Consider the following 72089-nt stretch of genomic DNA (forward strand, 5'->3'; position numbering starts at 1 on the left):
TCTCTACCCGATTTTATTCACAATTTCATTTAACTGAAGTATTGATCCAAAAACTGGCCATTAGAAGCAACACTCCACCATTAAACTGCTAAGAAATAGCAAACAAATAAATGTATATTGGTTTCGTCGTTTTTTCAGGCTTGTGGCATATTTTTTTTTACCCTTTTTCACGCAAAAACTGTCCTTGAAGAGAAGCATGGCTCGAGTTTATCCAAAGTTAAAGTACGATTGTAGCTGACCTTTAACAATTTTTAGGGGACACGCTTTCGAAGTAAAAGCATTTGATTTAAAATTTTGCGACCGATCCATTAATGTATAATTTTAGTAAGCAAGCTTAACTAAAAACTCTCCAATTTATTTTACACAACACGAAAATAAAAAAAATGGGGTTCAAGAGTGTGCTTTAGGCGACCAAATCTGGAAATACGGGGCCATAGCTTAAAAGCGGAACACAGCCTTTACGCTTTACACTTAAATTACTTAGATCATAGTTGAATAGATTGGTAGAAACTGTTTCCAAAACATCGATTAAATACTATTCAAGATTCATTATAGGTCCAAATGCGCCACTTCGGCTTCTTATCTGTCTAGTTTTATGAATTCTTAGTCAGAGTTTCTAAAATTTGTCGGCCTTTTATTAATGATAAACCATATGACGAGGTAGACTGCCTGACTAGTGGTGTAGGTTCCGGCAGTATGAACTTATTAACGAGCTCTTCATAATAATTCTTACACTAATTATTTACCTTCATTTAATGACGTATCATTAATGGAAGTATCGAAATGGATGCGTGGCAGGGTTTTCGATTTGTACTCACCTGAAAAGAGAAGAAAAAAAATATTCAATTTATGTATTTATGTATAAAATAGTAAGTATATTGTTTTTATTACGTAAATAATTAAAAAGTTATAGTATAACATTGGATCAGGGATCTGATTGCTCATTTTGGCTATTCTACTTTTGTTAATACCCAGATTTGCAAAGAATTTAGTGCAATATCGGTTTATGTATATGAGACCTGGTCTACGGAAAGGGGACTTAGGTGTCAAAAAAAAGGAGAAATTAATTTTAACAGATTTTCCCAAAAAATTAGTTTTCGCACGTTAGCTCCCTTTTCGTAGACCAGGTCACATATGGTTTTCTGTAGACACTCTTTCAGAACTTTGAAATTTCGAGATCTCTTGGCGGTTCCACTGCGCTAGAGACTAATCAACTCATTTGAATTGCTACAATAGAGGCTGACACGTTTCCTAGAACAGCATAAGACCGCTCATCTATTCGCTGTTTAGGAAGTCATGAAGTATGAATTGAAAACTTTAGTGAAAGCTTTGGCGTGATCCAAGTTTTAAGACATCACGAAAGGTCTTGTGAGTTTTGTGCGAAGCTTTTTGTTTTAGATCTACTCTCGGAGGTCTAGACTCCAAGTTATAAGACACAACAATTGTGTTTATGTGAAGCTTTGTCCGATTAGATCAAATTTCAGAGTTCGAATGATCTCTGACTCCAAGTTGTAAGATGTTAAAGAACGGTTTTCTGTGAATCTTTGGCAGATTATATCTTTGACTCCAAGTTGTCACACGATAAAGACGGTTTTATGCGAATAATTTTCATATTAGAACGCCATCTGGACGTCGAGGAGCTTTCCACATTAGAAGAGTGTATTTGATACTGACTAGAGCTTTCAAAAAAGTCCGAAAGTATTCGCATAGAGTCTACTGTAGGAGGACGGACTTCAAACATGCGGTAAACTTATATGGGCAATAAGATGAAACTTAGAAATCGTAAGCCTCTGTTTTATCTGAGCACTGCACTAATTAACTATGAAAGCTTGGATGAATAATTGGAGAAACATTCCGAATACAGTCGGGTCTACGTAACCAGAACGGACATAGACTCCGACCAAAGACTGTCAACTCGATGGCATACCTGCAAATTACTTCAGGGTTGTTTTCTGCTGCTACAACAATATAGGTCGCAAGGCTTTTCTTTTTTTCTCAAACCCTACTTGTTGTTGCAAATGTGTCCATGTTGTTGTAACATAATCTAAATAACAGCATGCAATAAGTATTTTAAATATTGATCAATTGTTGGACGTGCTAAGACGTTTCGCCATTCGCCCATTCATGCGGGTTCCCAAAGCACAACTGACATGTAAACATACAAATTTTCAATTAAGTTTATTGGTGTCATTTAAACAGAGCAAACAGGCGCATGCAACACAAAAACCCCCTTCAGAGTCGGGTCACACACGCGTTCAATGAAAACCATACAGGCACGCCATGGAGCGCCAGTAAAAGGTTAGCGCTTGCAATTGCGCTTACAATGGTCAGTGGGCCGCCAACATTTAATTGTTTACTAGCAACACTAAAACTTCAAATGTCGCTGATTGGCAGATGAGTGCCAGCTGTTGGCCGGGAAAGAAAAAAAATTAAGCTCATAAAATCTTCAACTTATAACAGTAATATATAAGCGCATATGAAAGCGGCGAGCAAATGAGGCAAAGTATAAAAACAGTGCACGGTGTTACCAGCTGAATAAATACCAGATAAATAAGACTTTGGTATGAGACGGTCTCTCTTTACACAGAAGTCCCAGAAAGTCTCGGTAAAAGTCTCGATTTTTATTCTTACTCGGGTATTAGGGAGGCCACCGCCGATTCTCTTCCTTACAAAGATTCGGTTCTACAGTCTATTCTTGCAAATCTTGTTGGATTTTCTTTTCATAACCTAGGATATGGTACTAAGGCGCTAATTGAAAGCCGAAAAGTTGAGTTTAAGTGAATATCATGTCTGAATGTATCCCTAAGCTGCCCAAGGATGGTCTTTTGTTTTTTCTTTCCAATATTGAGTAACAGTGGTTCATAAAGTGAGATATATTATGGTAATGAAGGAATACCGCTTAAAGTAGGCCATCGAAATCTGATCTAAAATCGATTGATCCAAACTCAAACCCTTCTGAGATCTTCGTTATAAAATTTTTGATTCTAACTTTGGGTGTCCGCAAAATGGCGACCGCTTTTCTGAAGCTTTACCCTGACTGTGGTGGGCTGAAGGCACTTAACGTTCTTCTCTATACTCTCCTTATAAAATTTTGATCACTTTTATACTGCACCATGGTCACTGTGCTTGCAGATATCTATGTACATATATAATGATATACAATATGAATATGAACCACACACATGTTGCGCGTACTGCAAAACTTGAAGTCTGCGTTGGCCTTAATCCAAACAACACATTCGCAATACCGATGTAAAAGAAAATCGCGAGCATATGGCAGAATAATTAAAAGACGCACTGGCCATGCCTTGTGGTCTAAAGAAAAACTAAGCAACAACAAACAACAACGGTGATAATAAAACTTAAAAATAAATGGTTTTGTTAAAAACGCGCCGAGTGAGAAAAAAGCTTCGAAAACGCAAAGTAATGAAATAGCATGACTAAGCAGACACGATAATTTAACGGTTGACTGCAGGTGTTGCTTTTGTTATTGTATGGTGGTGGCATGTCTGGAAAATTTCCTCGAAAAGCCATAAACATCGGTTGAAACGCTGATGCAGCAAGGTAGCCACACCACAAAAAAAGAAAAACCAAGAACAATTAACTTCGGTTTCTACCGAATAACCTCCAAAGCTATAAGCTTTCGTACTTTGTTAAAGCTACTGTGATAACGAAAGCTCGTGAGCTTATTTACCAAGACTAACTGTCCAACTTGTCGAATGGTTTTCGCTAATAAGTCGTTAAATCCGACTATTAGCTCCACTAATATTGGCTGACTCTCTCTACGAGATCCTCAAGTCTCCTGAGGTCAGACGACACTTTATTCCGTTTCAGAGGAGACTAACTGTCTAAGTTTCTGAAGCCTTTTTACTGCAAAATCATTAAACCTGATTTTTAACTCCAGAAAAAAGACGGTACTACTATCCTCTACGAAATTCTTCAGTTTTCTAAGGTAAGACGAAACCATTAACCGTTTCACAGTAGAGGTTTAACTGTTATAAATCTTTAAACCCGATTTTTAACTACCGAAATAATCCTAAGTGTTATTCTTACAAAAATCCTAAGTTTTCTGAGATCAGAAAAGACTTATAGTCGTTTCGGATTAAGAGATTATCAGTCTAAATTTTCGAAATTCTTTCGAGGATAAATCTCTAGAAGTTTGAGTGCATTGCTATTCTCTACGATATATTTAATTCTTTGAGGACAGTGAAGACTAATGTTTTTGATAAGACTCTTACCATAAAACAACAAGATAATTCTACTTGCTAGGAAGCTTAGCTTGCATAGCTCAATTTGGTTAAGATCCGCTTCGTTTTCACTCCCTCCATATAATTCTTGAACTCTCGTATCTAGAATTTTTCAGAGACGAGACATACCTATACAACCAGTGATTTTTATGGTGGGAGGCGCTAAGTCTACCAACTAGTTGGGCACGTCTTGAGCCGAAGATACTACTTTCCACTGGAATGTATGAACAAGAACTCATTTTCGAATTACTGGTAGAAAAAGGTGGACTGGGGATCCACTGGGATGTATGAACTAGAACTCATTTTCTAATTACTGATAGGACTTAAAACTCGCCATGTCTATTAGACCTTGTATTATTCCTTAAAAAATATGTTCCGTAACTTTCCGAAAGTGCAAGAGCCATAAAAATAGTATATCCGGATTAATACTAGATATAATGCGAACTTAAAGAAATGCTTCACAAATCTACGGGTCACTGATAGAACTAGATCAAAAAGCCTGATATCAAAGAAATTCGAGCGCAAAATATAAGTACGTTTGCTGGCAAGAAAATATGCAATATATGTAGATAAGTACCAGAGAACTTTATTAAATATGGTCACATGAGAGAACTTCTAAGACTCAAAGGGAATATAAGTATATACCTATGACGATGGCCTTAACCATTTTCGGAACTTAATGATCGTTTGCATGGTGATGGTATGGTGACGACAGCAAGTATCAGATTGCCAAAACAATGATCGAGATGACTAAATGAAGGCGCAATATGCTCTAAGACCGATATTTTAACTCATATCAAGATGTATCATTTCAGAAATGTTAGTCACTAAAGTGGCAGGAAACTTTTGGCAGTGGGGCTTACCACTTCCTTAAACTATCAAGCCCGATCAATTGTAATCAGACTGAATAATTAAAGGCAAGTGTGGTACCAGAGCTCTATAAGGAGTTTATAAACCGCCTGCTTATTTCAGAGCTTTTCATTTCAATAGACTCGTAAGGGAGGGTTAAATAAAGTTGTCAAGAGAATATATTTAATATAATATTTCAGAGTATTTGTAGAGATTCGAGAGTCGAGCGAGCAGAGATTCGTCTTCACGAGAGATGTGGTTTAGAGAAGCTCCCACAAAAGCCTGGTGATAGTACATTTAACGTATATTAGAGCTATCGAGAGACTTTTGGGTTGCCGAAAAAAGTTAATTTAGTGCCAAGTACCATTCGTTGGCAACCCTTTCTTCGTTTTTATTTACTGTAAGCTGATGCACAACCTAAACAATAAAATTGTATTACCTCATCCCACAATTTGGGAAAGTTCGTGAACACATAATTGTTTAACAGCTCATTGGTAATTGTTTATTACACGCTTTTGTTGTTGTTTATTAACAATTGTTAACACAGTTGCTGACATAGAAATGAGGAAACTGTCGACGTCGTAATTAGTGTTGGGCAATTTGAGTGATTTACGCTTTTCGTTTCAATTAAATTTAAGCTTCAACTAACTTAAATTGTCTGGTGTCATTGAAGAGTGACGGTGCCAAGCTAGTAGCGAGCTGTTGAGGGGTGAAATTGAGACTGATTTTAAAACAATTTTGAAGAGAAAAGCGAGTGTGGCAGATAGCGGTTCAGAAATGAAGGCTTTGAGTGCTAACTGCGGTGGTTGGGAAACCTCAATGAAGAAAAAATAGAGACGATCGATAAAATTGAACCAGCAAAGATCGGAAGAGACTTCGAGATCTCTGCTTACTACGCCTAAAAGATAAGGCAAATAGAGAACAGGTTTTGCAGTAAATGCCGTAAGATTTCAGACAATACTTTCTTTAAGAATTCTATGTAAGTCATGGATCATAAAAACTCTTATATTTATATAACTAAAGGCGGAAACTGATGGAGTTGTATCGATTCGAATAACTGGCAAAACCGTACAAAAGTATGATGAAACCAGAGGTGTGGTAACTTTACAGATATCCTACAAGGGTCCTCACATATGTATGTATATATGTAGATATGGATGTTTATATACATACATATAAATAAATATGTAAATATAAAGCAAGTAACATGTTTATTTCCGCCTACAACGAAGTACAGCTGGCAATTGCAGCAAAATTGGGTCATCAAAATTTTTTGGCAGCCCAATGGGGTTGTGTATTCATTATACCAATAAATACATATATGAGGGAATTACAAGTGCACAGATTATATGTACATATGTACATGTATGTATGTATGTAAATATTTGCTATGCTATTAGAATTTAGTTCATGCGGAAGATAATGGCACGAAATTTAGTATATTTGTTCGCAGAATAATTGGCTGTGATTGCAAGCTAGTGTGTGTGTTGACTAATTTCAATATTGTAAATATTTACAAAATTTTCAAAAATACTGACCAATATTGAAAAATGCATACATGTCTATATATGCATATATGTAAATCAGTAGCTCTTGTATTAGTAGCTGAGGCTGTTTTTGGGGTAAAATTTGTTCAGTAGAATTAAGAAGAATACTGTTTAAGGAGAGAAAATAATGTTTTGACTTGAATACGAGCTTTTGCGAAAGTTGTCAGTTTTTCTTAAGTTTCTATTTTCTTTTTTAGTTTGATTAATATTTATTTTTAAATTTCGTTATTTTTATTTTCGTTGAAAGGTATTTTAAATTTAGTTAACAAAAAATTTATTTGCTAACTTAAAAAAATATATTGTATGAAAAAATATTTTGAGTATAAATAATTTTAATTTATTTGGTTAAATTTTTAAATAAAAAAAAATATTTGAATTGCAATTATTTAAAATTTAATTACTTCGCAAATCTTAATTTAAATAATTTATTTATTTTTGATTTAAAAAATATTAATAATTTGACCCAATAAATACTAACAGATATTGAAAACAAAATTTTCAAAAAAATATAGAAAATAAAAGTATGGATAAAAAAATGTTGAAAACAAAATTTGGGAAAAAATTTGAGAACAAAATATTAGAAAAAAATTTAAAAATTTTTGGAAAAAAAAAAGTTTTAAAAAAATTTTTGGAAAAAAATTTTGAACACAAAAGTTTTGAAAACAAAATTTAATTAATAATTAATTAATTTTTTTAAGTCAACATTTAAAGAAGAAAATTAATAAATGTTTTGAAAGTCAAAAGTGGTTTTCAAAACATTTTTTCCAAAATTTTGTTTTCAAAATATTTTCCCCAACCTAATAATTAATTAATTTTTTTAATTAATAAATAATATTTTTTTTTTTATAATTATTCTTCTATATTACTTTATAAGTACGATTCCTTGACAGATTTGTGTAATCTTTTTTAATTATAATATTTGAAAATTTTTTATACTTTTATCCGTTATTTTATTTATTATTTAAGAAAATTTCATAAGTTATTTTATAGAAAAAAAAACATATTTTGTTTATTTTTCATTTTTTTAATACTTAAATTAAAAGACAAATACAAATTTTTAATAATATAATAAAAATTATAAATACTTAGCAAATGTTAAAAAAAAAAAATTTGTGAATATATTTTCAATTAAAAAACTATTTCAATTATTTTAATTAACTTTCTTATTTTTTGATTTTTTTTACATATTTATATTTTGAATATCAATCCATATTACTATATTAGGGTGATTCCTTGTCAGTTTTAAGTTGTCTTACTTTATTTTTTAATAATTATATTATCTGAACATTTTTATAATTTTTATTTATCTACGTTTAATGTTATTTCATTTTTCAAAACATTTTGTGAATTGTTTTCCAAAAGGTTTTTAAATTTTTGTTCGAAATAAATTTATATAAATATTTTTTTACTAATATTTGAAATTGAAAATTATCATTTTTTAGAAATTATATTTTTGACAAATATTTAAACACATGATTTCATTAAAAAATATAAAATTTCCAAAAAATTATAATTTTCACATTGGTAACACCTAATGAAAGCCTAAATTAAACAAAAAATAAATAAAATTAATTTCTAAATTAAAAAATTTCAAATTTAGTTTTTAAAATTTAACTTTTAAAATTTAAAAATTATTAATTTAGAAAGTAATGTTTTTATTTTCTTGTTTAATTAAATTTTAAAAATTAAAAAAAATCAAATTTAAATAAATAAATTTCCAGAAATATATGATATATTTTTTTATTTATCTAAGACTTTTTAAAAATTGTTTTTAGATTACGTTATTGGGATTTTATATTTTTATAGCGAAGGGATATGTTATATATGAATTCCATCTGGTATCGCAAAGGATAATGCGTGGCTTACTGGCCCACCAGATTAACGTAACCTAACCTAGGTTTTATAAGTTGTAAAAAAATATTTTCGCCACTATTTTCTTTCATAGTTTAAATTATTTTATGTTTCCCAAATGTTTTGCATATGTTGCATGTTTAAATTTCAGAAAAAACTAAAAACATGTCGTTTAAAAAAACATGAATATAAACACAATTACATACACACACATATGTATGTATTTATAAGTATGTATTTGCACTTGTTGCCGCACGAAAACCCTTAAAAATTATTAATTCGCGATGAACTCATTGCAAAATTATTAATTTGGCTTTTTATGGCCTTTTTGCTTTGTCGGCGGCAAGCCAAATGTGGAAAAGCAATTTGAATAAGCGCGCTGACGCAGTCGCTCGTCATGCTGTCAACTGTTTTGTATGCGTGAAATCATGCTCAAACAGTTTTCACTGTTCTTTTTGTTTCCTAAAAATCATTAAGATACACACTAGGACGTTGAACGCCGGTGTCATGAAATATTCAGTAAAAAATGTGTTTATAAAGTTGCCACATTGAAAGAATTTACAAGTAATTTAAAAAAAATGCAAATCTTCATAAAAGAATTTAAATACAAGAATGTTGAAAAGATGATATAGATAAAGCTACTACACGAATTTTATAAATAGAGTTGCCATATTATTTGGAAAAATAATTAAAATTCATTAGTTCAAAGGAAGAGTTGATGTAATTTTTTAACTATTTCAACTAGAGTAGCCAGACAATATTTTTATCATTAAATATGGGAGAGTAAATCATTTATTTTGAGCAGAGTTGCCAGATAGTTTTTTTAAATTTCAACTAAAAAGGTAATTCCTCAACTATTTACCCTAGAGTGGCCACACAATATTCTTATTACCAAGTATGGTATGGTAAATCATTTAATTTGAGCAGAGTTGCCAGATAGTTTTTTAAATACAAACTAAAAAGGCGTAATTTCTCGACTATTTCCCCTGGAGTGGTCACAGAATATTTTTATTATTAAATATGATAGGGTAATCCAGTCATTTTGAACAGAGTTGCCAGATGATAGATAAATACATTTTACAAAAAATTGCTCGAAACAGCACTTTACAAAATTTAAAAATTTTAAGGGTTGCCATTTAATTAAAAAAAAAAGTAGTTGAAATAATTTTCACTAGCTTAACCTTCATTTATGATGTTTAAAAGCATACTTTTCCATAACTCACTACTTTCTCTCTTTCCTTCTACATTTTTAGTGTCCCAATTGACTTGACAGCTGTCAAAGTGACATTTGTCATCTCACTTACACAGCAATTAAATATACTTATCAATGTAAACACTTACACCTGCCACTCGCATCGGTATTATGCGACTCCATAGCGCCGTTATTGCCAACAGCAGACGTTGCAGCGCCAGCAACATTATCCGCACCGCCATAACCCGCACCACCGTGACTAATCATAACTGTCGGCAGCAAATCGATTTGTTGCGCACGCGGACGCAACTCACGGTAATCACCGACGAATTCATCGCGTTCGCCGCGCAGACACGAAGCTAAACCGCGCGACGAAGTGCGCCGATCGCCGCGTTCCTTCTCCAACGAGCGACAATACAGGTGTGTAGTGCGCTGCAGTGATTGCGTTTTTGATGTGTTGCCGCTGCTGTTGCTGCAGTTGTTGACATCCGGTTGGGCGTGCGGCGATGGCAACACCAGTTCGCTGTGCATTATTTGCAGTGTCGGTTGCTGTTTCTCTTCCGGTGGTGGTATTGCAACGCAATTCATTTTGGTTGTTTTTGCTATTTTTTGTGTGTTTTTTTGGTATATTGACTAAAAGTTGTTGTAGAAGCGGTAAATTAATTTTTAATTTGCTTAATAATTAAACAGCATATTATTTAAAAATATTACAGGGTTGTGATTAATGAGTGCTGTATTTTTTGGTTCCGTTACGCGCGTATTATAAATTTACTTTGAATTATTTATTTACTTTCACTCGTTATAACTAGCGCTTACTCGTTTATTACCGTTATATTTTGCGAGCACTCGTTTTGTCTAGCATCTACTCGGGTAACTGTCGTTAGTAACGTTATATTAGCGTGTACTAACGTTATATTTACCGTTTTGTCTATTAACTAATTGAGCAGCCTTCTTTAGTACCGTTATATTACCGAGTACTAATTTTATGCAGCATTTATTCGAGTAACCTACTCGTTTGTTACCGTTAAATTTTGCGAGCACTCGTTTTGTCTAGCATCTACTCGGGTAACCGTCGTCATTTATTCGAGTAACCTTCTTCAGTACCGTTTTATTTACCGTTTTTTCGAGTAAAAAGTTGAGTATCCTTGTTTAGTACCGTTATATTGAGCGAGTATTCGTTTTTTTGAACAACTGTTATGTATTCAAATTTAGTACCGTTGCATTTGGCGTTTTTTGTCATAACTGTTAAGCAATCAGCTGACTTTTTTTCACACCATTTTGTTTATCATTTGCTGCAAAGTAGAAAAATACAAATTTTTAAATAAAAGTAAATATTCGAAGAATTGGAATCTGTACCCAAAGTTGATGCGATTGAAAGATGACAAATATTACATTACATGTGCCTTCTAGCATATGAAAGGAAAAAGCTGTGGGAGCTAAAGAAATCATCCAATAACAACAAGAGCGCAATTCAACAAATTAGGAGAGACACAATAACAACATGGCAACAAAGATAGGAGAATGAAAGTCGCGGCAGATGGACGGCCAGGCTAATAAAAAATCTAGACTTATGGACAAGCCGTAAATTCGGAGAAGTCGATTTTTACACAACTCAGTTACTATCCGGTCACGGATACTTCAAAAAGTACCTCCACAGAATGGGAAAAGTCGAAGAGCCGTCATGCCTATATAACGACGCGACAGAAGACGACGCTGAACACACATTCTTTGAATGTGTGCGCTGGCAACAAGAACGCACCGCCGTAGAAAACCTGGTTGGCCCAATAAACGCGGACAATTTAGTCAGCGTCATGTTGGAGAGTGAAGCAAACTGGAAGATCATCAAGAATTTCGCAGCAATTTTGCTTCGCAGCAAAAAGCGGGACCTGGACGCAGGTGCGCAGATGTAAATCTCTCAATGAGAAAAATGGAACGCCATCCTGAAGTAATGCAAACGCGGTCCCAGGGTGGGCGACGGTTCCTTAGAGGGGGGTTTTTAGTGACCTGCAAGTGGCACATACCGCTGCAGTGACGATAGCACCGATGATGCGGAAGGCATTTTCCACCCCCTCACCCGCAAAAAAAAAAAAAAAAAAAAAAAAAAAAAAAAAAACAAAAAAATATATATATATATATTACATTACGGCAACTCCAATTTTGAAACGCCTACACAAAGTTTGTGGAAGTCGAATTTTTTTATTCAGTGAGGTTATGTTAATGAAGAAACTAGTTTTTTACAAAACATATTGCCTCGAACTTGTCTCTATATAATATTCTATGCATTTCGATCTAAACCACAATCCTCCAAGGAGTTCTCGTTATTTAATGTGAGATCAGAAGCACTTTGAGTGTCCTAAGCATCTGATAACCTCAGTTATGCAAAGAACACACATTAGCATCATTATTTCCGCAAGTAACGGGTTCTTTCCTAACTTTTGGGCAACGACACGCCATTATAACGACCATAAATCCAACAATAACTACTAAATTTTTACAAAGAAGTCTTTGGTGGCTTCAAAAGTTATATATTATATATATAAACCTGTTGAGAATTATATACACATTGCATTAGCGAATGAAAAAAATGCAACTAGAATAAAGGCAATTTGTTGACAAGCAGTTATTCACATGCGCGAAGAACCATGAAGAAAATATCATATAAATAATTTACAACTAATTGGCGCGCGGAAAGCCGCTCGTGAGAATTATGCCGAATGAAGCCACTGGCGAAAGCTAACGTAACTGGAATGCGTGGATTAGCATAGAAAGCATAGAAAATAAGCAAATTTCGCCGTAAAAAATGCCGGTTGACAATCGTGAAGTCACTATATTATGTGGAGAGCCCAATTAACGGCATACCAAGTTTCATAATGACTTTATTTGTTTACAGTTAAACGAGCAAAATATGTTTATTAACTTTTTTCGCACTTTCATAATAATTTGAACCATATAAAAGCACCTTATATGCTGTACATAATATACATACATAAAAATATATGTAAAGTTGTTCAAATGTATATTTTTTATTGCCTCTAGATACCATATTATGGCATTCAACATTTTTGTGTGCTTTATTTATAAATTTTCTAAATAAGCAAAATTTCAATTTGCCTAGAAATTTAGTGCGTTGCTGTAGATATGTTTATATGTATGTAAGTATGTTTATAGTATATTTAGAGCATTCGGAAATTGCTCTCAAAGGCATAAACAAATATTATAAGATCTCTTAAGCCAGGCGGATATGCTTATGTAGACAAACAAATATTTGGATATAAGCAGAAAAAATTGATGTGGGTGCTCAAAAATACAATGACATAAGCATAAAAATAGAAGCGACGATATGAGGATGATAAAATTTGTTGAGTGCGAAAAAATTTTTTGTTGAAAAAGAAAGAGTTTTTATATAACAATCGTCCAACAATAAAAAATTTAAATTAAAAAAAAATTAAAATTAAAAAAAAATAAAAAAATTATAATAATAAACAATTTTTCAGAATGATTAAAAAAAATTGTTGAAAAAAAATTATTTTTTTTTTTAATTTTGAAGAAAAATATTATTTTAATAATTTAAATAAAAATAATAATAATAAAATATTCAGAACAATTAAAAAAAAATTGTTGAAAAATAAATAAATAATTTTATTTTCCAAAAGAAAAAAATTTAAATTAATAAAAAAAAATAAAAAAAATATAAATAAATAATAATAAACAATTTTTCAGAATAATTAAAAAAAATTGTTGAAAAAAAATTATTTTTTTTTAATTTTGAAGAAAAATATAATTTTTAATAATTTAATAAATAAAAATAAACAATTAAAAAAAATTTTTGAAAAATAAATTAATAATTTTATTTTCCAAAAAAAAAAAATATTTCATTATTTAATGTTCAAAATTTTTTTTTAAATTTTTCTGAATATTTTTGTAATGTTTTGTTTTTTTTATTTCTTATTTTATTTTTATTTAAAAAACTAAAAAAAAATTAAAATATTAACACAAATTTATTTCATTATGCAAAAATTATTATTTTTCCAAAAAAAAAAATATTCAATTATTTAATGTTCAAAATTTTTTTTAATTTTTTTTTAATTTTTCTGAATATTTTTGTAATATTTTTTTTAAATTTTTTGTTTAATATTTATTTAAAATATTAACACAAATTTATTTCATTATGCAACAATTAATTTTTTTCTTTTTAAAACAACTAATTTTCGTTCATTCACAACGAAAACTAATGTTCAACATTCGCCATGCAACCCTGTCATAAAAAATAATCAAGCAACGCAACTAAATTTTTCAAGTTCAATACCCCAGCGCGCATAAATATCTGAAAATGGCCTCCACAAGCGCTGCATAAGTATAATATAATATACATATGTATGTATATGTATTTATGCACATACATACATGGGTACAAACATACATTTATGTTTGCCGCTGTGCACAATTTTTCCATGCCACTTCACTCAAGTTCATGGCATTTTCCTGCCTTCAATTTGTCTTTTTGGCAATTCAGCAAGAAGTACGAAAATACTTTGGTTTGTTAGGCACGCCACAGTAGCGCTAGCAGCAGCGAAAAGTGACTACACCTCAGTTGTTGCCACTTTCAGCTGCATTTATGCGCAATTTGTACCATTATGATTAAGGTGTGAACACACTATGCGACAATAAACGACAACACAAGACACTTAGTTGTGGAAAAAAACGAAGGAAAAAAAGGAATTTGCTGCTTTTCCGAAATAATTGAATAAGTAAATATTGCAGACTTTTTGTTTATCAAAAGTACTGGGCCTGATGAGAGCTTCAATGAGATTCTGGAGCTAACTGAGAAGTTGGTATTCACTCGCTGAAAGGTGTTACTACTTAAACTACTTAAAAAAAGAACTTCTTGACAGTTATATGTTAGGATTCTGTAAGAGAACAAAGTTCTGATGATCGGGAATAGTGGAATCAATACTTATTGAGAAAAAGAGAACTTCTTAATTATAGATTTCAAAAATCATTGGAAAACTATGGTCGTGTCGCCATCTCTTCATGTGATCGCACCTTAAACAGTGACATGTGCAGTAATAAAGTTTTTTTTGTACGAATGCGAGAGCGCTTTGTGGTGAAGTGCCAGGATAGGCGAAGTAGTGTGTTTACGCGCAGTCAAGCAAGTGTGAAATTGTAGAATCGTATGTAAGTAATTTTTGTTTAACAAGCAAATTAAGATTCTTCTAATTGTGTATTTTTATTTCATTTGTAAGCAAATGCTTGGGTAACATGGTAAGTGTGAAGACAAGGGCACCAACACCTCAGCATAATATAATATGTTCTCTACATAGTGAGCTTGAAACCAATGGGACAAAATTTGCCAGTAAAGATGAAGCTGTGATTGGAAACAGTGCGGAAGTTTAAAAGCAAAGTTGGTAAGTAATTAAATGTGAAGACATACTTATACACTTAGCAGCAAAATATTGATTTTTTAAAGAAAAAAGTAATATTTTTTTAAATATAAAATTAAAATATTAATTTAATAATCTTGGAGAAATGCGCTTGATATTATATTAGCTAATATTGTAAATTATATTGCTGTAATCAATTAACTCGGCAGTCTACACCTTGCCTAAACGATATTCATAAATTGATTGTCTACACACTACCTTATTACTATCGATTTTGTTTACGTTCTTATGCACCTTTACTTTTATAATATTTTGTTATTCATATTGCAATTTAGAAATAAAAAAAAAATCGTCATAATTAATAAAACTTTGTGCGGTAAAAAATTGCTGACTTTAGTACGAAATTGTTAGTGCCAAGGATAAGTAAAATATTTAAATAAAAGCAATAAAAAGAAAAAATTCATATGGAGTTGAATAGGAAACACAACTGAATCATAAATGGATGCACTTATTGAGAATCTTGCTAGTAAAAACTTAATAGAAGCATATTAAGGCATTAAGAGTCGCTGAATGATGATGAAAAAATCATAGTCTGATAAAAAGTAGACACTAGTTGAGATTTCTCGTAAAATCACCTTTATTTTATCATAGATCGGGCGCTTTAGTATACAAGCTACACTATTTTCAAAGGATTAGTGTGTATAACCAAAGATCGGTAGAGCAACTCGGGGATTTTAATTATCCCTATACACTTTCTGGAAGAAAAACTCACTTCAGTACCATACTAAGTCACTTCGTTGCACAAGATGGATCTTAACGAAAGTTTGTTGCAACAGTCAAAGTCGAACGCAGAAAATGATTCATTGGCGACAAGCTGATGCCACAAACATATTTAGAAATGTCTTTACTTAAATTTTTTATTATTTGCTTTTTTTGAGACTGCGTACATACTTATGTACATATTTTCCCTTCAAAAAGTTTGCGCTCATTTTCGCGCTGTAATAAAAATTATGTGCGAAAAAATGCAGTCAGTGAAAATCATGCGCGCCGAGCGCGACCATACATCACTCACTCTATTTTCACGGCGTCCGCGTGAACTGCAACACAGCCAGCGTTAACGACGAGTTAATAAAAGCACGCAATGATGGCAATGGCGTCTGAGCTTCACGCAAGTTGCCACTTTAACGCAATAACTGCGTAGTGACTTGTGTGCTGGCGCTTTGCTGCGCAGTAGACAAATGCTGGAATTCGGAGTAGTGGCGCATAGAAGTTGTGCTCGGTATTTTACTTTATTTTTATTTCATTTTCCGTGATAAGTGATTCAGACCACGGCAGTCGGCGGTTGACGCAGTCGGACGTATGTACATTGTGCGCGTTTTACGACTCACTTGCTGCAAACAATGAGCGTGCAAATAAAAGTATTTACTGACTTTGTCACAGCAGCAGCAGACCAAAAAAGCCAAAAAGAGAAAAAGTACACAAAAATTGGCGTAAATATTAATTTTAGCCATAAAATTTACGCCGTAGATGGCGCTGTGACGAAATTGTTCAGTGAGTCGTATTTCCCGATAGTTAGTTGGAAATATCAATATAGAAAGTGAGTAGTAAACATTGATAAACATGCTGTCCGAAATGAAGCCTGGAGCCGCCAGTAATCAACATTGGAAATTCAGAAAGAGAGAAGTACTCCAAGAAACACTTTTTTTTTTTTTTTTGACAAACTCATAACAGATGAAAGAAGAAGGTGAAGAAACCCACCGGCTGTGGGTTCGGCAAATCAAAATTACAGAAAATACACGCAGAGGTTCTTCTTTATAATCACTCAAGAACTCCTCTTAAATTGGACATGGGAATATTTAAAAGGATAGGTCAGCAAGTATCAAAAAATATGTGAGGATGTACATATTTACAGTCATTCAAAAAATCTTCTCCATAGCTCATAGCAACCAGGAAATCTTGTGGTATAGGTTGATCTAAAAGGAACTATAATAAAATGGAAAGACTCATGCAACAACTCTTTATGGAATTACTAGAGGACCCGCCCACGTTTTACTGTGGCTGATACATAGGTAGTACTACTATTACCATCTATATGATTTCTATTAGTTAGATTATAAGTATTAGTTAAGGAATAATCGCATTTTTGGTGAAGCAACAAAAATGAATCAAAAAGCATTTCGTGCGTTAAGAAAGAATTGGTTTTTGGGGTAAAATACTATTGAATTTGGGCTGTGCATCAGTGAACTCAATCGAGTCCAATCGATTTACAGCCTGGTGGACTGCATATTAATAAACGGTTCTCAAGCGTGGAAAGACAAAAAAATCGGCTGGCAAGGTTATGGCATCAGTCTTGCAATGCTTCAAAAAGATTTCTGTATATCTCAAACCTTTTTATCAACACTTCAGTTATGCCGCTATTTTTTATGCCAGATCTTTTGCAATTTTAAATTGCCTGTCAAGAAAAAAATGTTATAGCTACCCATAGATGTATTGAATCACCCAATTTATTACTTAAGAACGAACAATTCTGTACACGTTATGAAAACTTGTCTACAGATGTCGCCTTTTACTTTGACACCGTTTTGTTTATTGCACGTTTACGTCAATTTAAGGTTTGAATATTGGATACTGCGATGGTAGCGCAATCTATCGGTCAAACATTCCAAAATTGGCAATTAATTACAAATGAAAAATTAATTTAAAAAAACACATCCAGTGGACCAAATTGTGAATCTAAACCATTCTCGAATCTCCTTGAACACACACAAAAAATTTCATCAAAATCGGTCCAGCCGTTTAGGAGCAGTTCAATTACAAACACACGGTCAGAAGATTTATATACATATACTTATAAAGATGGATATTTTTCGGTAATGATGAATCTCGTCTGAATGGATAAAAGTTTAACGGACTACAATAAAAAAAGTTTTGGAGCTTTTGCAAGCCTAAAATTCTGTGTCTGGGGTTTCTAGTGGTTTTTGTACTATTCATAAGTACGTTCATTTCGGTAATGATGTGTGTAGTCTGAATGATGAAGTTTAACAGACTACAATATCAAGAGCCTTGAAGCTTTGGATCTTTTGTAAGCCTAAGATTCTGTGTCTGTGGTTTGTACCGTTTTTCGGAGTCTTTCCTGTTTTTCAGGAATGATGTCTACAGTCTGAATGTATAAGTTTAACATATTAAAATATCAATATCGCTGGATCTTTTGCAAGACTAAAGGCCTGAGACCTTTACTTCTACTAATTTTCAGAGTCTTAATAGGTTCTTGACTGGCATTCTAGGTTCTTGGATTGGTCTCACGTCGCCGTATTATTATTTTTGGTGACTAAATCGAGTCCAAAAAGTGTGGATGGACACACATCTGGTCCCGAAAATCGAACGCGTATTCTTACTATTCTATTATTACTGCAAGGTTGAGAAAGAAGCTACGAAATATTCAACAGACACATGAGTCTGGGTTAATTTACTGAAACATTGAAGAACTGTATGGACCAAAAAAGCTGTCAGGTACAAGAAAAAGTGCGTACAAACACAAAAGTTATTTTTATGCAACAACAACTGTTCTTTCTACCGGCAATATATTGAATGAAGCTGAAGCCGAGACGAAAGCGTAGCCATAGTCACTGCGTATGGATGTATGTATGTATGGTATATGTGTAGGCTTGTTAAGTGTAAAAATACCAGAGCTGCCACAGAAGCTCCATATGGGCATTTCGGCTGCCTGAAAATCACTGAAGCGTAACCAAAATTGACGCCAGCTGCATGACGCCATAGGGCGGTGTAACATCTGTCAGAGAGTTATGGGATACCAAATATACATATGTATGTAGGCACATACGCGCTTATGCCTTACATTTTGTGCAATACTAGCTACACTTTGAAGCGTTTTCAAAATTTTCACTTAAAAAGAAATAAAAGAAAAAGTTTCATTAAAAAGTCTGTTGCGCTAAAAAAAACTTGCCACATTGTTGACTAACGAACTTTAAACCCTCAACAGTAAATTACACGCACAAAAGCGCTTGACATGCAACCATGCAACATCTATACATAGCTACATACATACATATGTATGTATGCGAGTGTGCGTGCGTTCTAAAAATGTAGGTGAAGTAGCTGCGTCGTGTCTGCTAAGGCAGTTAGTTGCTATAAAAAACCGAAAAATAACAAAAACAATAACTACTATTGCCACATTCGTACTTGCAGCACTTAAATGCTTGCCACTTTTCCATGGAAGCGCAGTAAATTACAGGCAAATTGCCATTAAGTCAAGCATGCGTCCATACAGCCGAGTGCGGAGGGCGCGCGTACATGCACCTACATTGTATACATTTGTATACTCATAACCTAGTAAGTGGCAGTAACCGCCGACAAGTGGGTTGATCGGTGTGTACACGAAAAAGTTGCAAATGGTTGCATGTAACGCACATGAAATTATCTTGTCGCTGTCGGTTGGCGAAGAAGCAGCGCTAGTATTTACCGAAATGAACTTTGTGCACCCACTTTACGATCTACTTGCTGGGTAATTAGCATAAATGGCCGTAGCTGAGCGGAAGGCGCAAAAACGATTGCTTAGAAGTAGGTGCGTACGAGTGCGAGAGAAGGTGCAAAGGTAACTGTTTCGTGAGCTGACAGTCGAGAAAGCTTACGCAAACTTTTAGAAAGCTTACAAAAGCTTTGGCCGGCCAAACGTTTTAGCGATACTAAAATAGTAGTTAATGACTTGGAGAAGTTTTAGTATCAAGTACTTTGTAAAATGTATAAAATTTTTACAAGAACAGTTATAAAACAAAAAACATCGTTGAAAACCTGATTTGAACAATACATCTCCAGATTATGGCGCTGCCTTGGAACATAATCCATGCCAAATTAAAGATACCATATCAAATAAAAAAGTTTTCCATACAAGAACTTGATTTGGAACGGTGAGTTTGTATGACAGCTATGTACATACATACTTATATGTTATAGTGCTCCGATAAGGGCGATAACGACAAATGAACAGCTGCTTAAGGGGAAAAGTACGTATGCAAAATTTCAGAACGATATCTCAAAACCTTGGGTACTTGGTTCGTATATACTTGTATATATTCAGACGGGTATGACTATATCTGGGCAGGTCGTCACGCTGACCATTTACATATGTACATATATAATGTATATACTTAATAATAACCTCAAAATCCAATGCAGAATAACTGTTGAATAAACTCTTACTACTTGGAACTGTAGCAACTGAGAAGTAAAGTCCTCTTTCGACGTACAAAGACCGAACCCTACAAGTCACTCATCATCCCCGTTCTGCTACATATATGGTGCCAAGGCATGGATGATGACAACATCTGATGAGTCGGCGTTACGAGTTTTCGAGAGAAAGGTTCTGCGGAAGATTTATGGTCCTTTGAGCACTGGCAACGGCGAATACATTTTGAAAATATTCGACGCAGTACCCGCCGGAGAAAGCAGAGTAAAAGAAGACCTCCACGCCGTTGGAAAGACCATGCGAAGAAGCGCCAAACAGCGATAAGTAAGAACGACTGGCGCGATGTTGTAAACTCGGCTATAACCGCGTAACCGGTGTCTACGCCAATCAAGAAGAAGGAGGAAGTTAGAGGTAGAAGCGGTCATAGAGGATAGATAAAGATGATATAGTTGGGTTTGAGTTACAGGGGCCAGGTAGGTAATGCCGTGGGTTCACGAAACTTTTAGGAATGCTGCGAACTTCAGAAGAGAGTTCCAGTGTATAGATCACTGTAGAATCGAAGCGGCAGATTAGATCCTATGTAGGGTATGGTCATAGAGGATAGATAAAGATGATATAGTTGGGTTTGAGTTACAGGGGCCAGGTAGGTAATGCCGTGGGTTCACGAAACTTTTAGGAATGCTGCGAACTTCAGAAGAGAGTTCTAGTGTATAGATCACTGTAGAATCGAAGCGACAGATAAGATCTTCAGATAAAGATGATAGAGTTCCAACGTAGGTAGATCTGTTGAAAAACTTTAGGAATGCGGCAGAAGAGAGTTCTTATGTATACAGATGTATACCCTAATAAGATTAGATCTGCCGCTTCGATTTCAATGTACAGATCTGACGTTAGAACTATAACCATATAAAATTCGAGCGCTACATAGCTTGAGGTGTATGGAACGAGTTTAAAACCCTAGTGTGATTTAAGATCGCGCTAGTAACCTTAACTCAACACAATTTAGGTGTATAAAGTTTCAGGTAAGTTTTCCAAATTTACTTTTAGAAATTTCTATAAAATTTTTCAGGTCACTGAACCTGTTTTGTGAAACTACTCACACTTGCGCAAGCAGTGACAAACATTACGATTATCAACGAGCTGATTACAGAGAAAATAAGTAGATCTCCCAGTCATATGGGGGTACCGACATTTGTAGTTATGTACGGGTATGTACATACATATGTATGTGGTACTTTAACTTTGTATTTACCTAAGTACATGTGTTTATGTAAAAGTAGCACGTAAGGCCTGAAGTGTCAAGGGGCTCGCGAGCACACGAGGTGACAGTGCACGTAATGACAAAGTTGAGAAGAAAGTGTTTGCGTAGACCTACATATATGTATACATACATATGTATGAAGAAGTTACATAGCACGGCGTTGCCACAATGAGCCACAGTGCATATATACATATCTACATGCATATGAGTAGCGCCCAATTTGAGCTAATGAAAACACAACAAACCTGACAAGTGGGTGAAGAAAATATGAAATAGAAATAAAGAAGAAACTTCAAATTAGACTGTTGCCAGTAGCGTGCTGTGTCATCATAGCTGCTGTTGCTGCTGCAACAATTGGAGCAACAGCTACATGAAAATTAAAAGCGATGATGATGCAAACATATGCATACCAGCAGTAAATTGGATGGTGTGAAGCACAACCCAGTGCTAAATGCATGGCTGTTGGTTTGCTTGCAACATGAGCAGCTAAATACCATGACTGCAGTCGCAAGAAAGCACAATGGCAATAACTAAACGAACGCAGGGCTCTCAACTGGCACGTAAGAGTGTGGGAAGTCTTCGTAAATAGTCGTCCTCAGTCGTCACTTTTGGTAAAACTTCATCATACATACGTCATTCATGTTTCTATTCTGCTGTCTTTTTTTGTCTACCGAAAGTCGTTATTTCTCTAAAAGAACGTCGATGGACCGAGAAAATCATGGCTCGTCTTCGATCAGTCCTCAATAGTTCCTTCAGTGTTCTGTAAAGTTTGATTGAGCTCAGCATTCCAAATCAGAAACGCAGATTTCACTTTTGCTGCGGAGCCTTAGAGCTCTAATGATATGTTTCCCAAAAATCTTCATGTGCTTAAGATTCCTCAAACCAGTACCAGAATAATGTCGTATAGACAAAACATTCCAAATCAGAAACGCAGATTTCGCTTTTGCCGCGGAGCCTTAGAGCTCTACATAATGATATGTTTCCCAAAAATCTACAAGTGCTTAAGATTCTTCAAACCAGTACCAGAATAATGTCGTATGAACCATACTTTTAAGATTACTTTAAGATTTAGGAACAAAAGTGCTCTGAAGAATGAAGCTCAACAAGAACCGATACTAGTGTTACTATTTATCTATGCTTCCTTCGAGATTGAGCTGGATTTTTAAGGCTTAATTCACCCAGAAATACAATACTACATCTATACTTGAGGAATAACAGTTCAATCCATCTGCCATGAGGATCATCAAAAAGTTTCTGGTACCAATAACAACGTTGCCAAATATGTATACCTATCTATGAACCGTTCCTAACGATTTAGTAGCAAAATCCGATCGTACCATCACCGATTTCATTTTATGACTGTCAGAACATCGGAACTCCGGTGACAATTAAATATGATTTTTCCGATAGGGATAGTCGAAGTTTTTCGAAAAACTTATTGAATTTACGTAAAACTAGTCAAGCCAGTGAGTTATTCGTGCTTTTGAGGTTTTCTAAGTTCTTTTATGGTTTACGACCATGTCTTCGGAAGAAATAAAGAACCACCTGCAGATTCTATAGTATTAAACGGTACTAAACACGCCATATTTAAATGACTATCGAAGAATTGCACTTCAATAGAACCAGAAATTTCAGAAGATCGCTGATATTGAGATCAATGGACTACCGCGACCTATGGACTGTCTCGCTCATTGTAACTCTCATGTACTATTTTGACGTTTAAGAAACCTACTCTTCTTCTCTATCTTTTCTATTCTCTATATTTTCTATTCTAAGAAAATTATCACTCTACAGTCAAAAACTCGTTTACAACCATTCACACTTGGTTTTGCTCTCATTAGTAAGAGTACTATATTTTTCGCCAGATCTACCGGATTTCGCCGCATAATATTTTTGAACCCAAATGACACTTGCCACAGTTTGCTGACACTTTTTAGTTTGCTTTGGACGCCAGTGAACCGCCATGATGAGTCTTGGCTTCGTTGGTTCAACGTCTGTCAGCGGAACACGCGCAGTTATGTAGTGCGGTGCGGAAAGTGGGAGAGTTGGCGCACAAAGAGCAGTTCAACAGACTACTAATATTCATTTGTACGCGCGGATGCCCTTAGCTTTTTTTGTTGGCTTTTTATGTACGAGTATTGTTGTTTTTGTTGTTTGTACATATAGACACATACTCTCATGCACGTCGTAATGTTATTGTTTATCATATGTTGAATGAAACTTTTTCATAGACATCAGCAACATCATCAGCAGCAATATGGCCCAGCACATGGCATGACGGCTAGATATGCTGATGAGTTTAGCTGCCGATAAATATGCTCAACTGTTGTTGTGTTTTATAATTTTTTTTTTGTTTGTTCTTTTTGCTGTTATAATTTCCTGTTGATTTATTTAAGCAACGAAATGAAGGCACTCAAGTGTTAAGCTTGTTCGTTTCACATAACCAAAGCGTGTGGCTCCACCACGCCAGTTGCTTCGCCCGGCCATTTCTGGTTACCATTGGCGCTGCTGGTCTGTTGGTTAGGTTTTTTTCTTTTTGTTTTTACTTTCTTCTTTATTCTTTTGCGAGGTATGTAATTTCATGCCTAAATTATTTGCTGTTCCTCTTTCATTGCGAATTGCCTGCTTTCGTTCCAGAATTTGTAGCGATATTATAAAGAGCACTGCGTTGTTGTAAATAATTTTCACAAATTATTGTTACAAACTAGAATTAAGGTATTACGTTCTACAGTTTCATAGGTTTGGTGCTAGTTGAAGTCACTACTTTGACCTTTCAGTTCAAATAGTTTGAGGAACACTGCTTTAGATCTAAACTTATTGCTGTGGCTTTCAAACTGTATATTGTTTACAAATATCTCTGTTAGTCCTTAAAATAACTATGCTAGTTTAAAACACATTCAGTAGCATCCCAATATCAGGAATGCGCTCAGTAAGAAACGAATTTAATAGCTAAGACACACACCACATCAATGCGTTCATGAACCGTACGCGAACTACTATAACTTCAAGCGCAAATTACTCCGCTATCAAACATTTCTTTATGTGAATAAAGGTCTATAAGTTGTGAATGAGACATGCTTTCGATCTCTTTCAAAGTGTAGCTCGAGCTGGAATGAGTTCTCTTCAACTTGACAATAAAAAACAAACATTAATTATAAATAAGCCACTGAGTTGGAGACGAGTCATAGCCCCACTATATTTTTTACAGCCACAAAAACAATATTTTTAAGACACTGTTTATAGTAAGCGCTTTGAAACAGAGATCCATTCTTACTATACAGAAGGCAGACTCAAGGCTTACTTTTTCTCAGACACAGAAACGATTGCAATCTGAAGGTTTGTCGGAACTCCGTCTACAACTTTAAAACTTATACATAGTTTTCTTATGAGACCAGATGTCATCAGAGACTCAGCCAAGGTTGTATAAAAATTGTGTTCGTACTTCTTAAATTAGGTCTATGAGCTCTGATATAAAGACTCTGCCTAGCTCTATTCCTTAGAATAATTTTCGTATTGATTAATCGGAGACCAATATAGAGTTTTAGACTTCAAAAGATGAGAGCTCTGTTTGGAAGCAAGCTATTAAAATATTAATTTGAGAAAAGGTTCCGATCTAATCTAAAAGATCTAAAATTTAAGGATATGGAAGAAAGTGATATGCAGAGCAGCATTTATATTTTATCTACTGTAATATATTAAGGACCCACTCCAAGACCAACCGTTTAGAATGAGGGCGTAGACTGAAGAGCTGTTAGAAAATAAAACTCTTTCTCTATTCTTTAGTGCTGCATTGTTCAAAAACTTAACTTCTAAAGCTGATACACCGAAAGCGCTTCGTTGCACGCCACTCTCAGCCTCTATGCGGCTATAACGCTAATTAAAAGAAAGATGAAGAGTGTGAAAGACTCCGCCTTCTTTCAAAGTCAATTAAAATTTACATTGTATAAGTAAGTATAATAATGTCCAAAATTATTGTAGAAGATCTGAGAAGCTTAGCTCGCTAAACTATGCAATTAAGTTATTAAAAATGAAGATTAATGACGCAATAACCCATTCAGAGCTTAAGTATTGCTTTCAACAGTTCTAAAATGTGCGGAATCGTGCCACAAAGTGCCGTTGTTATTTAGAGCGGCAAAAACCAAAGGCAATCGGTAAAGTAAGCGGACTTTTCTTTTAATTAAAACTAAAGCGAGCCAATTAAATAGAGCTTGCTAAATAGTCAGGCGGCGAGAAGAAAATGTAAATAAAAAAAAAATATGCATAAATACTAATGATGAGCAAAATTTAACTAGAAAGTTAGTAAAAACGTATGCAATTGACTAATGGAGCTGCTTTATGATGCAGAGGAATTTTTCTAAGTGGTTCGAGCGCATAAAATTAGCTGTCGCGTTGAAGTACAAGGGAGAAGAGTCGCGGTGGGGAAGCAGATTTTGTAATCCGATCCTATGACTATGGTCACTTTCCCAGAGAACTTCTAGACAACAGTCCAAACTCGGATTAGTGCTAACTTATAGAGTTGTGCTGAACTGAATTAGAGTCAACACAAATAACTATGAGAGCTCCAATGAAGATAACGCATTCAAGTGCTACACAAGTTTCAGAATGGATCTGAATCTACAAGATTCGCAACCAAACTCGATGACTAACGCACACTTTTCGACGAAACTTTTGGCCTACATGCCCATACTTGAGTCATTGGTATCTTATATTGCTCTGCTGGGTTCGCCATTAGACTTAGTGAGTTCGATTGAAGTCCACTCTGAGAATTCGTCGAGTGGATTAAGAATAGCACAAAAAAAACAGTCTCAGGATCTAAAAACCACCTAAACAACCTAAACTTTTGTAAGCCGCTCTAAAAAAACTTTGTATACTATAGCAACGTCCATAAATACCACACTTACAAAAGAGAGTCTCAGGGTCGACCAATCAAAAATTTCAAAATCTCGGAGTCTTCTCTGAGACTCTTTGTATACTATAGTCTGCCAAACACTGGGAGTCCTCTCTGAGCAACTTTGTTTACTATAGTATCTTACAGAAACAGCATACCTCAAACCCGGAAGGTTAGATGTGACATCCTACTGTCTGATATGCATACCATTTTGAACAGTTGGAGCAAAGAGTGTTCAAGTATGAAGCGAACTAGCAGTTTGTTTTAAATATAGTCGGTTCAAAGGAGCTTATTATCTTGTGGAAAAGCAAAGGCTCTTTGTACTAAAAGTACATTCAATTATGAGTGAGACCTCTTTCACCGATCATCCGCTGCTGTAAACTGCTAGAAAGGAGTCCAGTGACTTCATAGACTCTACCGTTCTCAGTGCTTCGAATATATGTGAGTTGCCTTCATTATGAAATGATCAGTTTCAAGTTCCTCTATACCTTAGAACTATATTACAGCACAGAACTGAAACTATACGGTATTGAGCTGGCAACGGTGTTACCCGTGGGCGAGAAATCTGAATTGATCTTCATCTGCTTGTAGAGAAAGCTAAGACATCTCTTAATAAGTTTTATGCCTTACAGATTAAAAAAAATATTGACTGCTTTAGCCCACCCAGTTTTTACCAACATCCAGACTTGAGAGAAAGCTGTAACTTCTTATCTTCATTGAACATTCCTCAACATTTTGGAGCCTATATGCCGCACACGGCGCGCCTTGTATTTCAAATTAGTTTAATTATTATTATTTCTTCTTTAAATTGAAATTTCTGACACTAATTAGCATTGAACCACAAGCAAAATACTAAGATGAGCAGCAAAATAATTAATCAACAGAGTTACCTTAGATGAGGCATTAATGAAAGCACCGAAGACCATCATAACGCTTATTAGTTTACAAATTGTGAATGCTTTTGCAGCTGACCAACGCTGAAAAATACCGTTAGTTACCAACACAAATGCTATATGCACCTTAAATACCGTTAAACATGCAATTAGCTGTCAGAACGTCAGCTGAGCCGCCTCAAGCAGTATTGAGGTGTAGCTGTGACGCTGTCAGTCAGCTGCGCTTAATAACTGACGGCAAACATGCAGAGTTGCTTGGGCGCTTATGAAGCGCGCATTTCGCCTAAATATTTACTAACCTCATAGTTTTCTATAATTTAGAGCGCTCGCATTACTGGTCTTTTTTTGTGCTCAATATTTTTTTATGCCTTGTTTCCCACAGCTGAATGCGGCACCCATCGCGGCATTTGTCAACGGTATAATAATTTTTCAAGTGTCACCAGTTTACAATGTACTACAACTGGCATCCGACAACAATGCAGATCAGCAGCAATAATTGTCTAGAGCATGCAGCTCCACTTTAGTTGCGCTCCAACAAAGCAGCGGCGGCGAGTCAAGATTCGTTCGTTATGTGAAAATTTTCTTTCTTTGCATCATCATAGTGCATCATCGCACAATAGCTGTTAATAATTATAATTAATGTCAGTTAATATGACAATAACCAGCTCGTACACAATAGCGCTGCAACAATAACGGTAACTATGGCTATGCTCATAAGGGAAAATAGCAGACAATGAAGGAATGAACGCAATTGAGTAGAGCTTATGATGCCGTCTGAGTTGGAGTACTATTTATCGGCTGGCATATTGTGGACAATTGTTGAAATGTCATCGCTTTTGTGTTGCATGGAGTTTGCAAGTCGCACGAAATGACAGCGCTTGTCAAAAATGACGGTGATTTGTCAAATATGTGTGCAGTTATGCAAGTACAGCGGAGCGGACGAAATATGTCACTAAATATAGTTATTATGCAGATATGTTGGACGTATTTTTAAAGGGTGTTTCGATAAGAACGATTTATTGGGCTCAATTTTGATAAGCGGATCACCTAAGTTCTAAAATTCTCCGCTATTCTTGAATGATGTCGCAGAATGCTCCGTTTGATCGCACTTATAACAGCTGTATTGTTATCTCTATGGGTTCTAACACTGACTGGTTAATGTAGAGTGATCATTAGTATATATTAAACTAACGGTTCTTGTTCCCAACTTAAGCAACTTGTGTTTCGATGCCACCTATAAGCCTTTTATGGGTCAACAACCTGTTCAGCCAGACTCCGATTTTATTCAAACTCGCCGCAACATAATTTGAGGTCGCCTGTTTAAGAGACAGTAGGATACTTAGATCCCCTATATTCACCGTCAACCCAAAACAAAGAGACAAAACTAGAGAAAAGACAGCCTCAAAGGAAACTCCGACCACACAAGCATTACCGGCAAAACAAGGAGAAGGGAAAAGCACCCTTTAAGTCCAATTATTGGCGGAATAGCTATTGTATATGGGAAGAGAAAAAGGCAAATCGGTTAGTAAATATAACTTATTAGGCTGGCCTAAATAGTGTCTGGACTACTAGGTTCTATTCAGGGAGGTCCTAGAAGGGTAGTTTAAGGTGATCGCAGCGAGGATCCGGTATTTCATAAATACACAAAAATTTTCAAGCCGATCTAATTAGCGAGCAAAGACTGTGTGGTATATTAGTTTTCTAATTTTTGGGTTTTAGATGCTCTTCGGAAGGACTATTTTATTTTCGATAGCATTTTTGATTTCCTGGACAAAGCTCTGCAGCCGACGAACTATTTTACCGACCTTGCTGGCTCGAGCAAATACATACATACATAAGTAAGTATGTAAGTATGCCACGCATCATCAATAATTTCATGCTCTCAATTTTTCGTTTACATACATACATACTTATGTATTTACCAACTAAATATCAGATAATGCGCTTAGCAAATTAATTTAAATTATTTCTATTAAACATAATAATGATAATCATAAATCGTCTGTAAAATGTAAATAATCAGAAATGAAGGGCGCCATTCGAAATAGACAACACACATAACAATGTAGAGAGATAAACAAAAATTTTCATGTATGTATGTATATAATTTTTCAATTTCCGCCTGCAGCAGCATCGCACAGCCTCAACCAAAAATTTTTGATTGCCCACAATTGCTGTTCAAGCGCACCTCGTGTGTGTGTATATACATATGTAACTGTATAATCACTAAAACTTGTTTTCATGTTGAGTTGTTGTTGTTGTTGCAATAAAGTTTACACTTTCAAATGCAGCTTTTATTTGTTAATGTGTGTGATAAGTGTAATTGTTATGCCGAAAATAAATTTCTTGTTTATACACCATATACATAGACATATGTACATACATACATACATATGTACATATAGTAAATAATGCATTTGGTAAGTGGCGGAGGAGTGGAGAACTTACAGCACTGTCTTCGTACATACATACTCATGTCATGTACATATGTATGTACATATGTACATACATAGTACATATGTACATATGTAGATGTTGGAAATATGTTTATATAGTATTGGAAATTAAGCTATTACATTGTTATTGATAGGCTGAGGGAGTGCCTACAATGAGCTGTGAACCCTATGCACTCGAGATTTGAGTGGCTTTTGTTGCTAGTTTTCTGCTTTGGAATCCCGAAAACTTTAAGTACAAGTTCAACATTCAAATTTTTTTAAAGTGTTTTAGTATTGTTTTATTATTTGCTCTAAATAATATCACAAAATTTTTTCGGGATCCCGAAATTCGGTATTATGTTTTCGGGATTAGCCGAAAAATCTATAAAACTGCGATCAGAATAACAAAATTGAAATTTCAGTACTGTTTTCGGGATCCCGAAATTTTAATAATATTTTTCGGGATTCCAAAATCTTAAAATTGTTATTGTTTAGCCTTAAAGCTTAAAGATATATGAAACTGCGATCAGTATAACAAAATTTCAATATTGTTTTCGGGATCCCGAAACCTTAAATTTCTTATTTTTAGCCTTAAAGCTATTTCAATAATTTTAAAACTTTTTTTTGGAAAAAAAAGTTAAAATTTTTAGAATTTAGCAGCATAATACTATAGAAAAGCTACATTTTGAAAGCATATTTATTCCAGATTGCCAATGTCAAGCCAAAAGTTGTATTACTCAAACTAGTCTTGGCCCTTTTTCAGTTAACACGTACATACAAGTATGTAAATATGTATGTATGTACATACATATGTATGTATGTATGTACATTTTTCCACCAGGCACTTACATAAATATTTAAAACAACGCACATGTGCTGACAACACGCCCTTTTAATAACCGTTAGTGCGAAATGTGCCAGCCAGTGCGTGCATTGCATATTAATTATTATATTTTTTATTTCTAACATTTTAACTTTTTCCATTTTAACGCCTAGAAACAACACACTTGTGTCGAGACGACAGGCACATAGCATGCTTAGTGCCAGTTTTTCTTTCAACATTATGGCCAAGAACTTTAGTGTTAGTAAATAGAAAGTTTTAAAGCCGATAAATATAAATGTTGGCATTGTTGACAGTTGAGTTTATATACACATACATATATACATATATGTACATATGTACTATATACAATACTTAGATACATATACATAGGAAAATTTCTTTAAAAAATGTTAAAAAGTGTTGCCAACTATTGAAATTTCTTAAAAAAAAATTATAAAAATTTCTAATAGAAATCTTGCCACATGGACATGAAAATAAGAAATAGCTTAATAAGTTATAATTTCATATTTTCAGTCTGAGAGTTGCCACAGATTTGAAAAATAAAATTAATGAACAGAAATTATTATTGTAAATCGCTATAATTAATGAACTAACTTTTAGTGACTAAAAAATTATTGTGACATAAAATTATTTTTTTTTTTACAAATTTTTTATGTTTTATGCATGCGTATTGAAAAAATGTAATATTTATAATTTATTTTATGATATTTTTTAATTTAAGATATATTATATCTTTTATAATTTTTTTATAAATTTTATTGTTTTCTACGTTTTTACAAAATTAGTATATTTTGTTTTCAATTTTAAAATTTTAGATTTTGATTTTCTTTAATTTAAAATATTTTTTATTTTTTATTTCTTTTTGTCTTTTCCACCATAACAGTTTTCTTCATTATCTAAGTAATAACAACAACAATTGAAAACCTTCATGCGTGAGTAAGTTTGAAATTTATGCATGGCTTGTATAAAAAAATAGCAAAAACACATAAAAAAGATAAAATATGAAACATTGGAGCGTAATTAGAAAAATGCATTTGATGCACTTGCTAACATGAAAATAACTCAAAAATTATTAAAAAAAAAAAAAGAAAGCAACAACAACCGCAAGAGTATGCGATAAAGCGCATATTTTCATAATACGATCATTTTTCATTATGTTTTGATATTTTTTGCACTCTTCTATTTGTATTTTTGCGAAAATTTCCATTTTTCATTAGCAAGTAAAACATTGCTAATACAATTATATTATTATCGCTGCTTTTCTATGCGTGAAAGTGTTGAAGGCAGGCAGCGCTGAGTAATAGCCGTGAGCATGGGAAAGTTGATTTGTTGTTTGCTGTTGTTGTCGAATAAACTTACATATTTTATGCGCAATTAAATTTGCAGTGAATTAATAAATAAGTCAAGAGCAGCGGTGCGATAACGGTTTTGATTAAAAAACGCATAGTGTTTTTTAGTTCATGCAATGATTAAATAACTTAAGACAAACATTTCTGAAAATGAAAAATTAATTTTTTTAAATAAATTTTTTTTTTAATTCATTCAATGATTAAATAACTTAGGACAAACATTTTTGAAAATGAAAAATTAATTTTTTTTTAATTTTAAATTTTTTTTTAATTCATTCAATGATTAAATAACTTAAGACAAACATTTTTGAAAATGAAAAATTAATTTTTTTAAATTTTAAAAATTAATTTTTTTAAATTTTAAATATTAACACAAACATTTTTTAAAACACGAAATTTTAAATTTTTTTTTTATTTAAACATAAACATTTTTTAACTTTTCTAAAAATTTGAAATTTTATATGGTTTGTTACAAACACGAAAATTTTTTTAATAAAAAAAATTAAAATATTATTGTTTTTTTTTTTTAATTTAGCAAACAAAATTTAAATTTTTTCAAAAGATAAAACTTTTTGAATATAAAAACAATAAAAAAAACAAATTTTAAATGTTGAAAATTCTTTTTTAATAAAATAAATCAAAAATTAAAAAATAATTAAATAAAAAAAAAAATTTCTGTTTGTAATTTTTTTTTTAAGTTTTCGAAATTTCTTCACTTTTTCGAAAATTTGTTTCTTTAATTTTCAAAAAAAAAATGTATTCACAAATTTAATAAAATATGTACATACATGTATGTATGTATACATTTGTTTATAAGAAAACATGTTTTTTAATCAAAATTGCATAGTAGAATAATTTTGGTATAATTTTTTTTTACAGGGGTTTACAATTTTTTTTTATTTCTTCAAATATTTTTTTCTACAGGAGTTTACAAATTTTTTTAATTCTTCAAATATGCATAATTAAAAATAAGTATTAAAAAAAAGTTTAAAGAAAGTTTTATACATACATATGTATACCCTTCATTTTTTCAAGTAACCAACTAAATTTGTTAATTAATTTTAATAAGTATGATTTTTTTTTGTAAAATATCATAAATAGTAAAATTGCAAATCACGTAACGTTAAATATTGAAAATAAAAATAATTTTTTTTAAGTTTATTTTTTTTATTATATAATTAATTACATTTTTCATTTTCAAGAAAATATTTTTTACTGAATGATTATTATTTTTTATAAAAATAAGGTATTTAATTAAAAAAATTATAATAATTACTTAATAATTAATTATATTTTTTATTTTAAAGAATATATTATTTGCTGAATAATTATTATTTTTTATAAAAATAAAATGTTTAATTAAAAAAATTAAAATAATTAATTAATATAATGTAATAAAAATTTAATTAAAAAATTAAAACTGTCAATTGATGAATATATGGATTAAATCATATAAAAAGTTTAAAAATATTTGATAATTCAAATAAATACAGCTATGATCAAAGAGCTTTGAATATAGTCTTTTATTTTTTTTAATTTAAATTTAGTAAATTTCTGGGGCGGTCATTATTCGAATGAAGTCAAATATATTTTAATTATGTGACAAGATTTTTATTGTATTGTAATTTGTGATTTCTTTCACATTTGCACTGAAAAACATAAGCATATACATATGTTTCTATATCTGTATGTATATTAATACGTTTTTTAATAATAAATATAAAAAAATTGAAGTTTGTTTAGAAATACGAAAAGACATTTTCGACTACCCTATAGTTTGCAAAATCTGAATGGTTAACCCATTATATTGTCCATAGCACTATATTGAGTAATAAAATCATTAAACCGGCGTGGCTTAGCTGCCCACCGCCTTTTGAGCTAAGTTTGCGGTGACGCCCAAGAAAAAATAAAATTTAATTAACAAAGGAAAAGCAGAAACAAAATGAATGGTCTGCAAATTACTCTCACTGAAAAATGTTGACCTTAACAAGTGATTAAATATTTGCAAAGAAAAAATTCAAATTCATTTACTTTCACTGCAAACTAAGGAAAGTAAAGGCGCATGAGCGGCAAACTTGTGCAATAATTTAAAAAGACTGTGGGAATGGAAAAAAATTGCCATAAAAACTACAAATATCGATAATATGAAAATTTATAAGCAGGTTGAGAAGTACAAATTAGTTAGATTTTTCAAACAAAATGAATTTCTGGCGCTGCTATCAAAAGAGCAATACTTCTTGCTGATTGGTCAGCATTAAAAAGTTACGCTCATTCAAATAATAAAATCTCATTGCTCACTTTAAAGCACAATGAGTGCTATAAGCGCTTTTACCTATTACTTTTACAGTTTAAGCTTTATCCTTTAACATAATGAAACGAAAGTGAAAGCTTTTTTCTACATGCGAAAACTCACGAGAGCTTTAGTTAAGCACTTTCGCCTTCAAAACCGTAACAAAAACAAAATTTTCTTTCAACTTTTATTTATTTTATGGAAAATTTTAAGTTGGTGAAAAGGATTTCTGTTTACAAAAGCCACTTTAGTTTAGTTCTTTTCACAATGTGAAAGTTCAAAGTCCTAAGAATTTATAGACAAACTTTTTTCAATGTCCGAAACACTATCAAGACAGTATATATAAAATTTAATGCTAAGTTGAAATTTTTTTTAACCGTAGGTTAAACAAATTTACAAATCAATATCAATTTTTTTGTTTACAAATTTCCACAAGAGCAGCTGTCTCACGCCTCTTCCTCCCCTTGACAAGAATTTCATTTACGTATGTACTTTTGAAAATTTTTATTTTTAGAAATGATACAGAGTGTACGCTCGTCAGCGGCAATAAGCAATATGTTTGAATATATGTCGGAAAATTTCCATTTAGTAGGTGTGAGGAAAAATGTGGTTGTACGCGCGGGCGTTCTGTTTATAAGCCGGATGTAAACAAATTGCTAAAAATGTTTAGTGTTGCATGTGTATCGGTGCATGGCCAAATAGTCGAGATTTCCGATTTTTTTGAGTTCTAAAATATTTCGCTTATAATTAAAAAATTAAATGGTTAAGAAAAATTTTAATTTATTTAATTATTTTAATTTAAAATTTTAATAAAAAAATTAATATTTTCATTGAAAAAAATTAAGAAAATTTTTGGCAATTTTATTTTAACGAAAAATAAAAACTAAATTATGAGAGAAAATTAATTATATGATTAATTCGACATTTCTTAAATTATAAATTTTTTTTTCAAATTAATAAAACAATAAATGGAAGCTTAAGAATATTGTTGTGATTAAAAAAATTGCAAAATTTTAATATTTTTTCTTTATTAAAAAAAATAGTTTTCTTAAAAAATATTGTTTCATATTTTTTTGACAAATCATAATACTTTTTAATATTTCTAATTATGCAAATTTTAAAATTTCCAAAGTTTTTAAATTTTATTTTTAATTTTTATAATTTTTACTATCGATTACAATTAATATTGTTAAAAAATGATTTTTATTTTTTCAAAAAGTAAATTTTAGAATATTTAAATTTTTTAATAATAATTTTCCCAAAAAAATTTTGTTTTTTTTTCATAATTCTTTTTTATAATATTTTTTATCTTTTTTCATAATTAATATTTTTGTTATGAAAATTTTAAAATTTCTCAAGTTTTTAAATTTTGTTTTTAATTATTTTTTTAATTTTTATTAAATTAATTATTATATTATTAAAAAATAATTTTTATTTTTTCAAAAAGTAAATTTTAGAATATTTAATTTTTTTTTTAAATAATAATTTTCCAAAAAAAAATTTTGTTTTTTTTCATAATTCTTTTTTATAATATTTTTTATCTTTTTTCATAATTCATTTTAATATTTCGAATGATACAAATTTTAAAATTTCCCAAGTTTTTAAATTTTATTTTTGATTATTTTTTTAATTTTTATAATTTTCAATATGGATTACAATTAATATTATTAAAAAATAATTTTTATTCTTCCAAAAAATAAATTTTAGAATATTTAAATTTTTTAAAATAATAATTTTCCAAAAAAAATTTTTGTTTTTTTTCATAGTTCTTTTTTATAATATTTTTTATTAATTTTTTATATTTTTTAATAATTCTTTCTTAATAGGCAATTTTTAAAATTTCCGAAATTTTTAAGTTTAATTGAAATTAATTTTAATTTTTTGAAATAATGATTTTACCAAAAAATATGTTTTTATATTTTTTCATAATTATTTTAATAATATCTTTTTATTTTTCTTTTTATTAAAAAAAAAACAAATTTCCCAAAAAAAAATATATATTCATTTCATTTTTGAAATTAAAGAAAATTAAATTTTTTAAAACAAATTTGTAAAATAAAAAAATTTTCTCTCACAAAAAAATTCCCAAATAAATTGCAAAATTTGCTACTAGCCTGTTAAACAGATATTTAGTACATATTTCCTTTGAATTAGACAATTGACGCTAATCAATCACACAGAAAATGCCACCCGAAAGAGAGACCACAAAAAAGGAGAAAATAGTAAATTAAATTAAAATCGATTTCCTGGCGCTGGCATTGCAAAGCAATAAAATCATAAAACAACAAAAAACACAGAAAAAATGCAAAATAATTGTTTTATCCGTTTAGTCATTCCCACCGCCGAACCATAAAGCCCATATAACCAACTGGGCAGGCAACAACGCTGCATGCTTCATGCATAATGCAGCGTCCGAACGACTGGCCGTTTGACCATTTGACCATGTGGAGTTGAGCGCCCAACTTTGGGCTTTCTCACCGACATAACTACATACACACACACACATACACATATTTATGTGCGCTAGTCTCCCCACTCCACGCAGCGTTGCATTGCTCAGCAGCGCTGCAATTTTGTCCGTCGCTCTGCGAGTCATTCGGTCTAACTGTCCAGCGTTTTGTTGGTCTTGCCGACAGTCTGCATGTCAAACTGTTTTCCAGCACTCATACCGATGCCTAGCGAGTGCGCTCGACCGCAACTCTTTTGTTGCAACTTAATTTGCTTGCTGAGTGTCCTTTGTTGTTGTTTGTTTGTTTTCATCGTTGTTTTTGTTTTTCCTTCTTTTTCTGTGTGAAAAACCACAATTTCCGCTGAATTGTGATTTTCCTTTCCTTCAGTCGCTTTTTCTGCGATCTTTTTGCTCAACTTTTTAATGGATTCTCACATGGGAATGCCTTGGATATTGTTTTGGCTATAAAATAATTAAATCTCCGACAATAATACAACAAAAACAAATACTTTTTATACACTTTTAACCCTAAATTGTTATAATCTACATATGGTATATAGGCTTAAAAGGCTTAGCGGGCATACACACTCAACCTGAAATTTGATGTGAAGCCCTGTGGTCCTAACCAAACTTTAGTTCTTAAGGCGGTTACACACTTCAATGGGGGCTTTATTGCTTATGCAAGATGTTTGGTCGAATTATTCCTCTCATTTGTCAAGTACATCTTGTTATGATCCAACAAATGAACGGTTCTACGAGAACAAAACTGACTTGTAACGGGCATTGGCTTCTTTTAAGGTCTTTTCAAGATCCCTTTGGAGTCATGATGAGAAAATTATTGTTACAGATAATGCTATTTCCTGTGAGTAAAGTTAAAGTGACCGCCAAGACTTAGATGTCCCTATTGGGAACAAAAAATTCTGTAATTGTCTATAATTAGAGGGGTTCATATTTCATTGTGTTAGAAGTGAAAGCGTTTTGCTTTCTATCTCAGTTTTCGATATCAGTTATAGTTAAGATCGCTGAGCTTTCGAGATTACCTCTTTAGATTTATAGAAGAAAATCGTGTGTCTGAAGAGTCGTTAATTGTTTGAAGTGATACATTTGAGGAACCAAATGGGGTTTGATCACTAAGCGGACTAAGTGAAGTCATTTAAATTTAATTTTGATCTTTAGAGTACTATATGTTTTGAGGAGTGAGAATCACTTTAGCGACTGCTGATAGCTTAGATTCACTTCATTATTTTCAGGACACAAGTTAATGAAGACACACTTCCTAACCTTTAGAAAATTCGGGACAACTCGGCCTTCGGATGGCAATCAATCTTAATAGTTGATACAAGTCATTTAATTACATAAGTATGATTCTGGAGAGAGTGTGACGAATGGACTTCTTATAGAACTAGGTGAGTTCTCTATAAACTTTATAGGAAGATCCCAAAATATCCAAAAGATACTTATACTCAAAAGTTGAGGGTTTTGGTACCACTTGTAATCTTATGCTTGACAAGTAAACAATAATATTTAAGTAAAAAGAGGGACTGAAATAGTGGGAGTAGCTTTACCACTTGAGATATTGCTACTGTTTATATGATTTTCGATTTTTTTCGGTTGCCATAAGCATTTTTTCAAATCTTAACTAAAATTTCAGAGCTTTGAGTTTATAGAGGAGGACTGAACTTAAAGTGCTAGGCGGATTCAATGTACTCTTTATACTCATTACAGGTTTGGTGCAGATGTCTTATCCTGCCATGAATAGCTAGACGATATCCGCCAACAATTTATAAAACTCTAGGCCTCTCCTGTTCTCTCAAATATTAATCATCCTCTAACTTTCTATCTCTTTCTTTCCAAAATTGTTACTGAGCTCGCTCTTAATTATTCCTCAGCATTTTTTGACGCAATAATTTTCCCCTCTCTATATCTACCACACTGATAGGGAAGAGATCACGGTAACTCGACGACCCAGGCGTTGCTATATCATGTTTTATATAGAGCGATTTTGCTGTCGAGGATTCAATTACAAACACCCCTTGCAGATAGTGCTCCTCTTTTTGAACTTGAGTTTCTTTCCGCTGGATTTTTTTACACTTTTAATACACTTTTTATCGCGCACTTAATGGCATAAATACTTGTGTCTTAATTTAATTAGCACACATACTTTAAACGAAACGACAACAACAACAACACCAGTAATAAAAACATTCCAAACATTCAACGCTGACTCGGTGACTCGCTCAATACGCCAGCTGGTTGGCTGGTTTGCGGCTTCAGCTGATTTGTGCTGATTGCGCGGGGCCGCAGCGCTTCACCCCCTACCGCCCGGCACCATGCTGGTCTTGAGACCATTTGGGAATCGGTTTCGGGCCTTACGTGCATTATAAATGAACGTGTGGCTTCGAAATTTGCTTACGCAGCAATTTCATTACTCAGTGACAGTGGCTTACAGTGGCTGCTTTTGTTCAATGTTGTGGTATTTATTTATTTATTTTTGTTTTTTATTAGTTTGTAGGTCTTCCAATTACAGGCAGCGTACATTCATACATTAATGTGTGTGTACAATTTTATTTGCTCCATTTTTTATTTGTTTGTGTTTGTATCATGAATTCGTGTCAACATGTCATTATATAAATGCTATGAAAACAAAAACAGCAAAAACATATCATATGATGACTATCTAAGGCGCTGTGAGTTGAAAAGAAAGCCTGGAATCACGTCAGCGGTATGAAACGTTGAATTAAAAGTATGAGTTTTTTTCAAATAAATTATTTTTAAAGCTTTTTTTTAAGTCGTAGAATTGTAGTGTGTCTCAGCTTTATAAATTTATAATTTTTATTTTTTTATTTTATTTTTTGTTTTAATTATTTTTAAATTTACTAAGATTTTTTATTTAAAAAAAATATTTTTTAATTTGTAAAACCGTATAAGATTTGATTCTTAACAGTTTATTCCATAGAAAATACAATTCAAACATCTAATATTTTTTTTGTGATTTTTTAAATTTTTTTTAATTTTTAAAAATTATTTTTAAAGAACAAATTTAAGCGTAAAACTGTATTGTCTAAATTTCAGTTAAATTTTTTGTTTGTACCCATTATTTTATTTATTTTTATTTAAAAAATATTTTTTTATTTATATTTTTATTATATAATAATATATTTTAATTTTTTTTATCAACATTTTTTTTTTTAAACAAAATAAAAAATTAAAAATAAAAAAAATATTTAGAAAAAAAATTATATAATATTTTTTTATTTAATATTTAAAATTTAATTTTTTTTTATTAAAAAAAACATATTTTTTATACAATAATTTTTTTAAATAAAATTAAGGAAAATTAAAAAAAAATAATTTTTAAAATAATTTTTCATTTTTAATTTTTTTTAATAAAAAAACATGTTTTTTTACAATAATTTTTTTTAAATAAAATTAAGGAAAATTAAAAAAATATATATATACATACATAAAAATATATATATACATACATACATACAAACAAAAATAAAATCAATTTTTATAAATAAAAAAAATATCATTTAAATGTTATAAATATTATTTAAAAAAGTATTTTTAAATGCTAAAAATCGTTATGATTTCATGCTTAGTATTTTATTTTTTAAAATCAAAATAATCCAACAATATTTTGAGTTTTTTTAATAAGTTTTTACTGCTTTTTATATTGAAAAATTGTATGGTATGTGATTTTTTTTAAATTGTTTGACCTTTTTTATTTTAGTACTTTTAGCCGATATTTTTTTAAAACAAAATAAAAAATTAAAAATAAAAAAAAATTAAAAAAAATTAAAAAAAAAATTAAGAAAAAAATTTAAAAAAATATTTTTTTATTTTATTTTACTTTTTTTTAAACATATTTTTTATACAATAATTTTTTTAAAATAAAATTGAGGAAAATTAAAAAATATATATACATACATACAAGCAAAAATAAAAATCAGTTTAAAAAAAAAAAAAATTATTTAAATGTTATAAATATTATTTAAAAAAGTATTTTTAAATGCTAAAAATCGTTATGATTTCATGCTTAGTATTTTATTCTTTAAAATCAAAATAATCCAACAATATTTTGAGTTTTTTTTAATAAGTTTTTACTGCTTGTTTTTATTGAAAAATTGTATGGTGAGATTATTTTTAAATTGTTTGAACTTTTTTATTTTAGTACTTTTAGGCGATTTTTTTGCTATTACTTTATTTTGTATTTTGGGTGACGATATATGATCTATGCACATACATATATACATATATGTACATATGTATGTATGTATGTATGTCCGTCAAGCTGTATCAGATATATCAGCTGTTTCCTTCACGCCATCTGACAGCTACAAATTTGGTGTTACAAAAGCTATTTATATTTACGAAATAGCGATATTAACTAGATTAACAGCATATTTTCACAAAATTAACATACTTTTATACATTTCCAAGCATGTCGGTCAAAATATGTAAATTTTCTGAGCTCATTCTTGAAGCACCCCAAAATGTTTTACGCTTAAGTGCAGTCAGTATAAGGTCATTTTCCAAACATAAGTAGTTCTGTTATTTGATAGCGGAAATTATTATAGCAGGTTAGAAAACAAAAAATTAAAAAAAAAAACAAAAAATTATAATCTTATGTAAATTTAAGCAATATGAAGGCGAATACGTATTTCAATGTCAGCAGAAAATAAAAAATAATATCGAAAAGAAAACTAGAACTTTTAGCGGCGTTTTAAACGAGTGAACAATAATTTTGTGTAATAAAAACTTATTTCGTAAATTTTAAAAATTTATTTATTTAAAATTAAATGTTCAATAATATATTTTTATGCAATATCTCGATGACTAACCAGAACAATAACTAAAATCTTATATTATTTATTCGTGGGAAGGCCATATCAGCAGCTTCCAGCATGAAAGGAACAAGTCGATTTCCGAACCCTCAAATGATAACAGATCAATTGAGGTCCTCGGCCTGGTACATACATATGTATTTCTACATATGTATGGCTAGACTACTAGAATTGAAACCAAATGTTACTGAGTTACACCTAACCTTCAAAAGTCGCGTGTATATGGTAAATTTGACAGCTGTCCGAACATTATTTGTGTGAATTATATCATTTTGAGTGAAGCAACTTTTGTTTTAGTGATGAAAATACCTAAAAGGAATTCCACGCCTTGATAAAATATTGATTTTTGAAGGGTCAAAATATAGTAGAAGAAAAAATTTCGCTTGATTACGAGTTTTCGAGCACTGTCCCAAGGAAATTAAACATCAAGGCTTGGTATGCTAAGTTTAGGTGAGGTGAAATGCGCACCGAAGACGGTGAACGCAGTGGATGCCCAATATGGCTTATTACCAACGAAAACATCAAAAAAGTCCACAAAATAATTTTGGATACCCGTATAGTGAAGTTGTTCGACATAGCAGGCACACTAAGGGTCTCAGCTAAACGTGTACATCACATCATACACGAATATTTGGGTATGAGAAAGCTCTATGCAAAGTTGCTGCACATTTTTAACCAAAAACAACGACGACTTGATGGTTCGGAGCAGTGTTTGGCGATGTTCAAGCGTAAAAAACCCCAGTGTTTGCGTCGATATGTGAGAATGAATGAAACATGGCTCCATCTTTTCACTCCGAAGTCCAAGCGAGCGGATCAGCCGAGTGGACTGCACACGAGGAACACGCTTCAAAGCGCGGAAAGATCCTAAGTCGGCTGTCAAGGTTACGACGTATGTATTTTGGGATGCGCATGGAATAATTTTTATTGACTACCGTGAAAAGGAACAGCAACTGTTAACGTTATTGGACCGTTTAAAGCACGAAATCGCCGAAAAAGAAAGTACTATGAAGAAGAAAGAAGGGTGTAACTAGTCGGTAAAAACGTTGGAAAAAATCCATTAATTGGGCTTCAAATTGCTTCAACCGCATTCTGCAGATTTGGTCCACAGCGATTATTTCCAGTTCTCAGATCTCAAAAGAATGCTCGCTGACAAGAAATTTTCGTCAAATGAAAAGGTGATCGCCGAAACTGAAACAAAAGACAAGTCGTAGGTACCACAAAAATAGTATCGAAAAGTTGGCGGATCGTTATAATCCGTAAATCACCCCTGAAAGGAACTATGATGAACAAAAAAAAAAAGAAATTTTGCCAAAAATATTATTTTACAATGATAGGCCAGGGATTACGGCATGTGAAATTAATATTTCTATTTTCAACATTTGTAATTTGTATGCATTTTATCATTTTCTAATATTTTTTTTTTGTAATATACTCAAAGTGCCATATATTTCAAACTCGCTTGAGCACCCGCAAGCGATTTCATTTAAAATATTTTCCAACTCCCCTCCCGCTGGCAGTCAACTAAAACACATAGCGGCTATTTAAATTTAAATTTTGTTGCTATTTTTAATATTGCTGTACAGCATATTTTAATTTTAATTTATTTTTATGACAACCTTGAAATACTTCTAAGCCGATACTTTTTTGATTAATAGACAACTACGCGCACAGCAACAACAAAATTGTAAACTAGAAACTAGAAAAAAATAGTGTCATAGCGAGAATTAGCAACAAACAAAACTCGTGCACTGCTGGCGATCGGACGCTTTATGAACGAGCTGCTGCTCAGGCCGGCTGACGAATCAGTCTTTTTGAATGTGTATGTGTGTGTGTGTAAATGCTTTTGTAGGTACGATATACATGTACATATATATTATATATGGTTTGTAGCTAAGTGCTTATGTAAATAGGCTTAACAGATACTTGTTTTATTGCTTTGACTCAAACACAGTCGCACACACTCACACAAGTACACATACACAGCTGTAGTTATAGTATATTGAATGCAATGCGTTTGCCGGCACAATTCGTCGCCGTTTGTAATTTACGCTCGACCGAAATTAATTTGCATAAATTGAAAAAAATAATTTACACACACATTAATTGTTGAAAAAGAACAAAAACAATTTTAATAGTAATAAAACCAACAGCGAAAAGCGTACAATTAATTTGGATATGAAAAAATTAAAAACTGAATTGCAAGCAAACGCACATACAAGCAAACAAACACATTTAGATGCATATACATGTAGTATACATATGTATGTATATATGTACATATGTACATATATAATAAATATAGATATGTACATCTGTATGCCTTTGTGCTTTAGTGTGAATTTTCGTTTCTTTATTTTAATTAAATGCATGCATAACAAAAAGCGCCTTGCATTTGAGTGCTGCCTGAGAAATATTGTAAGTTTACGCTGACGAATGCAGTTGATTTTATTTTTATATTTTTAGTTGGCGCATGCAATTGTTGAAATGCTCATATTGTGTATTACATTAATTTATTAATGATTTGAACTTGTGAATTGAGTTCAATTGAATGTTCCTTGAATACAAAATAAAATGAAAATATAAATATTACAATAACACTAAAAGAAAATAAAATAAAATGAAAAAATGTAAAATAAAAAAAATTAAATTAAAAATTAATTAAAAAAATTCAAAAATAAAAAAAATTAAATTAAAAGATAAAAAATTCAAAAAAAATTAAAACAAAAAAAATAAAAATAAATTTCTAACAATAATAAAAAAAAAAAATATAATTTAAAAATATTAATATAAAAATAAAAAATCATAAGCAATAAAAATAAACTTAAATGTGAAAATATAAATATTACAACATTAAAGAAAAGTGAAAAAATTAAAAAATTGTGAAATAAAAGTAAAAAAACTAATTGAAAAATTCAAAACAAAAAAAAAATCCAAAAAAAAAATGAAAAATTACACAATGACTTTAAATTTATTAATTTATTTCTCTAAAAATCAAACGTAGTTTAAAAATTTTAAATGAAAAAAATATAATAAAATATCATAAACAATTAAAATCACCGTAAACAAAATGAAAATGAAAGTGTAAATATAAATATTACAACACTAAAGACAAATAAAATGAAATAAAAATGTAAAATAAAAATAAAAAAAAAATAATTAAAAATTAATTCAAAAATTCAAAAAAAAAATCAAAATAGAAAATAAAAAATAACACAATGACTTTTTAACTATTAATTTATTTCTCTAAAAAATAATTGTAATTTAAAAATTTTAAATAAAAAAAATAATAAAAAATCATAAACAATAAAAATAAACTTAAATATGAAAGTGAAAATATAAATATTACAACAGTGAAAAATAGAAAAAAATTAAAATATGTAAAATAAAATTTAAAAAATATAAATTAAGAAATGAATTCAAAAATTCAAAAAAAAAAATCCAAAATAAAAAATGAAAAAATAACACAATGACATTTTAATTATTAATTTATTTCTCTAAAAAATAAATGTAATTTAAAAATTTTAAATAAAAAAATAATAATAAAAAATCATAAACAATTAAAATAAATGCAAATAAAATGAAAATGAAAGTATACATATAAATATTACAACACTAAAGACAAATAAAATTAAATAAAAATGTAAAATAAAATTTAAAATATATAAATTAAAAAATAAATTGAAAAATTAAAAAAAAAATTAATTAAAAGATATGTAAACAGAAAGAATTCATCAAAAAAAAAAAACAAACAAAAATCCAAAAACTGAAACTGATGGAAAAGACAAATCTTACTACAAAAACGGACTCGAAAAGATGGAGGGTCGCTAAACAAAAACAAACAAAAGTAATAAATGAATTTCTAATAATAATATAAAAATAAATCAAGAAGTAAAAATAAATCCTGAACAATAAAAATAAACTTAAACAAAATGAAATGAAGAAAAAAATTGAAAAGTTAAATAAATAAATAAATCACAAAAATTCAATACAATTAAAAAAAAAACATAAAAAAAATTAAATGAAAGATAACTAAATAAATCTAAGAAAAATACAATCAAACAAGTAAGGAAGGGCTAAGTTCCGGTGTCACCGAACATTTTATACTCTCGCATGATAAAGTGATAGTCGAGATTTCATTATACGTCATTTACATATTTTTCAAATACCGTATTTTTGTAAAGTTTTATTCCGCTATCATCATTGGTTCCTAATGTACTATATATTATACAGAGAAGGCATCAGATGGAATTCAAAATAGCGTTATATTGGAAGAAGGCGTGGTTGAGAACCGATTTCACCCATATTTTGTACATGTCATCAGGGTGTTAAGAAAATATTATATACCGAATTTCATTGAAATCGGTATAGTAGTTCCTGAGATATGGTTTTTGATCCATAAGTGGGCGAGGCCACGCCCATTTTCAATTTTTAAAAAAACCTGGGTGCAGCTTCCTTCTGCAATTTCTTCCGTAAAATTTAGTGTTTCTGACGTTTTTTGTTAGTCCGTTAACGCACTTTTAGTGATTTTCAACATAACCTTTGTATGGGAGGTGGGCGTGGTTATTATCCGATTTCTTCCATTTTTGAACTGTATATGGAAATGCCTGAAGAAAACGACTCTGTAGACTTTGGTTGACATAGCTATAGTAGTTTCCGAGATATGTATAAAAAACTTAGTAGGGGGCGGGGCCACGCCCACTTTTCCAAAAAAATTGCGTCCAAATATGCCCCTCCCTAATGCGATCCTTTGTGCCAAATTTCACTTTATTATCTTTATTTATGGCTTAGTTAAGACACTTTATAGGTTTTCGGTTTCCGCCATTTTGTGGGCGTGGCAGTGGGCCGATTTTGCCCATCTTCGAACTTAACCTTCTTATGGAGCCAAGGAATACGTGTACCAAGTTTCATCAATTCTCATATCTCAATTTTTACTCAAGTTACAGCTTGCACGGACGGACGGACAGACGGACGGACGGACAGATAGACATCCGGATTTCAACTCTACTCATCACCCTGATCACTTTGGTATATATAACCCTATATCTGACTCTTTTAGTTTTAGGACTTACAAACAACCGTTATGTGAACAAAACTATTATACTCTCCTTAGCAACATTGTTGCGAGAGTATAAAAATATTTTATAAATATTTAATAAAATACTAAAAAAATAAAAGAAATATTACAATAATAATAAAAAATGTATGGTAGAGAACTAAAAAATAAAATAAATTTTTGTCCGTTATTTTTTTATTATTTTGTTTTTATATTTTTTTGTTGTATTTTTCTTCATTATTTTAATTTTTTTTGTTGTGTAAAAGAAAGCATATTTTTAATGAAATAAAAAAAAAACGAATTACATAAAGTATTAAAAAGAACGATAAAATAAATAAAATTATAAATTAAAAATATTTGTAAATTAAAGATATTTTTCATATATGTATGTATATAAAAAAAATCCAATTGAAATATAATATACATAGCTTATTTTATTATAAATACGAAAAATAATTTAAATTAAATAAAATATCAATATTTTAACCAAAAGAGCTAGCGCAAATTGTAAAAAATTAATGAAAAAATATGAAAAAATAAAAAAAAAAAATTAACAAAAAAAATTACAAAATATTTAAAACAATTTCAAATAAAAACAAATAATAATTAAATTCAAAAGTATTAAATAAAAATAAATAAATCTACTAAAAAAAAAAAACCTTATTTTTGGTAATATCGAAACTAGAATACCATTCACAGGCACCTCTTAGAGCATAAAAGAGTTAAAACAAGATCTTTATTTCGATTTTAACCGATCAGTTTGAGCGCCAGATATATGCTATAGTAGTCCGATCAGAACAATATAATAATATAATAGAATTGTAGCATTGGCTTTGATAATAATACGTTCCATATTTCGTGAAGATATCTGGTCAAATAAAAAAGATTTTCATATAAGGACTTCATTTATGTACATTCAAAAAAAAAAATAAATTAATTAAAATTGAACTGGTCCGCTTTGTTTACAAAAACGTAATTTTCAACACCTTTTATTTTTTTTTTATAAATTTTTGGTAGTGCGACCGGGTTAATTTTTCATGGCAACCATGGTAAAGAAACATTCACCAAAACATTCACAAAAATCATAATAAATAAGTTAACTAAATTAAATTTACCAAAAACTGAAAATACCATTACGCACAAAAAAAAACACAAAAACAAAGATAAATGCCGCTACTCATTGCTGAAAACAGTTAAAAGCATTTGTTCAATACATTTTGCCCAACACCAGACTATTTGGCTCTAAACAGTGCGCTGCAGAGTCAACACAGTTGGAGGCAAATAAAAGCTTTGTTTAATGGGCATTTCAGCGCTGTGTGTCCCTGCTGTTATTGTTGTTGTCTTTGAAGAAACTGTTGCCATTTAATACCTTTAATTGTTGGCAAATAAACAGAAGTGAAAATAAAAACAAAGCTATGAAGTGCCGGCACAAAGTAACCATCAAGATGTAATGAGTGACTGGAAAAAACGACAAAGCGGAGAAGGTCAAGAGCCGCAGAATGCTGTGAGTGTTTATATGTTTGCGCTAATGATGATGCAGTTGATTTAAGCAAAATATTTGTATTCTTTCGGTCGAAATCGCTTATCAGAAACATTAAAGCGCACTTAATTTTGAATTTCGGCTATTAGTTGCTTGGAGGAGCTTCCATTTAAGTTGGTTGGTCGAGAGTTACATTGAGGCAAATTTAAATGGAGAATAAGGCTCGTGAACGATTAGAGCATTAGGACTAAGATATTTCTTGATCTGATCTAGTTAGAAAATTTAAGAATTTTTTCATAAAAGTATAATATACATATGTAAACGTTTGCTAAAAAATTAAAAAATTAGTTATTTTGCCATAACTTCGTAAATAATTTATCTAATGACATCAAACTTTGTGAAATATTTTCTTTATATAAGTGAAAAATTGGTAGCGAAAATCATCAAAATTGGACAAGTATGTCATACACCTCCCATACAAGCGTTCGTTCAAAAATGAGATTTTTTGTTATAATTTGGTTAATGAAGTAACTAGTGACATGCAATTTTGTGAAATATTTTCTTTATATAAGTGAAAAATGGGTGGTGAAAATCATCAAGATTAGACAACTATAGCACATAGTTTCTATACAACCGATTGTTCAAAAATTAGATATTTCATCATAGCTTTCTCAGTGAAGTAGCTAAGTTCACCAAATTTTGTGAGATTCTTTAATTATGCAAATAAAAAGCACATAGGAAATATCAACAAAATCGGATCACTATTACATATAGCTACCATACAACCCAAGTTCAAAAATGAAATATTTGTGCTCTAGCTTTCTCAATAAAGTAGCTAAGATCACCAAATTTTGTGAAATTCTTTATTTATGCAAATAAAAAGCGCACAGCGCAAATCAGCAAAATCGGAGCACTAAACTTATAGTTACCATACAACCGATTTTTCGAAAATGATATTTTTTGATATAACTTCTGAAATAAAGCAGCTAATAGGCCAAAATTTTGTGAAAGAATATCTCAGTATGCATAAAATTGCGACAGTAAAAATCATGTAGTTTGCACAACCATAGCATATACTTCTCATACAATCGACTGTTCGAAAATGAGATTTTTTGCTTTAACTTCGTAAATAAAGCAGCTAACGGCACGAAATTTTGTGTAAAATTTTCTTTACAGTAGCAAAGAGTAAGCACTGAAAATTATCGAAATCGGTCAACTATAACATATAGCTGCCATATAAACGATTTTTAAGATAGCACGGTTTTTATGTAATAACTGCTTTGAAAATGTTGTCTACTATAAAAATTGTTGTTTTTGTAAAATTACGTTGTTAGTTTATTGCTATGACTAAGCTATCGCATGTTTCCCACAAGCCCTTAGACATATTTTAGCGCAAAAAATTTTCGCATAAAAAAGATTGTAAAAAAAACGTTACACAACACTCGCCTAACGCGTCGATAAATCTATTAGAATAATTTGTCATTTCACACGTCAACTTTGAGTACAGATTCCCAAGCCAGAGCTAGCCAGCTTGCAGTAGATGAGAAGAAATAATGCGATTCTCACACTTACCAATACAAAAACAGGCGATAAAACACTTTTTAGCGCTACAGCTGAGCGGCTACATGCGGCTATACGCGGATGTGTGTGTGTGTTTGGCTGATGAATTGCAGTTAGCGGCAACTGCAACAACAATATAGCATATAATTTTTACACTTTTCTTTGTTTAATACTTCGTTTCGCTTTCGTGTGTGCGCCCAGACAATGCTGGAGTACAAAAGTATGGGTTTTTACAACGTTTGTTGTTGTTGTTTAACACTATAATATTGCTAAGTAAAAATGCAAATCGAAGCCGCAATTAAAACGTCAACTAATGACAGTTGAGGTTGCGCTGCTGGCGGCGTCGGCGCATTTGTTGTTGCACTGAGCAGCTACTTGTTGTTGTTGTTGTTATTGTGGTAGTGTTGCGATCACTAGCGGGATTACAGTATAGTTATACATACTTATATGCACTTTGGTTTGCTGTGCTAGCAAAAAACTAATTATTGTTGTTGCTTTTGTTGTTGTAAGCACTAATAAACCGCTAGGCTCGCATTAAGTTGCAGGCGTTGCAGCTGCGCGGCCGCTATTTGACGCTCAACGCTTCTGTAAACGGTTAGTTTGGGCGTGTCAACACACCTTTGTGAAAAGTTGCACAACAACAACAATATATGTGAATTATAATGTTGTTGTTGTTGTTGTTGTTGCGGCTGCTGCTGCAACTTCTTTGCGACACAGCGCGAAATTAACTGTCAAAGCGGCGCAGCGCAGTTGACATGCAAATGCAACATTTATGATTGCTGCTGTTGTTGTTGTTGTTGGTTGCTTATAATGACGCTTGCCACAACACAACACAACCAACTGTCTGTTTTTTGTTTTTGCACAAACACTTTTTTGCCACTTTTGCTGCTTTTCCGTTTAACACTTTTTCACACTTTTTTCGTAGTTGCCACTGATTTTTATTTTATTTTATTTTTAATTTTTTTTTTGCTTACTTCACTTCAGCTCACTTCTTGCGCGCTGTTTTCGTCATTTACTGCTGTTGTTGTTGAAGGAAAAAAAAAACGTTTAAATTGTAACTTAAAAAAATACAAAAACAAAAACAACAAAAATGCAGTTAAATGCTTTGCATTGTTTTGCTTAAGAATTTCTGCTTCATTTTGTTGCTTTATTTTTCGTAATTTTCGCTCTGCGTGCTGGCGTTCGCATTAGCTGTGTGTGTCATTGTTGTTGTTTTGGTTACGGCTGTGCTCATTAATATTTCCTCTGGTGTGCTTTCATTATTGTTGCCGTTTTTTGTTGTTGTTTTTTTTTGTTTTAAATTCTCGATTTCCGCTTACATTAGCGCACATACACACTTACATGCATACATATATACTTATATGTGCATACATATGTATATTTGTGTACAAAGCCACGCACATACGCTGCGCGACAAAAAGCGCAACGACCACAGCAAATTAGCCACTGGCCGTTGTAATGTGCTTTTCGTTTTATTTTTTGCATTTTAATTTTTTTTAGTTTTTTTTTACATTTTGTGAAACATTTTAAATTTATTTTTTTGTTTTTTTTTTATTTTTTTTTTTTTTGATTTTTTTGCAATTTTTATGTGCTTTTAGGCAGTTGATTTCCGCTCATTATGCGTCACATTCACTTTGCTTACTACACGCATACACATATAAACCCAAACACATGTGCACACACTCACACAAACATACACATATACATACATATGTATATGTACATATAGCCAACACACATATAAGGGCTTGAAAGCAAGCATGTTGAAGGCGACACCTTAAACGACACACCGTTGGTGGCACAAATATTTCCGTGGTCGCTCAAAAGAATTCTACTATTTCCATAAATTTTAATATTTAAATAAAGCATATAAAACGCATAAATGCAGATTTTTGTAAAACAACTATTTTGACTTAAGCCGTTTTTCGCTTCAAGAAATTTAATTTATACCTTTATAGTATTTTAAATAATCGAAAAAAAACTTTTATGATGATAGGTCTCTAGATGGCATATTTGCATAGTTAAATGCTAGAAAATTGAGTAACGGTAATTCAATATACAGTTTGAGAGTATAAAAATATTAACTTTGATTATGTTGTTTGGTTAAGTGTTCATAAACATTTTAGTAATTTGCGAAAAACAATATTTTTATACATTTTTTAATAAAAAAATAATTTTTTTTTTTGAAATTAATTTAGTTAAAAAAAATTATAAAAAAATTTTATAAAATTTTATAATTAAAAAAATGAAATAAAAAATAGTTTCATAAATTTTTTAATAAAAAAAATTATCAAACAAATTTTTTTTTAAATTAATTTAGTTAAAAAAAATCATAAAAAAAATTTTATAATTTTTATAATAAAAAAAAATGAAATAAAAAATAGTTTCATCAATTTTTAATAAAAAAAAATTATCAAACAAATTTTTTTTTTTGAAATTAATTTAGTTAAAAAAAAACATAAAAAAAATTTTATAATTTTTATAATTAAAAAAAAAATGAAATAAAAAATAGTTTCATAAATTTTTTAATAAAAAAAAATTATCAAAAATTTTTTTTTTTAAATTAATTTAGTTAAAAAAAAATCATAAAAAAAATTTATAATTTTTATAATTAAAAAAAATTAAATAAAAAATAGTTTCATAAATTTTTTAATAAAAATAAACTAGCAAATAACGCCGTAATACCCTTCACATGTGTATTATATGTATATAACATAAAGGCTATAAAATAATCTTAATCTTGCTTTTGATCGTTCCATTTCTTCGGAAATTGCATTATTGCCTAGACATGTAAAATTTCTCTCTCTCTCTTTAAATAAAAAAGTTTTCCTTACAAAGCTTTAACTTGATAGGACAGTTTGTATGGTAGCCATATGAAGTAATGGTTAGCTCTGGAAATTTTTTTCGTATATTATAGGGTTGCTTTGGACATTAACCTGTACCGAATTTCGTGAAGATACTTCGTCAGACGAAAGTTTACTAGTGTTCTATGCTTGTATGAAAACTATATGCATAGTGTCTAATAGTCCCCTTCGCACAACAACAGGTAGAAGAAACGCATACTGTACCGCGAAAAGGGTCAATATGATAGAAATCCGATTCAAACTTCTCCTCTAATTGATGAAAATGATACGAAGCTGTTTTAAAGACAGTTAACAACGAACTATAGGGTACAAGTGCGAACATAGTCAGATGTTTACTAACACAAGTCTTGCTGCAAACACAGACATGATTGGACGCACACGGCCTTAGCCTAGCCGTGGGAAAACCGAGCTGATACTGGCAACTAGGAGGAGATGAATATTAAGTTCACTTAGAAACTATGCAAAAACGAAATCCGTGAATACCTACATAGGTATAAGTATGACGAACTGACATACTGCGCTCAAATTCAGCATGATGCTAAAAGATAAGCCAATATAACCATGACCCTTTCAAGACTTATGGCACATACTGGAGGTTCGCTTGCAAATAGAAGGAAACTGCCCATGAAGACAATACAGTCTGCATATATGTATGTACTATATAATAGGTAAGGCAAAACCTTAGGAATAAGGAAGGAAATTAAACATGAAACATAGACGGAAAGTGCTTGCTAAGGTGTAGAGGATGGCAGCTCGGAGCATCGCCTTGATACCGTATATCAATCCGCAATGAAATTGATACACGTCATCCCAACAGATCTAACCTATAAGGAGAGTAGAAAGACGGAATAAACATAGACATGCCCACAAGACAACAGACGAGATAGCAAACACTTGAGCTCTGGCAAGAGAGCCCAAAAAAAGATGGGCTGGCAAACTAATCAAAGATATAGAGACGGGGCACAGTAGAAAACACGACGAGATGAATTACTACTTAACACAGATATTCTCCGGTAACGGATATTTCGGAAAATACTCTACAACACAGGAAAATAGAAAGTCCGTCATATATTTACGGAGACAAAACATTTGACGATGCAAACCATACTTTTTTAAGTAACATCGATGGAAAGAAGTACGGAGATCACTAGAAAACAAATTTGGTTTATTAAATATGGAAAACCGAGTGGAAAAAATTATAGCTAGCGGTGAAAACTAACAGCAAATTGCCTCGTACGTGGAATATGTACAACACACTAAAAACAGAGACGTGAACGCGGATGCTTTGCCACCGCTAAAAATCGTAAGAATCCATAGATGCAGGGAGAGTAGAAACTGATCTGCAATGGGTTCATCTTGGAAAACAGTCCTGGGACAAGGGAAAAGTCCGCGATAGAAACACGAGTGCGCTCTTTACGGTCTATAAAAAAGATGTGCTATTGTAACCCAATATCGGCGGATCCGACAAATGAACAGCTTCTTGGAGAAAAAATCACGTAAACAAAGTTTCAGATCGATATCTCAAAAGTTGACTAGTTCAGTTGGCTTGGTAGAGCCAAGATATCACCTTTGGTGAGAGGTCTGACCTCTTCACATATGTGCTATTGTAACCCAATATCGGCGGATCCGACAAATGAACAACTTCTTGGAGAGAAAATCACGTAAACAAAGTTTCAGATCGATAACTCAAAACACGACGAGATGATCTACTACTTGACATAGATATTTCGGAAAATCCTCTAGTTCAGAGGTCCGACCTCTTCACATCAGCTCCTGTACAATAATAAAAGACAACGGATGCTTCACTTACTGTTTACTAAATGTTTGACCTCCATGAAAGCTTTCTATCGAGTATAAACCCCTGGCACGTCACCTTGTCAAGCTACGGATCTGAGGCCCAAATCACTTAACACTGCATTTAGCACTTAAGACAGTCAGTTAAAAACGAACTAGGGAGCAAAATACATTACTGCAAGTCATCACTTATAACTACCGGAACGACTAGCGTATTAGCGCTCTCGAAACTGCTTAGAATTAAATAGAGCTCTTTGTGATCACCACACTATAGCGTTCTTTATAAAAAAAAAATCATAAATTTGAGGTTCGGGATCTTTGGTCTCAAGATCTAAAGAATAATTATATATTACGTTTTCATCAATTTGTGTTCCTGTTAGCTCATAAAACTTAAGAAAGACAGCTAGCATTAATGATAGATAGTGGATTACGAGGACATTTTGAAGTCTAAATTACTTAACGTACTTGGCTGCAGAGCTTCTAGCTTGAATAAATGGCTCGTTATGGAAATATTGTGATCCTGCGAAGCTATAGTTTTGGCTGTTTTTGAATTTTGAACGTTACCTGCAGCGCTAAGGAGAGTTTTCTCTAATATAGAGACTACGTATGTAGGGTATTGAAGCTGTTGGGAGCAGAGGCAACGAGTTAAGCTGTTTTGTAAAGGAAAGGTCGGTGTACACTGACTGCTTTTTAGAGAGTTGGGGCGTCTGCTTTTGAAGTGCAGAGAGTTTCAAAAGAATTTTTTGTTGTTACCTTTTAAAAGTATAAAATATTTTAGTTATTGAAAATGCGTTTTTTAGGTTGATATTAAGCCAGTTCATTGGATTTTTTTAGAGCTGACTTTCTTCGGAAGACCTACAAGTTTCTAGACACATATTTTTATACCCTGAACATGGTATATTAAGTTTGCTTAGTGATCGACAAGATGAGCTAAGTCGATTTAGCCATGTCCATCGGTCTATACATAAGCGAACTAGCACCGGTTTTTGAGATATCGAGCTGAATTTTTGCGCACATTTTTTTCTCTTTAAAAAGCTGTTTATTTGTTGAAACTGCCGATAGCGGACCACTATAGCATACAGCTACCATACAAACCGAGCGATCAAAGCCATTTTCTTGTATGAAAAACTTTTTTATTTGACAAGGTATCATCACGAAAGTCGGCATGAATTATTTTTCGGCTCAACGCTGTAATATTCGAACCATATTGTGCAGATCGGATCACTATAGCATATAGCTGTCATACAAACCGACCGATCAAAACTATTTTCTGTATGAAAAACTTTTTTATTTGACAAACTGATCAAACCAAGCGAAGATATTTGTACACGCTTTTCGATGAGAAATTGAACTGTGAGGGGTATTAAAGCTTTTGTTTTTGCTATTTTTATTTCATTCTCTTTTTCTATAAATTTAATATCAACACACGATCAGTCAACCAGTTCTTAGCTCAGAAAACGTATTTTCATTGGATTTATTTTATTATATTTGTAAATGTTTTGTTGTTTTTGTTATACTTATGCTCACAAGCGCTAATGAAAATTTGAGCGCCCATAAAACCGCTTAACACCGCCCATTGTCGCATTGTTCGCCACTTTCGCGCTTTCACACAGCTGTATATACCTGCTTTTATTTATTTATTTTTGTTTTTGCTGTTTTTTATTCACTTTTATTTTGTTCACAAACAATTTCGTTCATTCTGCAGACAATTTGCGCTCATAAAAATTTAAATTTCTGCACAAAAGGCACAACTGTTTCGGTTCACACGCAGCGCGCGTATGCGGTCATTCGCTTTTCGCTGAGAAATACACACACACACTCAAACAAAAAAATATATAAAGCGGATTTTTGAAATTTCAAAAATTCAAAATTTCAAAATTTGTTTCAACGAACACCAGCACGCACAAATAAAGCAAAAGTCATAAAATTTTCTCTTTGCTAAACACAAATTTGCCAACGTACGCGCTGCTCATCCGTCTAACTGTCAGTCATGTACGCAGGTTGACTGCTTGTAAGGGACGCGCACTTTGCCTGCCGCGTTCGCCTACTGCTATTTGTTTATTTGACTTCACTCGCATGCGCATTCGCCCGTGTCCGCATTACAACAAACACATTACAACGCACAGAAAACAACAAAGAGAAACGCGTAAGTCAAAACAATAAGACACCGCTAGGAGACGCGTAGCTTTGTCAGTGAAAATTACAACGAAATTTGTTCCGTCATATCGGCCAGCACCGCCGGAAACTCAATCTGAACTGCTTGGGCTCCGTTGCACGCAGCGGCTCCCCGACAAGTGTTCTCAGCGCCCAATTGGCCGAACTGTTCTCTGTAAGCTGTGTGTGGCCAATGTGTGTGTTCGTGTGAAAGTGTTGCCGTTTCATATTTTCCAAAGCGTTCGTATGCTGTGTGTTTGTATGCGTGCGTTATGGCCGCAACGCAGCGGCAATGAAATTCATTCAAAACAGAGAGTTCGAAAATAGCTGCGCTCATTTGGCCGATTATTTCATCAAGTGTTTTGTGCTTTTTGTGCATATATACATACATACAAACATGTATATATTTTTTGTTTGTTTGTATGTACGTATATATGTATTTATGTATGCATGTATGTACATATGTATAAAGCTGTTTGCGATTATCACCTGAATTCAGTGCATGTTGTTGCTGCTGTGCATTGCGATGCAACATTTCGTTTCCATAACTTTTGTATGACATACATACATACTTTGCAACAAAATTGTTTAAAATATTAATTTTTTATTAGATTTTATTTAAATTTGTTTGTTTTGAAATTTTTGGGCCTTTAATTAAAAAATCTGTAAATTTAAATTTTTTTTGTTAATTTTCTTTTTAATTTATTAGAATTTTGTGAACGTTTTGGTTTTAATTTCGAAAATTTTCAGCATATTTTTAATTATAATTTTTTAAATTAATTTTTCTTTTTAATTTATTAGAATTTTGTGTACGTTTTGGTTTTAATTTCGAAAATTTTCAGCATATTTTTAGTTATAATTTTTTAAATTAATTTTTCTTTAATTATTTTATTTTTTTTTCAAGTTTCAAATTAAAAAATTAATTTATAAAATTTTAATTTTTTTATTATTTTTTTTATTATTATTTTTTATAAAAAATTAATTTATTAAATTTTAATTTTTTTTCTTTATTTTGAAACTTTTTATTTTTTTATTAAAAAATTTGTAAGATTAAAAATTTTTGTCATTTTGAATTGAATTTATTCAAATTTTTTGTTTTTAATTTTAAAATTTTTAATCATTTTTTCATTATAATAAATTAAATTTACTTTTCATTAATGATTTTATTTTTATTTTTTATGTTGTGCTAATTTTTTATGTAAATTTAAACAAATTTGTTAATTTAATTTGTTTTTTGTAATTTTTTTAATTATTGTTTTTAAAATTGAAAATAAAAAAATTATTAGAACTAATTTTTCTTTTATTTCCTTATTTTGAAACTTTTTGTATTCTTTTTTTTATTAAAAAATCTGTCAAATTTAAATTTTTTGTTAATATTATTTTTTCGATGTTTTTATACTTTTTGTTTTTAACTTTAAAATTTTGTAGCATTAATTTTAATTCTAATTTTTTAACTTAATTTTTCATTAATTATTTTATTTATATTTTTTATATTGTAGTTATATTCTTTAAAAATTTTAACAAATTCCTTAATTTTAGTATTTGTATTTTTTTTAATTTTTGTTTTTAATTTAGAAAAGAAAATTTATTCGATCTAATTTTATTGTTTTTCAATTTTAAACTTTTGTATTTTTTGTTTATTAAAAATCTGTAAAATTTAAATTTTTTGTTAATTTTATTTTTAATTTTTTCATTTTTTTTGACTGAATTTTTTAAATTTTTTTTAATTATAATTTTTTAAATTAATTTTTCATTAATTATTTAATTTATATTTTTTATATTGTACCTACTAATATTCTGCATATTTTTTAATTTTTTTGTAACTTTTTTTAATTATTGTTATTAATTAAAAAATCTATAAAATTTAATTTTTATTTTAATTATATAAAATTTTTTTTTAATTTTATTTTTAATTTTTAAAATTTTTTTAACTGAAATTTTAAAATTTTTTTTAATTATAATTTTTTTAATTAATTTTTCATTAATTATTTAATTTATATTTTTTATAGTTTACTAACATTCTTCATATTTTTTAATTTTTTTGTAACTTTTTTTAATTATTGTTATTAATTAAAAAATCTATAAAATTTAATTTTTATTTTAATAATATATAAATTTTTTGTTAATTTTATTTTTAATTTTTTCAATTTTTTTTTAACTGAAATTTTTTTTAATTATAATTTTTTTAATTAATTTTTCATTAATTATTTAATTTATATTTTTTATAGTTTAATAACATATATTTGTTAATTTTTTTGTAACTTTTTTTTAATTATTGTTATTAATTAAAAAATCTATAAAATTTAATTTTTATTTTAATAATATTTAAATTTTTTGTTAATTTTATTTTTTTTAATTATAATTTTTTAATTAAGTTTTCATTAATTATTTAATTTATATTTTTTATATTGTACTAATATTCTGCATATTTTTTAATTTTTTTTTTACTTTTTTTAATTATTGTTATTAATTAAAAAATCTGTAAAATTTAATTTTTATTTGAATATACAATATGAATTTTTTCCTTTTAGTAAAAAAAAATTAAATTCTTTTATTTGAAATTTTATTTTCTGTAGTGCCTCGCGTGCTTGTTGCTGCCAACGAGATCGCAGACGTGATTTTTTAATATTTACATACATACATATGTATTATATGTATGAGTATGTAGGTATGTAATTGAATATGTATGATATTGTATGCACTCCGTTGCGTATGAGTGATCATCGCCATTCTATTTATTTATTCATGAATATACATACATACATATGTGTGTACATACGTATGTATGTAATTCGTTTTTAATTAGAACAGTGCAGCGAGCTTGTGTGATTTCCAGTTAAATTAAGCGGAAACAGCAACTAGTGAGACTTTCGAAAAGTTTGCATAGAAGTAAACACAAAAACTAGACAAAAAGAGAAAGATAAGCTGCATTTTTAATATTTGTAAAATTTATATAATAAATATATTTTTTCATTGAGATTTTTTAATTTAATTTAAGTTCGTCGAAAAAAATGTAAAACACAAGAAAGGTATTTAATAAAATAAAAAAATATTAAAAATACTTATTATTAAAGCAGCTTTAAAATATAAGGAATTACAATTTTTTTTATTATTTTTTTATTTTTAAAAATTTTGGTAAACTGATCACATGGCATTTTAATGAGGATGAGCAATCCTTTGTTTTTTTTTAATTTTCATAACAAAGAAAATACTCAATATTTGCGCATTATCCGCTGCTGTAGAATAAAAATCAGTTACGAAAGCCGTTTTAGTACATCAAACAAAAGACAGCAACAATAAAACAATATAGACAACAATAGAAACCAGAAATGTTAATCAAACCGAACGCATACGTCAAAAAATGCAACACCTACAACAACTTTAAATGACAATCGAGACAGCTAATCGACGACTCGGCACAAAGGCAGTTGACTGCTTGCCGGCTGAGCGACTGCGCAGGCAAATCGCTGATTTTCAGAGGCGACATTGTGTGGGATTGAATCGGTCGGTGGGACCGTCGGTATTGCGGCGGCGATGGCGTAGTTATTGTGCTGAATGCGCGTGCATGCGTGACGGCAAAAGCAACAACAACAGCGGCAAACAATTGAGAAAATTGTAAATAAATAATATTGCGCATACAAAAATGCAGAAAGAGACAATGGAAGAGATGGCAAAAGCATAAAAAATAAAAAAAAAATAAAAATAATTAACAAAATAAAAAAAAATAAAAAAATAAAAAAAAAAAAAAATTAACAAAATAAAAAAAAAATAACAAAAAAAAAAAAAAAAAAAATTAGAAAAGAAAAATAATGAAATAATAAAAATTTGAAAAAAAACATAAAATTGAGGAATTAAAAATTCAACACCAAACAAAAATAAGAAAATCTAAAATAAATGTCAGATTTGTAATAATTAAAAAATAATTTATATTTATATTTCGACGAAAGTTGTAACATTCTTAACAAAAAATTAAGTAAAATAATAAAAAATTGAAAAAATATTGAAAAAATTATAAATAACCCCCTACTATAAGCAAACAGAAATGCAAGCAACATTTTAATAACACACTTAATGCCAGCAACATGTTGCTGCAACATTACTAAACACCTTTAATGCATTTTATGCTGACTTCTGTATGCATGTGGGTGTAAAGTGAGAAGGGAATTACTTGGGAATGAAACACTCACTCGCTGGAGAATTCATGCTTTGTAACTTCTCTTCATTCGCTCTCCGAAACACGCTTATAAAACGCCAAATACACAGCTAATAATATGTGTGTTTGTGTGGGAGAAAGCGCCGGCTGTGTTTGTTGCTGCTTTTGCGTGAAGTTGTTGACATTGTCAACATTTTATTGACATTTCTGTTTTGATCGGGTGTTTTTCAGACAACAGCTGAGCTGGCTGATATTGGGAGCGCAAGGTGTATATTAAAGCTTTTGAAATATCCATGATGTTTAAAAATAAATTTGAAATATCTATGAAAAAAAAAAAATTGAAATATATATGATGTTTAAAGAAAAAATTTAAAAATCAAACAAAACTTGTTTTAATAAAAATTTTTTTAAAATAAAATTTATAAAAAAGTACAAAATATAAATAATAAAATAAAATTTGGAAAAATTTTATTAAAATAAAAAATATTTTTAATTTTAAAAATATATTGATATTAAATCAATCGGAAACTTTTCCAAACAATTTTTTTTAAATATTTATGGTGGTTTAAAGAAAAAGTTTGAAAACCAAAATCGTTATTTAATTCTCTTGCAAATTATTTTATATATATAAGCATTTATAATTTATGGATGAAAAAATTAAATTTTTTTACATTAAATTAGTTTTATTTTGTTCTATATATTTTATGGACTTTGTTATTATTTTTTATTACAAAATTAATTAAAATTTTATATTATTATTTATATATGCATTTATTTTTATTTACTTTCTATTTATTTAATTTTTTAGATAATTATCCTTTGTTTATTTATTACTATATTTTTTCCTATTAAAATTTTAATTTATTTTTTAACTTAATTTTGTTAATTTTCAACACATTTTTAATATATTTTTAAAGATAAGCCTAATGTAGGCAATAGCCGGGTTTTGTTATTGCATTTATAAGAAGTCTACATTTAGGCTGATTTTCAACAAACAATTACGAAATTAAGAAAGCCAACAAGTAAAGTTTAAAGTTAAAACTATAAAAGTCGGCACCACATTAAGTTAAGAAGCTGAATCCTATGTATAAAGAGAGCTTGTAGACATCTTATTCAAGTGGTACAAACTTTTCCTTTTCCCCCACTATTGATTTTTATCAAGCTACTCGAGTTATGCTAATTATTTGTTCGCTTCACAACAATTTGACGGAGCCTAGTATGACCTCTACTAATTAAGCAAGTAAAGCGAATAATGAACTTTTGAATACATTGTCCCCGAAGATTGAATTTAGACCAAATCTTTAGACTAAGATTTCGTTTTATAACCTTAAATATCTAGTTTTTTTTTTGAGTAATTTTCATTAAAATATTAAAAATTTTCTTCACTTACCTAATTCACTGTAGAGCGTCGTATTTAGCGCTATGTCCATAGGACATGTGTCGGAATCTTCCGGTTCCTCAGGTAACGTTGGCGGACCGTCCCACAAAGATTTTGCGGGCCGCCGCACACGATCTAACCGAACGCGTGGATATTCATTGAAGAGCACGTCCGTTAGCTGCATTTTTGGAAAGAGAAAGGCGTTAATATTAAAAGTCATGATGGCAAGAGACTCTCACAAAGTAAAATACCAAAACAAGACATTTAACAAATATTTAGAATAAATAATAATCAACAAATTTTGTTCAGCGATGAAGCCCATTTCTGGCTCATTGGACTCAACGAATGGATCATCTCAGATGTGGGTGTAAAGAGATAATCTTCAAAAACTAAATGCCAAAGAGTGCTCTTTCGAATGATAATAAACATTTCCCATTAAATTTGAAGTTTCTGTATTTTTTCTTCAAAAAAGTAGGGAGCCTCGAAATGGCTCACCCTTTACATTGAAGCCAAACTATTTCATATGACTGAGCTTTTTAGAGTACGAAAAGGTGAAAAGCTTGTAGATACTACAGCCAATGGCTGGCAAATTATGACAACATGCTTCCTCGCTATTCTATTTTTTCTGTTTTTTTTTTTTTGGCGAATAAAAGAAAAATTACAAAACAATAAATTAATTTTATTTATACAAAAATATAATATTTTTAGTTATGAAATTAATTACAAACAAAAAAAAAATAAAAGTCAATATTTCAAGGCATCGATTAACAGTAAATTCAGTAAATTACTACTCAACACATGTAAACGTTACCCACCTCCTTTTTAGGTGTAGCCGGGAAGATCTACGAGTTAGCATTATTTAGGCAGTTTTTAATTTTTTTTTGCAATTTTAGAGTTGGTTTTGTGTATTTTTAGTAAGTGTGTTTTTGTTTTTTGTTTACAGCAGTTAATGGTGAATTTTAAATGTAGTGCGTGGTGTGTTTTTTAGTAAGGTATTACAGATTTGTGTAGAAAGCGTACAATGAGAGCGCAGCAAAGGGAGAGAGTAAGAAAAATAGCGATATGTTAATATTAGTAATATGATAGTAATAAGCTTTTAATTAGTAGATTTCTTAAAAAGCGTAAATTTTCATTAAGAAATTTATAAAATCATTATTAATTTTTTTTTCTAATATACATACATATATGGAAGAAAAGTTTTACATACATTTTATATAATTATACAAGTATATATACATAAGTATATATTGCCAGGTTTGTTTTAAATATAAATTTTTTTTTATATTTACAAAATATATATGTATATATGTATATGAGTTATTTTCGTTAGTTTTAATATAATAATAATTATTATTTTTGTTTTTGTACTTACCGATATCTCCTCACTGCAGTAAGCTGTGAAGGATTGCTCGTCCTGTTGCAGTACGCAGTAGAGTGGGCTCCATGGCAGCGTTTTGTGTTTGCGTGTGAGTTCGCCCTCGGATTCTGAAAGAGAGAGAGAAAAGAGAATATATGGTATATGAGTGAAAATAATTACATTATTTAAAATGTTATATGATAGAAAAGCATTAAAATAATAAATTAAATTTAAAAAATTAATGTAAAATAAATTGAATTAATAATTAATTAAACAATTTTTTTTTATTTAAATTAAAAGCGATTTTTTTAAAAGCATTTTGCAATTTATATTTAAATTAAAATTGAGCTTCATTAAAAATAAAAAAAAATTAAGTATAATTTAATGAAAGTAAAACAAAAAAAAGTAATATAAATAAAATAACCTTAAATAAAGAAAATATAATAATAAATTTAAATTACATAAATTGTATTATAATAAAAAAATGTATTGAAATAAAATCAAATTAAATTAAAACAAAAAAATAAATTTTCAAATAAAAATCACTAAAATATATGAAAATGAGGTAAAATAAAAGTAAATTAAATCAGCTTAAATTAAAATATAACAAAATTAAGCTTAGTTTACTTAATTAAATTAATTTTATAATACATTAAAATAAAATAAAATCTTAAAATTTAAAATTTTTTTTAAATTAAAAAAGCTAATTAATTTTATAGATACATTAATTAAAATAAAATTTTAAATTAAAAATTTTTTTAAAAATTAATTCATTTTACAAATTAAAATTTTTTTATATTTAATTTAATTTTTCAGTAAATTAAAATTAATCGTAATTAAATTATATAGAGCAAAATAAAGTAATTTTTTATAAAAAAATAAAATAATTTATTATTAGAAAAATATATATGTACATATATTAATGTCATATGCAATCAAAAGGTAAATTAAATTAAAATCAATTAAATAGAGCAAAATAAAATATTTTTTTATAAAAAAAAAAATAAAATATATATTAATATCAAAAGTAAATTAAATTAAAATCAATTAAAAGAGAATAAAAAATAAATTAAATTTAACAGAAAAAAAGTAAAGTAAAATTTAAATAGAAAATTAATGCACAATAAATTAATCAGAGCAAACTAAAATGAATTCAAATGCAAAATAATTAATTAAATTAAGTGAATTATAATTAAATTAAATATATTTAGATGCAATTAAATTAAAGGAAAAACACATTTTGAGAGATAAACGAAAATAATTTAATTTTCTGTTAAAACCGCTGGCAACTCTATCCTACGCCATCTGGCGGTATGTTTTGCATACAAAAGGTTTGCATCATAGATAACTAAGCAAAGACACAAGCCACGAAGGCTGGCATAAAGTGGTATAAAATGAAAAGTGAAGGAGAAAGAAGCAAATAAACATATAAATATAAGTATGTATGTACATGCAATGGTAAAGTACAGAACAAAAAAAAAACTGCCATACATACATATGTATGTACATATGTACATATGTTTGTATGTAATTTAAAAAATATTTATACATTTAAATTTTTTTTAATAATAAAACAAAAAAATAATTTTGTTTGAAAATAAATTTTTGACGAAAAAAATTGTTAATAGAGTAGTAGTCCTTATAAAAATACTTTTTTTGTTTTAATACAGAAAATATTTTTTTAAATCATTATATTTTTTTAATATTTGAAATAATAAAATTCATGTATTTTTTAATCAAAAAAAATACCATACATGTCATTTTAAAAATATTTATAGATTTAAATTTTTTTAATAATAAACAAATACAAATAAATAAATGAGAAACAAAAATATAAAAAAAAAAATATTTCTAAAATGTTTTTTTTTAATAATTATTTAAATATTTGTTTAAAAATTATTTTAAAATATTTTTTTAATTATTTCATTTGGAAAGTAAGGTGAGTACCATTTTAAAATAACACATTTTCATCAAACAGGAAGAAATTAAATGAAAACCAGTTTCATCTCCAGATAATTAAAATGTTCAATTAAATGTTTTTATTATTTATGATAGTACATACATATGTATGTATATACATATATATGTATAAGCACATTATGGCGTTTACTTTATAGTTTTTTATAGTTATTAATATTTCCCGCGCTATACACAGCTTGACAGAAGACTGCCTACAAATGCCGGCGAAAAATATTTCCTGTTTACATTTGAAAGCCAAAAACAAAAATAGAACAACACCAACTCAATGCAACACTGGCAAAAAGAGATATAAAGGCAATCCGTCAGCGTGCTGGGCATTGCAGAGACGCGCTGCTGCAGCACCAGCTGTAGTCGCTCCAAATTGCAAACCAAAAAATATTAGAACCACAATCAAATCCATCAGTTGTGTAATTATTGACGTAAAATGTGTCTGTGCGCGCCGTTTTAAGCTTTTATGGCGCGAATTTAATTTCGGCATTTGGCCGAATTTGATTTATGCTGGAGGGAAATTAAATGTGGTGTTTACATTTTTTTTGTTTTTGGACTGGGGAAATTAAAATTTATATACAGCTATGTGTGCATATGCGTATTTTCATAAGTTTCGCTTGAGTTCACTAAACTTTATGCCTATTTGGCGTAATTAATGAAGCATAGTCCAAAATATTTATAACAAAAACACGCAAATATGTATATACATACATATACGGTATATGTATTAGGGTGGATAAAAAAAAATTTTTTTTTTTTGTTTGGTTCTCTGATAAATAGATTCCTAGGCACCTCTAAGAAAGCCTCTCCAAGCATGAGTTCTAAATTGTAACGGGAAGGTCCTCCTTCTTACAGTTTTCTATTTTTTCTTATTATCAGATAGAAAAATTTATATATCGCTTCCAACTACTTGAAAAAATATCCTGTTCCTTTGATTTTGTAGGAAATTCAATGCTCTACAAAAAAGTCTCTTACGATTTTTTCGTAAACCCAACCGTTTAAAAGATATTATCGGTTGAAGTTTGATTATTTTTGGGAAATTTCTTATTTCTTATGAATTTTGTAACTCAATGAAAAAAAATCATTATGAATGATGGACCTCATAAGTTTTTGGAGAGGGGTCTAGGAACCTATTTTTCAGAGTATCAAACGAAAAAAAAAAATTTTTTTTTGATCCACCCTAATATGTACATACATATACAAACTACTAAGTATAAGCAAAAAATAGTAAGACTTTTTTCATAATTTTAAAATTCTTAATTTATTCTTCAAAATCTAAGCCGTCCCCCTCAAAGCTAACCCCCTTGGCCTCAAGTAGTTTGCTGAGTAGCCAGAAGCTAAATCAGTCGAATACTGTGGTTGAGGCACGATATTGGTGGAATATTCTGCCAACAGCTCATGAAGCATCAATGCAGTATGCGACGATGCATTATCGTGGTGTAAAAACCAAGAGTTGTCGGCCCATAATTCCGGCCACTTTTTACGAATAGCTTCGCGCAAACGACGCATAACAAGCAAATAGTAGTCCTTATTGACAGTTTGGCCGCTCGGAAGGAGTTCGGAGCAATCTTGATTTTTGACCTAAGTACTTTGACTGCACAGATGTCACTGACAGTCATACCAGCCCAAAAGAAGCAAATGGATTTTCGCGTTAAATTTAAATTAAAAAAGTCTTACTATTTTTCGCCCGCAGTGGTATAAGCCAGCAAACTTTGAGACACTTTTGGTGGTTAAATGAACATTTGATTTTTGCTGGTTTCATGTTTTGCCTACTTTAATTTTTGATGAATTTGTTTCTTTATATTTAAATATTTTTTTTTAAATTAATTTTTTAGATGTTTTAATTAATTTACAAGATTTTTTTCTATTATTTAATTTTTTTCTTTTTGTGTTAAATTAAATTTTTTTACTATTTTTTTATATTTCATTTTTTTTATAATTATTTCATAATTTTTTTTTTATATTTTATTTTTCTATATTTTTTTTATATTTTTTTTTATTTTTTTTTTATTTATTTTTTTTTTAATTCATTTTTTTATTATGGTTTACACTTATTTTAGTAATTTAATTTTAATTAATAAAATTTATTTTTATTTAATTAAATATTTTAAATTTTTTATATTATATATATTTTTTCTTATTTGTTTGGCTTTAATTCTTTATTTCCTTAATTTTCTTTAGTTTTTCAATTTTTTTTTTAATTACGTGATCCTTGTAAGAAAACTTGAACTTGTGAAGCTTTAATAGCTTCCTTGCAGCCGAAGTTAACGTTTTTTCTTGTTCTTGTTTTGTTTGTATTTCTTTTTTAATTTTTGGCACTTAAGCCGTAATTAAACTTTTTTATTAATTTTTTATAAAAAAAAATTATTTATATATTAATATTGTTTAAAATTAATTTTTTTTTTATTAAATTCAAAATATTTTTTTTTTATCTTTTGGTACATATCTAATTTTTTTTAGCTTTATTTTTGTTGCGTTTTCTTCATTAATAATATTTTCTTTCAACTTATATTCTTTATAATATCTGAAAATGTATTGTAATTAGATCTTCGATATATTTTCGCTGATTTGCCAAATGTCGTTGGCCTCTTTTCGATTTTGCTGCAAACGCATTAATTGTTATTACTTTTTACAAGTTAATTTTGGTGCCAAAAATATTATTCGTCAACAAAAATTTCAATAGAGTTATTACATATGTACTATGTATGTATGTACATATGTTTTTTACTTTAAATTACTTTTTAAAACTTTTTGTGCTCAGCAGAAGTGAACAAATGTCATACAAAAATACAAGCGCACATACACACACACTTTATGAATACATTATTTAGACAAACAGTTACGTTGGTACGTGCCACAGTGACCACTGTGTGTAATGGGGTAACTAACAATAATTTGTCCATTTTTTATGGTCGAAAGCGGCAGTCGCGGCTAAGTTAACAGCTAAAACAAAAACAACAATGTTACCATACTTAAAGGTAACTTCATATTATACAAATATACATACATGTACGTATGTATGTACGAGTACATAAATGCGGACAGCAAGTAGCCAAGTTATGGATGAGTGTCCGCTAATTTTGTTTATTTTATATGTGGTATTTGTATGTGTGAATTTGTTTGCTTGCGGGTTTTTCTATGTAAAGCGAGTAGCAAGCAGAACTAATTTGTTTTAACCGCTGAGCAGCAAAATCTCTGCATAAAATCTTCTTTATAACTGCTTGGATGTTCAGATTTGTACAAATACTCATATGTGTGTATGTGTTTGGTATATGTGTGTTGTATATTACCGATATTTAATGAAAACTATTACGGCATACATACATATTTATATATACATACATACATACATACATTATGTATAACTAAATGTATAAAATGTGCTAAGAGGCAGCCAACTATACAGACTAGATCATGATCTAGCCCCAATCTTTATGTCAATCTCAATTTCATCACAATCACGATCCACATCCCAATCAAAATACAAATATCTATCTCCCGTTCAATCTCAAGATTAAAGTCAATACCTATCACAGTTTCTGTAATCTCAATCTGGCTTTTTCTCATACTCAAGCTTAATCTCATACTCAATCTCTATCTGTATCCATATTTCTATCTCTATCTGTATCTCTATCTCTAATTCTATCTCCAACTCTATCTCAATCTCAACCTAAATCTTAATCTCAATGTCAATATCAATCTAAATCACAATCTCTATCCTTATTCCAAACTCGATCCCAATGCCAATTTCTATCTCTCTATTTTTATCACAATACAAATATCTATCTCACGCTCTAAATCTCCAATCTGGCTCTATCTCACACTCAATCTTAATCTAAATATAAATCTCTATCTAAATCTGAAGCTCTACCTCATTGTCAGTCTCTACCTTTCTTTGTGAATCTCAATCACAAACTTAATATTAATTTCTATCTAAATGTCAATCTCATTCCCTATCCCAATTCCAAACTCATTCCCAATCTCTATTTCAAGCTAAAACCCAAACTCTCTATTCTTCTTCTCCTTATTTTTGTCAGTATTCCTTCCTTTATCTTCATCTTTATCTATATCCTCATCTTTGCTTTTACCTCTACCCACCTATTTAGACTTTTCTTTACCATTAATATTAACGGTGAACTATCGTCAGATTCCCTCAAGAAAAAACCGTGAAGTTAGTTAACTTCAAAAAATTAGACTTATTGGAATGAGGAGCTGTCAGCATCAGTGGGTTCTTTTTTAGCCCGTGTGTGAACGAAGAAACTCTCATTGATCTACCAACTCAGTGATAAGTGACGAGTATGAGAGCTTTACAGTTTTGTCAATCTGTCTTACATATGTATATCCCAAACGACATGGTTATGGTGGATTCTCAAGACTTTCTTCTGATCCATAAGGTCGGAGTTCATATGCATTTTTAACAGCATCCCCCTTTTTATGGCTTGTTTGCAAAATGACGAATTAGATCGTGAGAAGCTTCTTTACTTAAACTGCTTAAGGTCAAAGGTGCTTTCCTCAGTCCAGGAAATCCCTATTAGGCCGACAGCCTGGATCTTACAAGCTTGTTTAACAGAATTTTCACTTTATATCATTTGTTAACAGAATTTATAATAACTTTTAGGTTAAGAAAAGTTTTAAACAGTTATTACTATTTAACGCCGCCTAACTTTCTCAGGACTTTGCTCGAAAATTCAGTTGCCAATATAAAACCGGGGAATCGGAGCTCTCTTTCGCATATTCAGTGAAGTTCCCGATGTTCAATATCACCAACTAGTATCTAGAATGGCTGATCACTTTGCGAAAAGAGCTCTCAACTTCGATACATATTCTAAATTTGCCACTACCTGCTATCATGCAAAAACTTCCAGAATGGTTTCTAATCAGTTACTTATGTGTATTCGAACCCGGGAACGGTAGTCAATTACCGAACCGACTTTGTGATGGGCTTCTTGCCCAACTCTCTTTCTGACCATCTTTTATTGTCTTCACTTGTTTTGCTTTCTTTCGCTCTTACGTTTACAAAATTATGTACAGTAAAATGGCAATAACCGCGGTAATGGAAAGCAAGCCGACTGCGGCAAACCCACTTAGTTGCGGTCATTGGTTTGGTAAGTAATTTGTTGTTTGGAATTCTTATATTCTTTATATGTAAGTATGTAAGTATGTATGTATTTCTCGTCTTCATTCTTTTTTTACTTTCAACCTTCGTTATAGAAGATGATTTAATGCTTTATTTTCATATTTATTCATAGAAATTATGGAAACAAGGCGGAGGCCTACAACTCCAGCGCAAGCTTTACATGCTTTAGCATACATAAATATGTATTTACATATGTATGTATACATATTTTTATACTCTTGTATTTATATATTTATATAAGTATGTACATACATATATCATATGACTATAAACAGTTTTTATATAAAATGGGTGTGCACACATAAGTACATACTACTACATACTTACTTACATGCTATGTGTTCACCCTTACCTTTTATTGCCTCCTGTACATATTCAAATTCTTTCGATTAAACATACACACATACGTACGGATATTTTAAACGCTATGTCGAACAATAAAAACATGAAGAATATTGATATATTTCTCACTAAACTTAGATTTACTACTATGTATGTACATACATACATATGTAAGTACATACTTATGTATTTTTATATTTGCTGCTATCATAACGCGCAGTCGGGAATCTTCGAGTAAAAGCATATTTTTCACACGAGCATGCTGAGACATGTTTGCCAAACCAACACATTGTGCACTGCTCTGCTAAATTGCATTTGCACACTTTCACTTCAATTAATTAACACACACTTATCACTTGACATGCACAAATTCTAATAATCTTTAAATAATACTCAAAAAACTCCACTAAATAATTAATTTATTACTTTTTCACAAACTTTAATCGCGATCGCGTACCGACGTGCACTTAGCCACAAACGACTATTAAAGAGAATGTTAACGAACATGAATGAATTGTATTGACATTCGGTCATTCAGTTGCAGGCTCTCCTGCTTCGTGATGACGAGACAACAACTGCTTTGTTGTATGCGCCAATATGTAACATTCCTGCAGTGTTGTGCATGCTGTAACGAAATTACAGGATCACTCGTCGGATTTGCAGTAACATAAAACGAACAAATTACATTGCTTTGTTGTTTGTCCGGGATTATATGTAACTGGAATTGCTGTTTATTAACATTAATGCTAATAAGAAGTGAATGCTTTGTTTTTATACTCTTGGAATATGTTGCTACAGAGTACCATATAATAGCGTGTTTTTAACAACATTGCATTTTTGTGCTTAGAATGAATACACTCAATTGAAAACTCGCGCTAGACGTCATATAACTAACAAGCTATACATATGTACATACATTTAATACATACTTACATATGCATGTATGTATGTACCGACGAGCACTTTCCCACAAACTGATCTATACAAGTAGAAAGAGTATAAAATATTCGCTTGCACCCGAACTTGCCGCTTCCTTACTTGTTTATTTTTAACTTTTTATGGTGCAATTACATATCTATTTAATTGTATCTTAAGAGTTTATATTTTTTTGGCATTTCAGCATTTGTGGCTGTCAAAATACGATCAAATATCTAAAACATGTACTTATGTATGTATGTATGTATAACGGCTTTTAACCGGACGTTGCCTAATGTGCAAAGTCATGACGAGATCTAAATCAATAAAAAGTTTACAAAAGAATAAGAACAAGTTTAGCTCCCTCGCTTCATAAATATGGAATGGTTCCTCAGTCTTGTTTTT

The 72089-nt window shown here is 30.5% G+C and overlaps 1 protein-coding gene across 1 annotated transcript; it reads right to left on the bottom strand.

Annotated features, from left to right (window-relative positions):
• Positions 1-738: 738 nt before the first annotated feature.
• Positions 739-56559, bottom strand: LOC126760450 (uncharacterized). Its single transcript, XM_050476087.1, has 4 exons — positions 56243-56559; positions 49635-50640; positions 9836-10978; positions 739-818 (listed from the first exon to the last, which is right to left on the bottom strand). Exons 3-4 carry the CDS (start codon positions 10272-10274, stop codon positions 739-741), a joined length of 519 nt encoding a protein of 172 aa, XP_050332044.1. The 5' UTR covers positions 10275-10978; positions 49635-50640; positions 56243-56559.
• Positions 56560-72089: the final 15530 nt, after the last annotated feature.

The sequence above is a fragment of the Bactrocera neohumeralis genome, chromosome 5 (assembly GCF_024586455.1).
Source record: "Bactrocera neohumeralis isolate Rockhampton chromosome 5, APGP_CSIRO_Bneo_wtdbg2-racon-allhic-juicebox.fasta_v2, whole genome shotgun sequence".
In the NCBI taxonomy this organism is placed as follows: Eukaryota; Metazoa; Arthropoda; class Insecta; order Diptera; family Tephritidae; genus Bactrocera; species Bactrocera neohumeralis.

Bases quoted from the DNA above. Each gene is read 5' to 3' on its own strand.
- LOC126760450 (XM_050476087.1), bottom strand. From the start codon at position 10,274: ATGAATTGCGTTGCAATACCACCACCGGAAGAGAAACAGCAACCGACA. The intron at 819-9,835 runs GTAAGTGTTTAC...TTCTCTTTTCAG, and splicing joins TACCGATGCGAGTGGCAGGT to GTGAGTACAAATCGAAAACC.